Consider the following 72,089-nt stretch of genomic DNA (forward strand, 5'->3'; position numbering starts at 1 on the left):
AAGACTGATATTCATTTAATCAAATTTTCATTATACTATCGAGGGTGTCTTCATCAATCTAAGAGGAATGAGCTAAAGTGGTGAAGGATTGGATGTGAAAAAGGGTCAGAATAGTCCCACTTCTTAAGGAAGAAGCTAAAATAAGAGAGAGAAATGAAGTGGAGGAAAAGAGGAATAACTTGGAACAAATGGCATCTCAAACAGGGGATTTTATCTCCTAATATCTATACTATAAGGTTGGTTTAGAAACTAGTTTTATCCATGTTTAGATAAATCCTCCAAAATTACAAGTCAAAATTATGCCTTTTCTCTTTGGTGAATTATTTTTTCCATGGATAAAGAGGTATTTTATGACCTTATATCCTAGGGTCATATGTATATTCTTATCTTATCAATATTTTTAATGTTTAATGCCCTATTTTTTGTGATTTTCAATGGTCATTTAAAACAATTTGGAGCCTAGTTGATTTGTAGAACAAGAGTACTTAATGAAATCCTTGGTGTAAAAGTGACATCCATTAGATCTTAGGTGCATAGAGGGATAGTTCCTTCCTTGAATTTTTTTTTTTAATTGTTGACCATCTATGTGTTAGCAATTGAATAACAAAGGAATGGAATAAAATATTGTGGAAATGTAGAAAAGAAAAAAAATAGAAACACAAATATGTGGTTCACCTAATATGGGCTACATCCATGGAGAAAAAGCTAGTCCTTCATTTTATGTTATCCAACAAAGTAAAGGGATACAACCTACAATACATCCATTGTAACTTCCTCTTCCTCCTCCTCCTCCTCCTCCTCTTTCTCTCTCTTAGAATAATACCTAGTCCCAATATAATTCCCTCATATAAATCAAGGGTTTCCTTCTTGGGAAAATCACCCTATATTAACATAACTTCTACCATAAGATATTTTATCTAATCAATGGTCCGTATTGAATACAAAATTACAATATTTTACAAGGAACTTTTCTCAAAAAATTATTTTCGAGGGCAGCACCCCCTTGGACCCCCCTACAATAGTAGTGGGGATGAATTCCAACACCTTCCTCCCCATGAGGGACTAGGATCTAAACACAATTAAAACAAGAGCTTTGAAACAGTAAGATAATCAGGCTCCATAGCCAACACTATGCCATCCTCATTTCACCTTATTTCTAATCCCATCAAGTTTCAACATTCATCTCTCCTTATTTTTTTCAGAAGTTGAGTGATAGAGCCTACCTCTTCATGAATGTACTAGAATAACACTTGTTATTTTGGTGTCCATGTTGCACCTTTTTGTAGGCCTATAATTATTCCTATAGTCCTATTGTGAAATGAATTGAGTTTCATCAATCTCTCTTCCTTTAAATTCTAGTCATATCATGTGGAGGATCCTATGAATCCTTTTGTTAATTACTAAATCATCGATGATCACTATTTCTAATGTCTTGTGCATACCATTATGTTGTTGTTTTCCCTTTCGTCACTTATCCCATTTATAGCCATGTTTGACATCTTTCCATTTCCATCATCATTTTATTTTTATTGGTTACTATACCTTTCTTAGAAACATTTCTACAATGAGAGGATTTACCTTGCTAGAGTATGTGCTTCATCGTACTTAGGTTTGTTCCTCCAACTTAGAACTAGATTCTATCCATTTATACCACTTATTTTTCTAGGATGAGTTTCCTTTATGTTAGTCTCATACTCATTAAAAAATGAAAGTTTTTGAGATAACTCTTCATTTCTCATGCTCATTAAACAATATGAGAGGGATATTAAGCATACTACTACCTCTTCTTCAAACTTGTTAGACCATGAAGAAGATGTTATATCAAGTAGTTTTTTACCTCTTTATTGGGGTCATTAAAATTGGACAAAAAATGCACTACCAAGCTTATTTTTCTTTTCATTTGTGCTCACTGAACTATGAAGGAGATAGCAAAAAAAAAGACAGGGGGGGTGGGGGAGGAACTATTGGAGCCCATATGAAGATGTGACGGTGTTCGTTATGTCATCCTTGAACATGGCACTTATTTCAATCATTTTCATACAATTGGGTTATAAATTTTCTAGGATCTATACCATGTGTATGAGTCAAAAATGCCTTTGGTTGGTTACTTTTCTAGTCACTATGTAGCATGCTTGAATTCCTTTTGCATTTTATCATGATGTTACATGGTGCTCATCAACCAATGTTTCCAGGTCATTCTCAGTGTTATTCCAAATAGGTTTAAGGGAAATCTAAATCTCAGTTGTCTATTTACAATCTTGTTGACCTTTCCATCCCTATGTCTATTATACATGTTGACTTCATCTATTCACATTGTCTCTCATTCTATTTAGTGTCTATTTATGGAGGATACTTCAAGGCTAGCATTTTATAGGTCTCCTTCTATTGATGTCAACTCACTATCTAATAGCATAATTTATAAAGCATTAGTAGCTTAGAGGATGCATTCCTCAGTGGCATGTGTCCTCATGATGTTTTTTTCTCATTGATTCATAATTCATTGACTCCATGAGTATTTGAAATAAAATTATCTATTCACACTTGTTGGATTGTGTTAGGTAGCATGGGGTCCATTTTGACCATTGTTGGGTACCATCATGTTATTAAGACTATACATCAATGACCAATAATTAGATGGTTTCTACCATGCTCAACATCAACTCATCTATTCACATGATGTAGAATTGTAACATTTGGGTTGGGACAAATACCAAGGGAATGGTGGAATATAACTTATATATATACCACTTCTGAAGATGTGATGGACTATTGTACCATATTATGTACTTTTAGGACCACTTATGGGCATTATTATTTTGTCCAATGTCTTAATCATGTATACTATGATGTAGATCCATAATATACTTTTTGGCAGTTATGATCTCTTTCTTCATTTGATGGATCCATAATGTGTTCCTTTGTGGATATGCACTAACATTTGATTTCATGGATCTGCAATGTATACTATTGGTTGCAACATTCAATTATATTCTCTACTAAGCTTGGGTATGTCTGGCTTCAGGATGTTCTATATGATTAAGTACTTAGATGAATTACAAGTCCTAAATTGTTCCTTTTATTGCAACCCCTTCCTTGTGCCACTTCCCAAGACTCACTATATTGTAATGTGTTTTAGCCATTCATTTCTCTTTTGACCTCACACATTAGGGGGCATCTGTTATCAACCTATTTACCACCCTTGAAATGGAGGATAAACCCTAGTTAAACTTAAATAAGTTTCATAGTTTAAGTGCACTTATCATATCCCCCAAAAAACATAATTTAGTTCTCTGTAACTCCAGAAATATTGTAGATTGATACAATGTTATGATATAGTACACAAGGAGTGATGAGGTTGTCGTCATTTCCTTTTGACCTTAGAAAGGAAGTGATGAAGATTTAAACCCTTATAAAATAGGTTTCTAAGATGATCATTTTGAATGAGGCTGGAGTGACTTAGAAAATTCCTAATAATTGGACCCTTAGACCAATTATCTTGTATAAGGAAGACTATTTTATGTGATAGGAGGAGATATAGAGACATTTTGTGGGTAAATGTTGATAGAATTATTAGGAATAGCCTCTTTTCATGTTCAATTTTGACTTTGTAATATCAAACAAGGAGCAGTCAAGATCAAGAAGTCAATAGGGTATGTTTGCATCCAAGGTATAACACTATAATAATTCCATATTCATTAATGTGAATTTCAATACTCTTCCCCAAAGTTTTATGCGCATTTGGTTTCATTTTATTGGCTTTGGATTCACTTGGAAAATCTAACATTAGATCTAGAATATATTCTATATTTGGTAGGAGATCTAGTTTCTTTATCTGTGATGTATGTAGGATGCCAGAGTAAGAAACTAGAATAAGTTATATAGGAGTTTGAGTGAGGTTCCATGCAATTGCATTAGCGAGTATGTATATAAACCTTCAAGGGTAAAGGCTATGCAAACCTCTTTCCCTACCTCTTTATCTATTGACATATGAGTGAATCTTGATCATTCACCCATTATTTGTAAATATTCAAGGAAAATTTATAGAGGAATAAGACCTTATCCAAATTGAAATTTATAGAGGAATAAGACCTTATCCAAATTGTGGAAATATGATTGATATGATTATAGTTTTTATTTTCCTAAAATAATTAAAAAACCATTAATCTAGAAATTGAAAGTTAGCAAAATCCCTAATTAAAAAATATCAACGAAATCCTACTATCTAGAATAAATCTTATTTACTTTTTTCTATAATCTTTAACTTGAAAACTTAATCCAAATACTTTAGAAGATATGAAATTACTAAAAAGAAATAAAAATCAATTAATAATAAATTCAATTAATTAAAAATTTCAAACATCAAATTATTTTGTAAATAAAATCATAAAATATAAATTTAAGTATTCAATATGAGCTATTAAGTTTTAACCATTCCCCCTTTCCCTTTTTAAGTCTCGTGACCTTTTTTATTTCTTAAGAATTTTGTGGGTCCTTATTTAACCAATTTATTTTGAAAATTTTCTATTAATTTGGAAAAAATAATTTTCTAAAACTGTTCCTTACATTCCAAACTTTTTAACCAGCCATTTCTCACTTAATTTGACATTTTAAAACTTATGGTACGACTACTAAAAGTTACCAGTCAACATCTATTGATTTTAGCTTTGAATGAATATTGACCATTAATACACAATCCTAATGTTTAATCCCACATGCAGTATCTAAAAGCAATATAAAAGGTTTATATGGTTTTGACTTCTTCATATTTTTTGTGAAGTTGAGGAAGCTATGGAATGTTGAATAACCTTTCTATATAGTATATCATTTTAACCCCAAGTCTCCATTTCAATATATATCAATTGGATATAGTGATACCTTGTTAGTTTAGTTATCTTAATAGTAATATGCCACATTTCTTTCTTAGTTTAGTTATCTTAATATGCCACATTTCTTACATCTCAATGGTTTAATAAAACATCTAGATATTTGAAAAAATAGGGATATAAATTCCATTGAAAATAAAATCCAATATCTAGGCATCCAGTAAGTTTGAATCATGTTACATTTATTTTATTCTAAATCCATATATATGGTGTTAAAACATGATATCTAGATGTTCGCTGATATTAATATGTTTGAATATCCAAAACATCTCAAAATATCACACAATTTTTTTTATTAGATCTGAAATAACATGTAGGATACTCTAGGCATATAAAAAAGAGAGAGTTGTAATCTAAAGTTGAGGTAATAAATAGTTAGTAGCTAATATGCAGGTATTTAGATGCATTACCCGGCTTGGATATCCAAATACAAATTAATTATGAAAGCAGGTATTTAGATGCATTACCAGACTTGGATATCCAAATACAAATTAATTATGAAGAAAACATCCTAAATCCTGAACATCTAGGTATAACATTAGTATACATATGTAATCCTTTTAGATATGGATATACTATATGATGAGTAAATATATGTGGTATTAGAGAATCGAGAAGCTTGCATAGAATGCCTTTAAGGAAATGTTCCATATGAAGATATGTTGTGTGGATATGAATAAATAACCAATAAAAATATAACATCTAAGTAGTAAAAAAAATAGGTAGAAGGTTCAAATTAAGTGTGGATTAAGCAATAAAGTTAGAAATCTTTGTAGGGGTGACTTTTTGTTTAGTTTGACCAATTGAAATAAAATGGGTTGTTTTTGTGGTATCAACAATTGATGATATATTAGAAGAACTAATTATCTTTGTTAATAAAATTAGCATCTCCACTAAAAATATGAAATTATATGAAGGAAACTTCTATTATGTGTACCAGGATGATGTCAAATTTTGTGAAAGAAAAGAATCCAATTTTCAAGTACTTATAATCTAACGTACCATTTTCAAAGTGCTAATTAGAAAGATAATTTTATTTAATTGGCCATAAACTTATTAGATTTTGTTATAACGTGAGAGTTCCACTTTTTATAACAAGAAGAAAAACAAAAATGTGTTCCTCATCTCACTTTACCCATCATTACTTCGATGTTAGTGAATGACCATAGCCCCAGTGAAGTTGTCTTGATACCATACAATGATATGCCCATTACAAGTGATCATCCATAGCCCCAATAAGTTGTATTTTACATAATTTTATAGTTCTTTCAACTTCCTTTATGTTCTCATTATAGTCACGATTTTTAGGATTTATGTATATATAATATATGTAATTGGGTGTATAGGAAATGGGATGATGTGGAAGTTGCTTTGATCTACTAAGATGATGTCATGAATTTATGTTTAATTCAAATGTATCATCAAGCCAACTTATTAATGTGAGATGAATGGTGCCGAGTGAAAATAAAAAATGTACACTTTCCTTTACTCTTGGATTACAATTGCATTTCTTAGTAGGTACATGTTTTCCACAACAACTATTAGTTAATGTTTAGTTGCCTAAAACTTATGATGTTTTTTCAGGATAGAGAAACCCATACTTTTTATGGCTTGTAATGGTTTTAATGTGTGGAAATAGTTAGGCCAAATATTGGTACTCAATAGGCACAAGATAAATATCATCCCAAAAATTTGTACTAAATCAGCCAAGGAAAACTATCAATCAATGTAAGAAATGGAGATAATATCTACAAGAGGAGGTAGGTAAATGCAGAGGTAGGTGAATGCTGAAGTGAAAAATGAAAACTAAACCCAAATCAAGAAAAAGATAATAACATAAACATAAACTAAATAAATCACTAAAGCACAAATTTCTTTCATTCAAGTCCAAGTTGAAATAAAATTAGACTAAAATCAAAATAGGAATCCAAAGAATCATAAAAAGCATCGAAGTATCAATGATATATTCACTAGTATTTGTAATAAAACTATGGGAATTAAACCTAATAAAACTATGGGAATTAAACCAAGGGAAAGAGCTCTACAATATAAGTTACTAATAAACTAAATCCGTAAAATGAAGAATCCTTCGATAAAGTACATATTTAGTTAAACATACAACCCTCGCTAATGTCTTGGTAAAATAAGTTTTTTAAAGTTCAATACCTTCAATCTTGGAAATTAATATGGTTATTTATCACCAAAGTATCTATGGTCTCTTGTCATGTTTTTTTTTTTTTAATAATTTATTATTATTCTATATTATGAGACAAGAAAATAATAGTATCACAATGAAGATAATTAGATTAAGCATGATAGAATAAAAGTAACTCCAAATAACAATTTTTTTTGAAAGATATTTATCTTAAACCTATGTTAAGTGTTGTTATATATGAATGAGGTTGAAATAAAAATAATTTTTTGAGTTGGTGAATATAATGTTTGATTAATTTTTAAATATAGATAATTTTTAAAACTAAGCAATACTTCTCTGAGTTCAAATTATCAAATTTTTTTAACATAAGCATTGATACCAAGAAAAATGATAGTTGATTTAAAAAAACCCTTTCTTATATCACTGCCTTATTGAAAAATAAAATAGTATAAAAGTATAAATTAAAACTAAGAAGAAAAATCAAATTAAATAAAACGAATGAAAACTGAGTTAATCTAATCCAACCTATCCTACTCCTATATTACACTAGTTGAAAATGAACTAAGTAAAATCAAAATGCCAATGCAACCATTCATGCAACTCCAAACCTATAATCACATGTACATTGAAATTTAATATTATAAATTGGAGTAATGTAACATAAGGAAATAAAATAATCACATTACATAGTATTTTATCTATCATGAGAAATATAACAAAATTGTTTTTTACAAGAAATTTTGCTTGAAAATATTGCTCCAACCATTTTTCTATTCAATCTTGAAACTTATTATGGTAAACATGAAAGTATTGAAGGAAAACTATAGATGGATAGGATATCTATTGATAGTCATTTGAAGAAATTCCAAGCACTATATTCTGTAGAAGAATGTTAGTATTGGTGCTATTTTTTTATTTTATTTATATCAAACAAAATATTATAATTACTATACAATAATAAATTCTTCAAGAATGATCTTCCAACCATATTTAAATTGGTTCATTAAAGTTAATTTGAAAATATCTTAATGATTTTTAAGAGTTTACAGGTGAATAAAATAGTCAGGGATAGTTATCTGGAACAATTTCAAGTTCTAGACTTTGTGGAAGGGTATTATAATTGATAATTTTATTAATCTTAGAAGACAAAGAAAGATTACGAGGCATAATATTTGGTTCAAATTGCAAAATTTCATTCTCTTGATAGATCATTTGGTGCCCATATATATTTTTTTAAGGTAAAATATATTAACCAAAAGTCAAAATATTACATCAACAACCTTAAGAGTCTTTTTAGTCTCTTACATGGGATCCCAGACCATCAATAAAAATAAACCCTTCGAAGCGAACAAATACACACCCAAAAGTTAAAAGTGGGAGAATATTGGGTTGTGTTATATTCTTTCCACGACTAGCCCACCTAGATAACCGGGGGATTAGAGGGGGGGTGGAGCTCCTCCTTCGTTGCACCGATTGCACACTGAGGGGGCCACAGGGGGTTTGAGGGGGGCGGGTAGCCCACCTCTACGAGTCCGGGGCAGTGCCCCTGGGAAATTTTTTTGGGAGCTTATATTAGGTGGGACGAACCTACCTATGGTTTTGTGCATGGTTTTGGCACATGGTTTTGGGCATGATGGTTTTTCGGTCCATGGTATTGGATGCTTCGGAATGCAGTAAACATGACTATGATAAAATCTTGGCTTAAACGACCATAAACATAAACTACTACCAAAATAAAATGAATAGTCAGTTTCATGTCGCAATCAAGGAAGTGGTTTAGAGTCCAAAACCACTACAAAAATAAGGTCTCCTATTTTAGCTGACTTAATAACCCCTAGATGGATTCCAAGCTATTTCTCAATACTTTTCAATCATTGGTCTATATGATCTAGTCTGCAGTGATAATGTTTCATATGGTCATGCATATGATCCAAAGTTTGCATTAGATATTTTATGGAGTATTGATTATCCATTAATGTGCATCCTAGAAGGAATTTCACCTGTACTTGAAAATATTGATTATCTCAACCATGTGTGTTTCATGTATCTGAGACTCACTCTAATCATTTTTCCACCACGTGTGAGTCAATCAGTGAGGTTCTTCATGATGAATCTTCCCCTTCAGATTTAGACAATTGTTCTTGCACCTGCATAGGGGTCTGTTCTCTCAACTTAGTTGCAAAACTATCCATGCTTTCCTATAGCCTTGAAATACATTATTTTTATTTTTTTTCGTGGTATGTAGAGCCTCTCCTTTCCCGACCTCTCTCTAGTGGCATGATTCAAACAACCACAATAGTCTAAAATGAATGATGAAATCAACACTTTCTCTCCTCACTTTCCTTCACAACTCCTTATCCCACAAATAACTCATCAACCTAGACCAGTTGCGAGTTGCCAATTTTGTCTATCACCCAATCCTAATTACCTCTAGTTGTATTCATCTCTATGGAACACCCAACTGCCCCTAAGCATATGAATAGAGTAGAGGACATATAACACCATTGGTTCCCCTCCATTACTAGTTAACATATCTAGATGCACACCACCCAACCCACTTTGCCATATACAAACAATTATTTTGGTCGTAGTTGGTAATTGACCACCATAGTATAGCACCACTTTCTCTGGCCCTCTCCCAAACCAATCATTGTTCTTCTGATGATTAAAGTATATAAAAACAAAAGGAACTGCCCCTTTTAACCACTACATTTGAAATATAATATACAATAATACAAGTATAATAGGTTGTGCCTTACCATGTACACTCCATTCATTTAGTTATGGGCTAGGGCCTTGTTGAGTAACACCCTCTACTTTATTTTTGACTCGATATGAAAGAAACAACAAAATTATAAAAGCTTACCTTCTCCACAAATTTTTCCAAGGCATAGGGCATTCCCCATCATAAATGGGTATAGCACAAACAACAAGAAAACCAAACCAAAATGTTCCAAAAATATAAATGAAAATTACATGGGATGGTGGAACGGTGTCTCAGTTTCCACTGCCACCCAACTTTTCTCTCTACATACACTTGCTCTTCTTGTTACAGCTAATTACAAAAGCAATCTCTTGTTATCATAATGTACATGTGAGATTGAATTCCCAAAATACCCTCCTTCCATTGGAAGCATATTTCCTTTCACTTCCACAAAGAGTTTGTAGTTGAGGGGAGCCATAACTCTTTATTGAGCTTCTCATCCTCTTCAAATATTTTCTCTAGAACAACTTATTCTCTTGTATATTCATTTCCCAACATTTATAGTCCTTGGTGTAACTCAAGTTCCACCCTTCACATGATCAAAACCATAAACCACAATGAGCCAATGCTCCTTCTACATTTATGAAATGTTAAGCTCAAGGTGCACTCCATGTTATGACCCTTGTAGAGGTGTGTTTCCATGTCCCCTGGCCTATTGGTCAAGTGGGGTGGTGACATCCTGCCCCCCTCCTCTCTCCATTGGTGACTTAGATTCAAGGAAAGGCCATCTTACGAGATTATTTTCTAGTAGGATTTTTTAATAGGGATAACTAGACCACCATTCTAGATCTTTACCAAAGGTGTAGACTCCTCAAAAAACCCATAGTTTATAGTAAATATTCAACCTTATATCTTGTTCTTATTATATGTTCCAGAATAAGAGATGGTATATTGGTAACTATTTTTTTGATTTGTTTTATCGCTTATTCCAATCTCCATCTTCTCGAAAACTTATGAATGTGGGATCCTACTTGTATTATATAGATCATATTTCTGATGATATGAGAGTCCCTTTCCACATAAATACTTTAGTATCCTTGAGCTTGGGAATATTCCAATGCCATTTTAAATCTTTCCATATCAACTACATTTTTTGTATTAATTCCAATATTTCTTGAAAATATGAACAAGGGCCTAGCTATGTGATCTCTAATAATACCACCATACCTTGTAGGGGTTGGATTTCCTTTGGTTTCTCCATCAAAATTAATCTTCAAAAAAGGGAATGGAGGAGGGCTCCAAATACTCAGGCTTCAAGCTACTATTTTCATTAGAGTTTTATTTGGATTCCCCTAAAAAATAAAAGGAAACCATTCTTGCAAAAGACTAGATTCACCACATGATTCCTACCAATATTGGGTTGACCATTTTAGTGAAGGAATAATTTCATTGAAATTCTTAAACAAGGCCTTCCATAGAGATTACATTGATGAAGCACCCTCTTTAAATATTCTCCTATTATGTTCCTTTCAAATGCCCCAATGGGGAAATAATCTAGATACAATTGATAGTGGGGTTATCAAAGGCTTGCAATAACTAGTTTTTTATTGTGTCTTGAGGACTCTTAGAGACCCAATTTGATTTGGAAAGGAATTACCCCAATGTCTTCCAGACCTGTAGAGAAAGTACATTAGTTGAAAAAATGTTTCAAAGTTTCTCTATTTAGTAAGCAAAGCAGGAAACAAGACAAACCCTGTAAATTCCACTTCTGAATATCTTCCCATGAGAGGCTTATTTTCTATTAAGAGACATATAAATTTCAAAACTTTGGGCCATATATACTATTTCCAAGATTTTATCCATACTTCCTCTACCTGTTGATCTTGATGTCCTGCCTCTAAGTGGTAGGATTCTTTGACTTAAATGGTGCCCTTGGAGCCATATCCCCATCTGAGCTTGTCATCTTTGGGTTATATAGGAACCCATCAATGTTGTAGATCGTTCCAAAATTTTAACTAGTTTTCATATGATGGTTTGGGATTCCGTTTCTCTAGAGGTAACCATTTGTGTCATAGTTTATCTTGCATGCCATCCTCTCAATAACCGTCTATTTTTACTTTTCCCTAGGAAACCATTTGAAGTTTCGTTTGTTCCAACTCTACTTGATTTCTTGTCTTGGATTCTTTTTTTCCATGATTCATCCTAAAATATTACTTACCTCCCATTCCTAACATGCCAAAAGAAATGTTTTTGGATTAATCCCATTCCCCTCTTTGGAAGGGTCCAAATAAATAATCTCAAAGAAAAATTACTCATCCTAATCAATTGTTGTGGGGATATTGTTGAGGCATACTTGCATGTCCATATATTCTTCCAAAGACCCATCCCTCCCTAGATCCATCTCCACCAAATCTTAGTGCCCAGAATAATTTCCATTTTTTCAGGTCTCACAATCCTAATCCTCCCTTCCGTTTCAGTCGACACATTTTTTCCCATCCCACTAAGGGCCATTTGTTATCCATTATTGTTGATCCCAATACGAAAACTCAATAAGCTATCCATAGTTCCTAAACAAAGGATGTAGGAGCCATAAATGTCGAGCACAAATAAATGGGTAGGTCCTACAACATTTCTTTGAGTAGTACTAAAATACTTTCCATATTTGAAGATCTAAAGGTCTAACTTGTTGGTCTCTTCAGAGTTTTTATTATCATATCTTCCCATACACTCTTGTAGAGAGAGATATCCCCTAGAGGGGAACCAAGGTATTTTTGAGGGACTTTACTAACATGGATTCCCAATATCTTGGAAACATATCTCTACACATTCATAGGAGTGTTAAAGAAGAAAACTTTGGATTTGGATCTGTTTATTTCCATACGTAACGACTATGCAAAATAATCAAGGATATTATTGAAATATCTCTCTTGATGCACCGTTGGAGCTCCTAGGCCAATTATGTCATCAAAAACTTACTAATGGTCAATGGGAATATCTTCTCCAAAATTCCTAAGGCATTTCAACTTGCTCTCAGTTGTTGTTTTCTTGAAAATATGGCGTAGTCGTTCGATTGCAATGATAAATGGAAAGCAAGATAAAGGACCCCCCTCCCAAATCCTCTTGGAGGATTGGAAGCGTGTGGATGGTGACTTATTGATAAATATTGAAAAGATGCCGAGGAAATCAAATTTTCCACCCATTAAATGTAGTCTTGTGTGAAACCAAAGGCCCTCAATGTTTTGAACAAGAAATTCCAATTTAATTTGTCATACACCTTATAAAAGTCTAGCTTAACCATAATTCCTATTTTTTTACTCACTTTCACTAAATGGATAGCTTACTATGCCACCATGATTCCATCAAAAAATTGTGTACCTTCCACAAACCCTAATTTCTTAGGAGATATAAGCTTAGGGATGATATATTTAAGCATATTGGCGTTAATCTTGGTAATTATCTCGTAGATTAAATTATACAATTCTATCAACTAATATTCAAGAGAAACCTCCTCCTTTTCTTTATTTTGGATCAACAATAAGAAGCTACCATCTAAAGATTTTAAAATGGTTTTTTCTTTCTAGGACTCTTCAATGGCCCTCTAGACCTCCTCTATAATTATTCACTAGTAGGATTGGAAGAATTCACTGGTGAACCTATTCAAATGAGGAGTCTCATTGAGGGGAATCACTTTAATGGTTGTTTTGACGTCTTTATAAATTTTCCACATGAGAGCCAGATTTTTTTCAACTATAATTATTGAGGGAATATGCATGGTAACCTGCCTTATTGTTTCATATCAGTCCACTAAAGTTATGATAGAATGTGTTGATATTATTAAATTAATGCCTAAGATAATTCCTAGTGCGTTGCTAGTTGATGACCATCAAATCATTTTAGCAAAGAGATTTGGTTGTAGTGCATGTGTTGTAACATAGATTTATGGAAGAAGAACATGTTCCTTTTCCCTTCATTTAACCATTGAATTTGAGATTTATACTTCCACAAGATTTCTTCTTGCTTCTCGCGGTCCTCTAGATTGTGAAGTGTTTCTTCCTCTTTCTCAATGAAATATTGGAGTGAAAAATTCTTATAGCCTCCTATTGTATTATTTACATTTTGATTTCTCCCTTATTTTTCTCCTCCATAATATCTCCATACGATTGTTTATTCCACCTGTTTAATTCCCATTTGATGTATTTTAGTTTTTTTTGTATAGAACAAACATTGTTGAGCCTCTTATACTACTTGTTTCTCCCCACCATTTCTCAATATTTTTAAGAAACTTCAGATTTCTGAGCTAGAACGTTTCAAACCTAAACACTCATTTGCAAGGGCAGTGTTTCATGTCCAAATTTAGAGTAATGGCCTATTTATTTGAGCGATGGATTGGGAGTATAAAGGCTTCTATAAATTTATTCTATCCCAAAATTATTTCTGTAGTAAAATAATGGTGTAGATTTGAGGCAATTTGATGTTAGTAGCCTCTTCTAAAATTCTAGGTATACACCCCATTAACTATATCCATTTCAATGAGCCCTAGGTATTTCATTGTTTCCTAGAAAGAGAATTCTTCCAATTCCAATTAGTTGATGTCCCATTTATTTTCACCTGATGATTTAATTAAATTAAAATATCCCTAATTATCCATGGATTTTGGGAGATTAGTGCCCATATTTGTGAAATTGATCAAAGAAACAAGGTCTTGTCTGGTGGCATACAATTCGGTCCATACAAATTTGAGATATAACATCTGTAACGTGAATCTAAAAATTATATATGAATTGATAGGAATTGAAATGTAGAAAACATATTTAGTATTCTCACTTCTTGTTTGTTCCAAATGATTATTATTCCTCCTAAACACCCTTGGGCTTCTAATGCTATTGACTGACATCACCTTCTCTAGGTGTTTGTTATGATAGTTAGGGTTTCCCTTGTGACTTTGGTTTCCTGAATCATCAATATGGTAGTTTTTTTCCTGAACCCATTTTTCCTTCAAAAGTTTTTTTCCTTGGCTATAAAGCCCCGTCATATTCCAAGAGACACTCTTCATGTATTAGACTCATTGGAGCCATTGAAAACCTCTACAATGACCCTAAATCACCCATTATTTATGACATTGTCTCCTATCTCATCCAACATTTGTAATTTGTTCTTACGACCTCACTTTTTCATATATTTATGTGCTTTCCTTGATTCCTTTAGTTTATGAATGGAACCCTAGTGTCCCAGAGACTAAGCCTCGTTTGGATTCTAAATTTTTCATATTTAAGATAGGCTCTGCCTATCATGGATACTTATTGATCAGGAAGGGTGAACAAGTACTTACCTTTCTAGGCTTCTACCATCTCTAGTAGGTTCAATGCATCCATTTCCATATCCATCTCCTTGAATTATTTTAGGTTCACTTTTGCATCTTCTGAATTTACATGTAATTCAATTAGCTAGTACAATAGTGGGTCTAAAGAATAATTAGTAGGTGGGAGATCAAATGGCCTTGAGTCTACCAAATAAAGTGAGGGTGGGGATGAACCTTTCTTTGGTGTGTCTAGAGCTTATACATGGCTTACACCAACATATTTTCTGGAGGATTAACTATGTCACACATTTCCATTTCTTCTGATTGGCAAATGGTATGGTTTTTAGTGTTATTCAATGTCACAAATGGACCAAATATATTTCCAAAACTATCATTCATTTCCGCGACACTTTGATGTTGGGGTGTCCTCTTTGTATTTATTCATCCCTAGACCACCACCATAATCTTTTATTTGTCCTTAACCGACACCTTTCTGAGGTTATAAACTACTTGACCATTAGATAGCCTAATATAAATGGCCATTCTCATGATACCTTCTATAACTAAAATGAATGTGATCATAATGAATTTTTTTGTTCCAGAGCTCACCCTCAAAATAGATGTCAATAGATTCTAGGAGGGGCTCTAATATGTTTATATACATGCATATATGAGCATATGAGGTGTACCAACCTTGCTTCATAGCCTTAGGCACTTTGACATACTATCAAAGCGAATTTCCAATACCCATCAATATTTCTTCCTCCCAAACTTCTATTGGGAATTAGTACATGCATATCCATATCGGTGATGTATAAAAATTCCTTTTGCTAGGATTAATTCTTTTTGTCCACCAAGGAAAGTACATGCCAATAGAGTTGAAGAAATAAGTTTCATTTTTGCATACTTTATCTCAATATTTGATAGTTGCAAATATGATAGTAAAAAAGGTTCTTGCACCAAGCTGTAGATTATTCTGATCTTTTGGCTTCTATTTAATATGGATCCATTTGGATAGGGCTTTCTTTGCATGCCATATCCATAATAAATTTCCTATTGGAACATAGTTATGCATATATTGTATAAAATCACGAGCCTTATTAGATCAGATTTCGTACTTGGGATCTACAATTTCTTTTGGTAGGCAACTTGACATATTTAACATTAATTTTCTTGTTTCTTTCGATTTCGATGATTAAGGGTCAAAATTTCATTGGAGGGACTCATATTTGAGGCCTTTTGCATGTAGCTGAAATTCCATTTGCTATGATTTGTAGGAGGGAATGCCACTCCCTCTAGTGGATTTTACCATAGGAAGTTTGGTTGAGGGTAGATATCTACTGTAACACTAGGGTTTGACAAAACTTTCCTTAGAAGTTCGCAGAAAAACAAATTGGATTAGATAATGTATAATATTCCACTAATTTATAAGGTATACTATTAATATTAAAAGTATTAACATAAAATCATATCGTATTAATCACTTGGAATTGTACAATCATATACATATATGAAATGATTATTAAAACATAAAGGAAATATAAACTAAAAATGTAAAAACATAATTTTATTTTTCTTATTTGCAAAAAATACATCACTATGGAATTTTTATGTCAAAATTAGGTCTCAAAATAAAATAAAAAATTAGTGACAAATTCAAATTTAAAAGAACCAATAAGATTCAAGATGATGATGTCTTGGTGTAAATGTTTTTTGAGAAAAAAGAAGAAAACTATTTTTTTAATTGTATTTTTGGCTTATATTCTTATAATTTTACTCAAATGTCAATGTCAATTGTAGGCACACATTGGATGCATAATTTATTTTGCATCCTATGAATACCCACTCTTCATACTTTTGAGTAGACTCACATCCAAAAAACTGAAAATATATGAGGAAAATGGTTTTGAGTATACCCACATTGAAAATAATTGAAAATATGTGAAAATTTGTGTTTTACACATATTTTTCATATATTTTCAAGTTTTTTATGTGGGTCTACTCAAAATTATGTAGAGTGGGTACTTAATAAATGTTAAATTTGAATTTAGTTCCACATGAAATGGGCTTTTGCACATGATATATGAATAAACCTATAAGGAGATACGTTGAAAATATAATTTCATATACATATATATATTCTTTTCCTTAAAAAAATTGTAACTCTTATTTTTTCATTCTAACTATTATTTTATTATTTTAGGAAGGATTTTTATTTTATACCTCAAAAGGTTCCTTAATAATTTATTAGAAACCAATGAAAAGTTGTTCATGGAAAATTCTTTCTAATAAGTATCAATTGAGGTAGTGAAATCTAACTAAGCATTATTAAATAGTTGTGAAGAATTCTCATGAATAGAACATACCTCATTGGTATTTTGCACTAGTAAATCAAAATTACCATGAAATGAAGGTCTTTCATGTAGAGGGAACTAATCATCTAAAAATGTAGGAGTCATAAAATGAAAATCACTAGAAATAATGTTTTCACTATAAAGTGTCTCATTTTGTTTTTTAGATTCTTCAATGGAATTTATCACATTAGAATATAAAATCCATAACCAGAGGGAATAATGTCTCAATATTATAAATTCTCAATTATAAGTTTTATTTTCTTCTTCTTTTTTTTTTTTTATATATATATCTCTTAGGTTTCTGCAATCTTCATAGTTGTGTAAATCATCTTCCGGATTCATTGCATTAGGTTACTTGTTGATCGACGTTTCGAACCATCAATGGTGGTTCATCTTCAGGATGTGAAAGAATTAGTGGAAAACTGATCTTATTACAACTTCTTTTTCTTACATGATATAAAACAAATTAGGTTAATCAATATCAAATATCAAATGGTATACTAAAAGAAAACAATTGCTCGAGATCATTAAATTGATTCTTATATATCCTAGTATCTTGAGTTGAATCATTTATCATTTCATAACTACTTTGTTTCATAAATTTTACCTTATCTTATAACTATGAATTAAAATATGGATGAGTTTAGGAGATAGAGTCACCATTATTTAACGTACAATTTGCAAATAGATTTATATACAATGATAAATAGCTTTCCGAATATTTAGTTCAAATGATTCTCTACAATTTAACTAATACAATTTTTTTCACATCTAGATCATCATTTTTTTCACATCTAGATCATCATCATAAATTAGTGAAATTGAATTATCTTCCAATGATATTTCTTAAGGAGAAAATGAATAATTAGATGTTTCAACGTCATCGATAAAAGATCATAACTATTATCAACATCGATTGATAGGATAATAACTTATGTTTAAATAAGATGATCATTACATATATTATTAGAATCTTATTTTGTATGCAATGAAGAGAAAAGAATGAATAAATGCGTCCATTAAATCTTATGTATATAGATTTTTCCTAAAGAATAAATATAAAACAAATCATTGTAAAGCTAGAAAGAAAATATTTAAATGATTCAGCTTCAAACCTGTGAAGTCTTTTTAATTCAACACATAGTCCATTATATCTATATCCATATGTGAAGCAAGGAACAATTTTATGAAGTGCCTCCATGAATGAATGATCTGAATAGTAACACTTGAAATGAAATTCTAATTCTACCTCTCATGTTTAAGATCGAAAATTCTACGGATCTCACTTTCATCACATATATCGAGGAAAATGAAAAACAGATTGAATTGTGAAATTAAAGCTCAATTTAAGTAAGAAATTCATTGTCTCTCTATAAACACTCTTACTTGGCCTAGAAAAAATAGAAGCATTTGCTAATATAGAAATAGGAGCCGATTCAAGATGAATAAATTTGAAGAAAAGATCTAAAGGGTTTTATTTCTTATCCTCATTTTTTAATAGAAAGCCAACAACAAGGGAGAATTACTCATTGACAACCCCAATTAAGTCTACTTTCATTTTCTATGGTAATATCCACTAGTATTTGAGTCCATTTTCTACTAAAAGGGATTGGAATCAACTAAAAGTTGACCGTAATAACATCACCTTCAGAAGGCATGTTTATAAACTAATGATGTTTATGTTTATAAAGTATAAAGTTTGTCGTGAAATATAAACTACAAAAGTGACTCCTAGAAAGTTTAGTGCATGATGAAATAGTATTATAGGATGTTCAGGCTTGCTATTTTCAAGGCCTTTTCTCTGTACATGTTCTGTTTTAGGATTCATCCCTTTCTCCCAGGTTCAACCTAAAACTAATGATTATTATGGATATCTTATAATCATAATCAAATCTATGGTTTTAAGGAGAATAAAGTAGTTCAAAGCTTGTGCAAGGTTTCCTTTTCTAATTTTTTAAAAAATGTATTTTTTAGGTTGATCACCTAGATAATGAATCAATCTAAAGGATTTTGATAAAAAAATGGGAAGAATTTCCATTTTCATATCTCCTAAGGTTTTATGTACTTGTATTTCACACCACATCATCACTTCCCATTTAATCTCCACATTTATCGGAAATCCACATATTTGATTTCAAGTGTGGGGAAGGAGCTACAAGGATGTGTTCTCTATTTGCAGGCATGCACGTGTCAACCCTCACTATTTGCTTCCATCCTAATGGATTTCAATTGATGAGGTGGGTTAATGGTGGGAGCCATGTACAGATATGGTGGTAACTTTCGTAGCCTATTTTTAAAGAATATGGTATAAGAGCTTCACCATTTATTTGACTATTGTTTCAAATTTTGGGTTTCTAGGTTGTATTTTTTTTATTCTTCTCATCTTTAAATTTTCGTTTATGATTTTGGAATCATTTTGTGCTCTGAGAGTTAGTCTCTGGTTCTAGGTATTTAGTTTGGGGCTACGTATTTCCGTATTACATTCATTAGAGTAATGGTATTATGATTTTTCTCTTCTTTAAATTTTGGTTTCCGGTTGTGGGATTTTTTTTTTCCATTGAGAGTTAGTTTCTAGTTCTGTATATTTATTTTGGGGTTATATATTTCCATATTCTTTTCATTAAAGTAAAATTTGGGTTTAAAATTGGTTTCATAAGCCAAATTACTATGGGTAAGTTGGAAAATAAAAAATTGATAGAATTTTCAAGAAATCAGACCAAAGATAATCATTGAATTTAATTTATACATTAATTTGGTGCCTACCTTGGCAATGACCATAAAATAGGATTATTATTAGTAGGTATATCTTTAGTGGGCCTAATGGTGAAAATCATGTCTTTTCTCTGAAGAAGCCATGAGTTTGAAATGAGAATGGGGTACAATATGTACAACTCTATAGGCATTGGTAGTCAAATTGTTACATAAAAGTGGGTGCCTTGTCCCACAAAAAGAGGGACCTGATACACCATTTATTGTGTAGGTTGGCCATAAACTATTATTATTATTATGGTAAAAAATGTCTCAAAATATAATAAACATCTTTAAAATATGAAATATAAATTGTTTTAAATTGCCACTCCTTCCCACTTATAATTATGAAAAACAAAATCAAAATCAAATTTACATTAATTATATTGAGGTAACCTCAAAATATTATAAATATTTGATATCATTAAATTAAACTATAAAATATTTTATAAAATAAAAATTGAAATTAAAAACAATAAAGATTTAAAATTAAATTTAAAATAAATTTTCATTAAAATAATAATAATTAAAAAAGAACATACAACAAACTTAATATCATATAATACACAAAAGGAAATAACGTAATTATTATTATTATTATAATAAATGATACATATAGCGGATTTATATTAACAAATATGAGTTATGGGTCAAAATTGTTACATGACCTTTCTACTTTCAAACAATGAACGTATTCACTAGGCTATACAAAATATATGCAAGCTCAAAGGCTGCATTTCTTCCTTGTGCTAAAAATATATCTTCTTATAACTCTACAAAAAACCACTAAAACAAAGATGTATTTACATTGCAACATATAACGACAGGATGACTCAAGCAAAAACTACCTAAACCAACTACATAAGCTCCATCAACAGTGACCATTTCCATGGTTTTCATTCCTTCATAGGAAATAAGTCTTCTTTCTGTAGGGAGCGACACTAGACGTGGCACTACCATAATCAACCTGAGTAGTGCCAACCATAGAATTATGAAGAGCAGTAACCAATGCACTAAGAGCTATGACTTATTCACACAATCCATTCACAAATATTTACAAGCTACTTAGGAGCTGAAGGAATTTGGCCTACATTAGAAGCTGGGAATATTGATGTTGTCTCTCGGCCATATCATCTTGTTGTTTCCTAGCCACCCTTAATGCCTCCGTTGGATCTAAAAATTTATCGAACAATTGACCTGTTTTTGTCACTGTTAGAGCTCTAAGGAAATCTCCTAGGTTGTAGCTCGGAGATGCCTGGTAACATATAAATTAAACTATTTATGCAAAAGTTTATTGGAAGGGATGATGGTTTGGTTCAAGCCAGATAACCACTTCGACTCTGTTTTCACTCCAAACATGCATGAACACCCTCAGCTACAAGGCTTTAGACCACCAATGCTCGACAGTTTGGGAATTAGGTGAATATGGAGAATATTGACCACACTAGCAGATACACACAACCATGTGATGGCCGGCTGCAACCAGTAAAGAAACCTGTAGATTTAATCTATCAATGCAAAGACAAGATGGCAGTTGTTTTGAATTAGACACGGAAGAAACCTGAGTGGCCTACTCATTGATACATTCAATATTTCAATACAGAGATAAAATGATATTAATCTAGTATTAAACATGGAAGCAATCATGAATATAGCGCCACAGGCACTAGCTTAGAACAGAGAAGAAATGGACAGTGAGCATGTAACAACAAAAGAAGCTTGCATTGCTCAAAATGAAGATGAGACCTGCAAGTTACAAAGTGTTTATAATATCCAGAAGTTGGACCTTACATCAAATTCCAGCCTTGATTACATCTTTCTTCTGGCTATTTATAATCTATCATTGTAATGGCTCTTAGTCGTTTAGGGATGGAGGGGTCTTAATTGGCCACCAACTACCATTAACTGTCTCATAGCGTCTTTGAACGTAGTTTCTTTCTCCACTAAGAAAACCTGATCGGTTCTAGTATTGTGCTATCCTTCAGGTGGTTAGACTGATCATGGCAGAGGAGTGCCATAACTATTTAATTCGGTTGCTGAGTCGTGTCGTGTTCTTTTCTCCATTTGGCCATGCTCTCTATTTAATTCGTTTGTTGGGGTCAGACTGGTCGTGGGGATGGAGTGCATGGGTAGATGAACGGCGAGGGTGGTCGTGGCTGGTGGCCATTGGATGAAGGAGATGTGTGGCGGAGATCAATTTATAGAAGCTATCAGTCATGGTGAGAGCGGGACCTATCCGGGCTGTTGGATCTTCAATGGGTAAATCAGACGGTTATTGGGCGGCGGAGATGCACAGGTGATAACAGGTGGGGTGGTAATGGTTTTCATCGTGCGGACATTGGGTGGTAAATGGTAAGTGTTAGAAGTCGCGCGATTCCATTTAGTGGCTGACACGTAGTGGCGGATGAGAGAGAAAAAATTGCCCATATCACACAGGTATTGTTCGTGCTAGCTGTCCATGCGAGGACCGTCAGATCTGGCGAAGGTGATCTGACGGTGGAGGTTGATCAGGCAGGTTGCCTTTATCGGGTGTAATATGGGCCCTTGGATTGGCGGGAGGAGATCAACGGCGTGAATGCAGTGAGGTGTTTTTACACGTGCAAGGGCATATGGTCAGGTTTTATGGGTACTTTGGCTTTGCGCTTGGGGCTAAGGCCAAAAGGGAGTATTTTGTCAGGGTTAGAGGGTGAACGAAGGAAATGGGAAGGCTAGCAATTGAGCGGGTAAGAGGAGAAAAGGGAAAAATGACCCAGGTGGGGCCCCTTTGAGAACAACAGACCAGACCGAGCCCCTCTTTGTCCTTCCAAAAGTTAGCACTGCATCTCAGGGCTAACACTGGCTCCTTCTGGGGATGAAATCCTCCTTATGAGGTTTCAAGAACCATAGACCATTGCCCTTTTTCATAAAAACAAGATCAACAATATTGTCTAGTATTCCATTGGGCATGGAGTCTATATAAGCCTACACTAAACTTTGAAAAATAACATATTTACAATATTGAGGCTTGAAAACCTTAAACAAAATAAACTTTCAAAAACTGCCCATTGATTGGGCCATCAAAAACTACTTCTCCTTCCAAACTCTGCAGCACGAAAGTGTTGTTCCCTTGGACCCGAGAGATGATAAAAGGTCCTATCCATAGAGCATCCCATTTGAGAACCCAGTCCCCAACTTGAAAATTGTCCATCTTTGCCTTTCTGTCAAAAGCTTCCTTGATTTTCCTTTGATGTCATTTTCCTCATTCTGCTCTTCTTGCAAGAACTTGGCCATAGGGAGGGTCAATTGGATTGGGAATACAGCCTCAGTGCCATATACCAACTTGAATGGAGAATTCCCTGTGGACTTCTTGGTGGTAACCCTGTCAGTCCATAACGCAAACTTTAGTTTGGAATCCCAGCTCCTTTTATTGTCTTCCAATAGCTTTTTGATTATCCTTACCAAGCTCTTATTGGATGATTTCGCTAGGCCATTATCCTGAGGATATTATGAGGTGGCATGAACTAATTTAATGCCCATTGAGTCACACATGTCCACCAATTATTTCACCCTGAAAGCTGCTACATTGTCTATAACCAATTTGTTTGGTCAGCCAAACCTGGTGAAAATGCTTTCTATCAAGAATTTCATGACAACCTGGTGCTAAGATTTCTTAGTGGGGATGGCCTCAATCCATTTGGTAAAATAACTAGTGGCTACTAAAATCCATCTATGCTGGCCACTGGAATGTGGATTAATGTCCCCTTTGAAATCCAAACCCAATTGCTGGAAAGGGCCACTGGCATGTATTGGCTTCAGAGGAAACGATTTCAGCTACTGTCTTCCTGCAAACCTCTGGCACTCATCACAAGATCTCACAAATGAAAACACATCAGAGAATAGGGTGGGCCAATAATACCCAGCTCTCAGAATCTTGTGGGCTGTGGTTTTCCAATAATGATGTCCTCCACAGATGCTAGAATGGAACTGATGTGTGACTTCCACAGATTGCTCTTTGTCTAAACACCTTAAGAGGATTCCAGCTGGATCTCTCCAATAAAGTAGGTTCTCATTGATGCAAAACTTAGCTGCTTTGAGCTTAATGGTCCTGGCTTGGCTTGAACTAAGGCCTGGAGGAACTTCTAGCTTCAACAGGAAGTGAGCTATACTGGAATACCAATCACAAGAAGCCAAATTCTCAGCTAAAGATTGGTTCTGCCCTCGTTCCACTGTTGCCTCCTCTGCTTGTTCAACCTCTGAATCTGCACCTATGCAATTTATGCCCAGCAAACTGCAATTTTCCTCAGCCATCAGCTGAGCAAGGCCCTGGCCTTTGACAAGCTTGGTGGGCTTCAATTCTATGTTGAACTCAATGAACTTTGCAATCCATTTAGCCCTTCTTCCATCAACATTTGGCTATGTTAGGACATCCTTTATTGAGGTAGAGGGTACATAGGCAATCACCTTGGAGTGCAAAATGTAAATTCGGAATGCCTTCAAAGACTTAATAAGAGCATAAGCCTGTTTCTCAATAATGTCATACCTTAATTCAACATCCCTTAGCGTTTTGCTGAAAAAGGCCACTGGGTGCTCTGTACCTTCATCATCTTTCTGCAACAAGACTGCTACAAGGGTGTCACAGGAAGCAAAGGAGAAGATATGGAACTCCTTGTTATAGTCTAGGCTGATCAGAGTGGGAGCTTCCATAATAGCTCTTTTGATGTCTTCAAAGGATTTTCTTGCTGCATCGGTCCATTTAATCTCTGATCCCCTTTTCAGCATGGAGGTGATATGTTTCACTAGTTTTGCAAAATTGGGAATAAACCTCCTCACAAAGTTTATCTTACCCAAAAAGGATTGAATGTCCTTCTTTGACCTTGGAACAGACAATGTCTGTATTGCTTTAACTCTTTCTGGGTCAATCTTGACACCTGTAGCAGAAACAATGTGTCCTAAAAGTTTGCCTTCTTCTAAAGCAAACTATGACTTCTTAGGATTTACCGAAATCCCAAACCTTCTGCACTTCAGAAACACTTTCTTCAGATGCTGCAAATGAACCTGATGACTACTGGAGTAAACTGTTATATCATCCAGGTAAACTAGGACAAACTTGTCCTTCTCACCTACAAAAGCTATATCCATGGCCCTTTGAAAGGTGGCCCCAGCATTCATCAGTCCAAAGGGCATCTTGGAGTACATAAAAGTGCCCCAAGGAGTGGTGAAAGCAGTCTTTTCTTGGTCCTCCGGATGTACAGCCACTTGATTATACCCTGAAAATCCATCCAGGAAAGACATAACTTTAGCCCCTGAAACCTTCTGCAGCAGATGTTCCATTTTGGGCAGGGGATAGTTATCTTTCTTAGAGCATTTGTTCAGGTTTCTGAAGTCAACACACAGCCTGATTTCCCCACTCTTCTTCCTTACAACTACCAGGTTGGCTACCCACTTTGAATACCTCAGGGGAACTATGATTTTGGCAGCCAACAATTTCTTAATTTCCTTTTCAATCAAAGGGAGAAGCAGAGGGCTTATGGGTCTCAGTTTCTGTTTGAAAGGAATGGTGTCTTTCTCCAGTGGGATCTTATGCTGAATGATGCTTTTTTCATAAGTCTTGAGGTCACTGTACTCCCAGGTGAAGACATCAGCAAATTGCTTCATTAAGGTGCAGTATTCAGAACTTTGGGCAGCAGACAAATGGGTGGACAGGTTTACAAACTTTGGATGATCTAGGCTCCCTATGTTATGTCTATGGACTGCAGACTCATTTTCTTTTTGGGCAGTCTGGTAAGGCACATCATTATGGTCAAACAGCTTCTCTAAAGGCACCAACCCTTTAGGTATATAGTTACTGGGTAATTGCACAATGTTGTCCTGACCAATTTTGTTTCTCAGCTGGGACTGAGGACATTCCTCCATGGCTTCGTTCTCTTGATCAATTTGCATTTCAGAGAATTCATCAATGACTTGCAGAAACCTATTGACTTCATCATCATCCTCAAAAACTTTCCAGTATTTGACATTATCAGGCAGAGATGGTCTATATTTTACCTGAACCTCATAAGCCAATCTAGGGGGCATGGGAGGGATGAACATGCTAGCAGACACAACAAGTGAATCGGCAAGCTGATTTTTTACTCTAGGAATATATGAGATACAAAAGCTATTGAAAGAATCTTTGAGCCTCCATACCTCGTCTCTGTACGCTTTCAGCCTTGGGTGTTTTGCTTGAAACGTTTTGTTCACTTGTTGAATGATGAGATCAGCATCTCCAAACACCTTTATGTCTCTGATTCCCATTTCTTTAGCAGCATTTAAGCCCAATATCAAAGCCTCATACTCTGTTATATTGTTGGTGACCTGAAAAGTTAGCTTGAAAGACAGATGTATGCATTCCTGTGTTGGAGATATTAGCACTACACTGGCTCTTGTAGCTTCCCTAGAGCAAGCTCCATCAAAAAACATGTCCCAAATCTGTGGCCCTTCTTCCTCCATGATCTTGCATACTAGTTTCTTGAGCTGCACTGAGGCCAACTGGGATTCTTCAATTTGGAGAATACATGCTCCAAAATCAGTGTCCACAGCATAGATGGGATGATTAGTGGGATGCTTCTCATCACTAATGATATAGGCCAACTGAGCTTCTCTGTATAATCTCCTTCTTTCTCCTCCAAAAACCGGGACAGTGGCATAAGACAAATCATTCTGTAATGTCCCACCTAATCTCTTAATCCATCCTCTAGAAAGTAACATGGCAAACTTAGGAGGGACATCTGCTACCACAATATCCATCATCATGCTCTTCATGGGCAGCTGGGATAAGGTGATGGCTAGATCTTTGATTAACCCCAAACATTTCACCTTTCTTGAGTCAAAAGAGAACAAGTCATGATAGGGTCTAGTGATGTCAAGGCCTAACTCATCCATGACAGCCTTTGGCATTAGATTATGGCTGGCACCTGTGTCCAGCAGACAGTTGTGAAGGGTTTTGTCATGAATAGTCAAGGAGACATAAAATGATGGGGGATTGTCATCAATAGGTTCAGTCATCGGGCTAAGCACAACTGCAAGTTTGTCATCTTTTAAATTGACACGGTCATTTGATGCTTATGTGGCTTTAAGCTCAAGGGCTTCAAGGATGGGTCTCTTAAATTCTTTACTAGTTCCATAAGAGGTATAGATATTTTGAGCTTCTAGATTTCTAATTCAAAGCTGAAGGGAGAAGGGGACTTGTCAGGACCTCTTACCTCTTCAGCTGGTGCTTTGAGGATAATGGGATCAGCTGCTGGTCATTTTTTCTTGTTAGCTTGTTGTTCTACAGGGACAACAGCTCTTTGGACAGGGTTTTCTTTGACATTACTCATCCTTGACCTCAGGTTATATCTCTGTTGATCTTTAGTCTGTAGAACAGCTTCTCTATCCCACTCTTGGTTGGTATGGTCCTTGAGTAACCTTTGTCTTCCATGCAGTGGATCTCATCCTCTTCATCAAACTACTCCTCCTCCATGACTACGTTCTGGAAAGGAGTCTTCACCTTCTGTTCTTAACTGGCCTCTTTTCCTCTTTGCATGATCTGCAATTGTTCATTTTCTCTCCTATATGGATTTGGATTTCTAGGAGCAAATGTGTTAGGGACCCTTCCTTTCCCTAGATACCGCTCAACCTTCAGCTTGGAGATTTCAGAGGCCAATGACTCTATCATCTTGGTTATTTTGTCTATCTTGGGGTCTGAGGATGAAGAAGATTCACTGTCTCCTTCAGTGAATATGCCCCTTGAGTTTCTCTGCAGCCATGATGTTAGACTCTACCTCCAAAGCTGCATCCTACATTTCAGCTAGAGAAACGCATCTTCTTTCTCTCAATAATAGGCAGAAGTCAGAATCAAAGGCATTGGCATAAGTGAGCTTGGCAGAGGTGGGGGTAGGTTTCACTTCAGCTGGTATCTTGCTGTACATGCACTTAAACCTTTTATTCAAATTAGACAATGACTCCCCATTTTCCCTCTTTAGGTTGCCAAACTCAGTGTGATAATAAAACACATATTTCTTATCCCCCTAATGCTTTAGGAACACATCGTCTAAGGCCTCAATGTTTGTTATATACCTAGGGGTCAATTCTCTGAACCATTTTCTAGCCTCTCCATCTAAGCTTTGGACAAATACTCTCACCCACACATCATCTTCACTAATATCTAAATTATCAGCATAGCTATAGAATGCATCAAGATGTTCTTCTGCAGTTACTCCCTCTGTCCCAGTGAACTTAGGCATGTATTTATGATATTCTCCTATAAGAATGGCATTCAAAGGGGTAGGCAATACCAAGGGCCCATACCTAGCGGCTATGATTCTTTCCATTTTGGTGGGTGCTTGTGGGCCTGCCATGACTGGGGTAGATGAAAGAATGTTGCAGTTTGGAAGATAGGGAGTTGAGAAATGACTGGCAGGGTTATAGGAATATGATGGATAGGAGGGGAGGTTTCCTTTGGGCTGAGATCCAAAGGAGGATCTAAAGAATAGGGAGCTTTATGAATCTCTGCAAATTTCTCCTCACTGCTAGTACTAGAGACTATATTATCAGCATGTATGTATTTTGTTACAAGCCTTTCTTGTAGAGATGCATAAGATTGTTTAGGTTTACCTGATCCTGATGCTCCCCTTTGTGATGTCTTTCTTTGCTTGATAACCTTCTCAGGGTTAGGTACTGGGTCAGCTGGTGATTTATGAGGATTTCTCCGAGTATGCCTCACAAACTGAGCTAGAACTATGGTGTGGAGTCACCAAGAGGTTCGGCCTCCAGTAGAGTCGCCAGATAGATGATTACAACCAAAAATGTGTCCAGACTTTGTCTATCATCAAAGCTGGATTTGTGTCATCTCCTAGGGAAGCTAAGCTTCAATCTCCTCTCCCCGGCAATGGCGCCAATTATGTTAGAGCTCCAAGAAACTCTCCTAGGTTGTAGCTCGGAGATGCCTGGTAACATATAAATTAAACTATTTTTGTAGAAGTTTATTGGAAGGGATGATGGTTTGGTTCAAGCCAAATAACCACTTCGACTCTGTTTTCGCTCCAGACATGCATGAACACCCTCAGCTACAAGGCTTTAGACCACCAATGCTTGACAGTTTGGGAATCAGGTGAATATGGAGAATACTGACCACACCAGCAGATACACACAACCATGTGATGGCCGGCTGCAACCAGTAAAGAAACTTGTAGATTTAATCTATCAATGCAAAGACAAGATGACAGTTGTTTTGCATTAGACACAGAAGAAACCTGAGTGGCCTACTCACTGATACATTCAATATTTCAATACAGAGATAAAATGATAGTAATCTAGTATTAAACATGGAAGTAATCATCAATACAGCGCCACAGGCACCAGCTTAGAACAAAGAATAAATGGATAGTGAGCATGTAACAACAAAAGAAGCTTGCATTGTTGAAAATGAAGATCAGACGCTGCAAGTTACAAAGTGTCTATAATCTCCAGAAGTTGAACCTGACATCAAATGCCAACCTTGATTACATCTTTCTTCTAGCTATTTATAATCTATCATTACAATGGCTCTTAGCTATTTAGGGATGGAGGGGTCTTAATTGGCCACCAACTACCATTAACTGTCTAATAGCGTCTTTGAACGTAGTTGCTTTCTCCACTTCAAAAACCTGATCGGTTCTGGTACTTTTTTGTCCTTCAGGCAGTTAGAATGATCATGGCAGAGGAGTGCCATAACTATTTAATTCGGTTGCTGAGTCGTGCCATGTTATTTTCTCCATTTGCCATGCTCTCTGTTTAATTCGGTTGTTGGGGTCAGATTGGTCGTGGGGATGGAGTGCATGGGTAGATGAAAAGCGAGGGTGGTCATGGCTAGTGGTTTTCGGATCGAGGAGATGTGTGGTGGAGATCAATTTACAGAAGCTATTGGTCATGGTGAGAGCAGGATCTATCGAGGCCATTGGATCTTCAATGGGTAAATCATACGGTTATCAGGCGACAGAGATGTGCAGGCGATAACGGGCGGGGTGGTTTAGCTTGGTTGGTAATGGTTTTCATCGCATGGACATCAGGAGGTAAATGGTAAGTGTTCGAAGTCGCGTGATTCCATTCAGCAGCTGACACATAGTGGTGGATGAGAGAGAAAAAACCACCCATATAGCATGGGTATTATCCGTGCTAGCTGTCCGTGGGATATGGGCGAGGACCGTTAGATCTGGCGAAGGTGATCTGATGGTGGAGGCCATTCAGGCAGGTTGCCTTTATCGGGTGCAATATGGGCCATTGGATTGGTGGGAGAAGATCAATGGTGTGAATGCGGTGAGGTGTTTTTTATGCGCGCAAGGGCATATGGTCGGGTTTTATGGGTACTTTGGCTTTGCGCTTGGGGCTAAGGCCAAAAGGGAGTATTTTGTCAGGGTTAGAAGGTGAACGAAGGAAACGGGAAGGCTAGAAATTGAGCGGGTAAGAGGAGAAAAGGGAAAAATGACCTAGGTGGGGCCCCTTTGAGAACAGTAGACCAGACCGAGCCCCTCTTTGTCCTTCCAAAAGTCAGCACTGCATCTCAGGGCTAACAATCACTACTAAAAACGACCTCTAAATTTTGGCCTATATTCAAACATTGGAGGCTCTCCTTAACCATGTGAGTTGTTGCCTCTAGTAATAAAAGACATTCCATGATTTTTTCCCAAGTTCCTAGGTCCCTTTGTGAAGAAATTCCAACTTTTGTATTTTAGTAAGGGAAGTGTTACACTTTGTGAAAGGGAGTTATGACACATCTTTAAGAGGAAAATTGGGTGTTGTCTATTGTACCAATGGGTCCTATCTATCATAGAGATATGCATTAGACTCATTCTTAAATTAATGTGCACTTTCTTGTTTCAATCGTCACTAGTGTCACAAAGTGTATCCTAAGTGTTTCATTTTGAGGTAAGTGTCATTTTGATGTCGTTTCAATGGATACATGTTGATTTTGGGTGTTAAGTGTTTCATTGTTGTGTGGTTGATTTCTTATTAGTGTGTGATTGTGTTCAAGTCATGTTATAGTTTCATCTTTCTCTCCATTGATCCCACACTTAGTCAATTTATGAAGTGTTCCTCTCTTTGCAACTTTCCCAACCAACCACTCTTCAAAATGCCCCCTTGAATTATGCATTGCTCAGTCTCTGGCCCTAGTTAGCCACCCTTTCTTCCTAGAACTACGCATTGTACAATCATTGCCTCCAAGGACTAAGCATCATGAAATCATAGTGCTTAGTCTCTGCCTCTTTCCCTTGAAAACTATGTAATCTCTCTCCTAGTCAGCGTTCCACTACACACTGTGCAGTTATAGACAACAGTCAGGTCCCTCTCAATCCTTGTCCTACACAACTGTGAAATTACTTAGCTCAGTATCTCTATAACTACGAATTACGCAATCACAGTGAGCAAGTCTACCTCACTACATCACAGACTTCCTCAACTACACAATCTTGTCTTCTAGCCCCTTAGCCATTGTGCATTATGCAGTCATAGTGACTAGACCCTCAGTAGTGCACAAACCCTGAGCCTCCTTCTCAATCCTACACTCTTTCCCAATCTAGTTAGTATGTGGATTGACGAACAAGATAAACTAGGAGATTTATGGATTGATGTCATCTTGTCATGAGTGAATTCTATTTGTAGGTGTTGTATCTTAACATTAAAGGATTATGCTCAGGGAGGATTGTTATCACCAAAAAATTGATCATCTAGCCTAATTTACTAGATGGATCGAAGTACACCATGTAAAGCCAATTTTATCATACTAAATTGCTTTCACTGTGTGAAATTACTTAATAAACCACCTTTGTTAAGTAATTTATAGTCAAATCCATGAAGAATAATTAAATAAATCACTATTTAATTGATTTTCTTCTAGGAATAATTAATTAAACCATTGTTCAGTTATTATTCCTTGTCATATTTGACCCAATCATGAAAAATAAACAGATAAATCATTAATTATCTTATTTTTTTATAAGAATAATTAATTAATCACTAATTAATTATTATTCTTTGTCAAATTTGACTAAATCCCTTAGGAATAATTAAGTAAATCATTATTTGTTTATTATTCCCTAACTAATTTCTTGAGATGATAAATAAATCATTTATTTATGTATTAATTCTAATAAAAGTTTAAATACTTTTTCCCTCCTAAACAAATATAATAAAATATTCCAAGTGGCTATTCCAAGAATGGGGTTAATAATATTTTATTATTGCTCATTATTCGAGGATAACTCGATATTTTATTATGAATAGAAGGGTTTTCTATTCATTATTCACTTTTGATTGTTTTCATTGTTGCACTCACTATTGTAACTCTGATTATTTTCATTCTCGCACACCATATTTTTGTTGGGTTTACACATTATAGAGGAGAGAGACTCTACACAAGCTGAAGACGTTTGAGGATAGCCAAGAACCCATCACATAGAGGGGGACTAGTAACATCTATTTATTCCCTTCACAGGTGTTATAATAAAACTATTCTTTGAATATCTATTTTCCATTGGATGATTGGAGTTATTACTGTTTCTTTTTGTTGTTTAACTATGATTGTGGAATAGATCAGGACTTTGGCAAGTTTTGTTTTTATCAGTTGTTGCAGATCTACAATGTTTAACAACCATTTATATTGTTGAGATTGTTTGTCATCCACAATATTAAGTGGGTTCTTTTCATACATATTTGAGAAGAAAACACTACAACAAAATTGGCAACTCCACTCGGTTTATACTTCAAATCTAGAAACTTGAATGACCTTCAGTTTTCATCTTAGGGTTTCTCATTTTTTCAAGTCTCTTAATGTTTCTTAGCTTTTTAACCCTAGATCTGTTAAATTTCTGACTTTCTTAAGCTTTCTAGTCTTTTCCATAGGTCACAGGAATCAACCGCAACAAAGATGACAATTTTTTCCGAGATTTGCTGATTGAGATCCACGGAGCAGAAATCACACTTTTTATCCCAAAAAGTGCGATCTGGAGGCTAGAGTGTACTTATCAGCCCAAAAAGTGTGATGCCACTTGAAAAACAGGTCAGTACCTACGATTTTTAGGTTTTTAGGTTTTTCTCAGATCCGTTTTTGGGTTTTGCAGAGAGTTTTATGTTGGGTTGTCTGACCTCTGTCTCATCCTACTTAGGCCTTGATCTACTATGTTTTACTCGTCAAAGTGGAATTTAGCCCCCTTAGGGCTTCTAGCACGCTTCCATCTTTATAGGAGGAGTTTAGCTAAGTGAGTAGTCTGAGTTTATGCAGCAATTTTCGAAATATTTTCCAGATCTGTACCCTTATGTTTCAGATCTATAAAGATAGGTTGTCACTATCCATAGTTTCATATTACAAATTGTTTGTTCATTGGCCTTACGGTCCCATTGGTTGCCCTAGGTGTTTCACCCATCTCCCTATCCTTTTGCAACGATCTTCCTCTATGGTTTTTTGTTGTTTCTGCACCACTTTCCAACAACTTAGTGTCACTTGATTGCAGTCACATCGACATTTAGATCTCTTGACCTTTTTAGTGTATTTTCCATTGATTTAGCCACCAACCAACACAGTGTTTGCAAACTCAGTTTGAGTAGGGTTTAGTTAATTATTTTGCTGTTCATTTTCTATTGTTAATTTCAGTTTATTTTCAGTAAGTTTTTTTCTTTTTTACAAACATGATCTGGGCTTAATCAATAAATACACTCGCACACACAAGAACACCTTAAGTGAAGGGCACTTGGTTTACACCACCAAGCCAAGACTATCTCCCCTTAAGAATACAAAGGCATATTGTTGATCTCCCTTCACCATTTCTGTGTCACGTGTGTCTAATCACTATTGTGCCCCCAAATCATTTGTCACGGAGACTATTAGGCCTTCACCCCTAGTTTCTGCTTGGGCATATTACCCCTCCCTGTCGGGTTCGATTTCATAGCCCTCTGAGTCCCCATATCGACTCTTCTCCTGGTTCATCTGATTTCGATCCTCCTTCACCGCATATTGTCACCATGTTTGGACCCATAGCTGGTGCAGGAACCCAACCTCGTGTTGGCTCCAGTTCTATTTCAATGGTCATATCAAGAGGAACACTCTCAAGAACCGTTCCAGTAGCCCCCATGCACCCCTTTATGGCTAGGTTAAGTCTACCAGATTTTAGCCAGTTGATAAACGACCCCATACACCATGATGTTGGTTAGCCTTATATGCCAGCTAAGCTTCCCTTAGACATCCCAAAGTTTGAGGGTAGTGGTGAAGATGATCCTACCAACCATGTTTGATCCTTCCACATGTGGTGTTCGCCAACTCCATTACTAATGAGTCCATTTGTCTTCGACTATTCCAATGCATGCTCACTAGAGACGATGTAAAATGGTATGTAGACCAGCCCGCCACATCTCATTCCATTTTCGCAATGCTTGCTAAAGCGTTCCTCATATTTCCAATTACCTCTCTGGTACGACATTGGTACAAAGCTATTGACCTCATTTCATCAGTCCTCTACCACTCACCTTTCCGACCATGTGTAAGAGTCACGTCGAAGGAGGAGCACATTTCGTTCCCTACCCTTCGAAGACCGTGTCTATCTAGATTGGTTTCTTAGGAGCCTTTTATCTCCCATTGGAAAATACGTCACGTCCCATTTTCTCGAGACCGAGGAAGAAGCTCTCCAAACCACTCTAAGATATGACCTGATTTATGCACAATCTAGTTATGTCTATACCATTATTCCAAACCTCCCTTGCCCTGGAAGTGCCAACGTATTGGGGGAATCTCACATCACCAACAGTATCATTGGAACCCTTTCACATCCTTCGCCATATACTTATCAAAGTTATGGCTATCTACAGGGGGTACCAGTTCCTATAAAAATCATGCCCCTCCTCCTAGGAATGTGTTTTTAGGACCCTAACCTATCTACCAAAACATTTCTCTTCCTTATGCACAGTTGAGTGCTCTAGCCCCTCAAGAATTAGTGCCGCAGCCTCCCATGCATCCTTAGTCCCAAGAGCCACCGACCTCTCAGGGTCAAGTGTTTGCATAGCAAAGCGTGACCAATCCCCAAAATTCGAAGAAAAATAATAAGGGGAATGGTAACAAGGGTAACTAGGGTAATCAAGGTGTTGGGCACGGGATCCCCCAAGGGAAGTTTTGGTGCTAAGAGCCCAGATTTTGGTCAAAAGATGTAAATTCGATGTAAAGACTCAACATTTTGTGGGCGCGGAGCACGAAGTTGTAAATGAGTCATAGGGTTGTCTGCCCTTAATTTTGTAATGTAATGTCAGCTTTAGATATCTACCCATGGTCCACAGACCATGGGATTATATAAATAGAGTGAGGCTCTAAGTTGTAAATAAGTTAAAAAGGGAGGAATGATGAAGAATTGAGTCTTGTTTGAAGTGTAGAGTCGAGTCATTGGGTCGTACAGTAGGAGAAGGCTCTACAGCTGAGTGCACAGAGGCCTAGTAGTCCGCAGCTAAGTGCGTGGGCCCCTGCAGCTGAGTGTACAGGGTAGGTTGAGTCTGTAACTGATTCAAGCATTAATAAAGAGAAGTTTTATACCATTCTTGTGTATTTATTTACTGTTTTCAGCATTGAATGTATTGGGTATAAATTAAATTTCGGTTGTTTATATGATGCGTGAACATATATGATTATGTTGATTAAGTGAATATAAGATAAAGTATCTATTTACGTGAAGTTAACTAATAGTTATACGAAGATAAGTAAGATCTATGTTGTAACATGGGGAAATAGCGCAGATCACTGGCTTAGCAGCACGAAAGAACCTCAGCCCCTGGTTAGGGCTGTGTGAAGGTGATTATAATAGATCGCGAGGGTATCACAGGTCAGGATAGTGCGCAAAGTGACCTCCGCGAAGGTATTCACAGTTGCACTAAATCGACCCCTTAGACATCTTGAGGGTGCGGAAACTTGGTTCCAGCATCCCCCCATACTGCTTCGCGTGAGACTTCAGTCAACGCACTATGGGTTGATGCCGAAAGGGCCAGTAGTGTAGGGATTTGTTTGGCTAATTATCTCCGAACATGGGTCAGGCCCCCTCAAGCCAACAAATGGTTACGTTGTCGGGACCGAAATCTTCATAGAGATTTCTAATGTCATATCATTGGAATCCAACTAAGAAGGAAAATGAAAGTTGTTTGGACAGGAGAATTCACGAGTTTGCGGCACAAGAGAACAGGAATCCACGACTAACAAAAGAAGAGTGGTTAGACTGCTACCTGTACACAGAAGTCCATGAGATATTTTTCACATCTTTCACTATTGAGCTGTACGAGTGGATTGCGAAGCTAGCAGATAGCCAAGGAAGGTGGAAGCTCGATGGTCCTATTGTGTGGACCCCAGAGTTGGTGCGCATATTGGAAGCACCAAAGGATCAGATCATGCACGTTGTTGATCACTAGCTTGATTGGATTATAGGAGGATTCATTACTGATTTCACGGTAGACACTTCAATCAGCCATAGTGAGGCAGAGCGATGCTTTCTCAAAGGACCGTGAGGTAAGTACATAAAGTATCTGAATACTTGGATTAAAATGATATTGTGTGAAAATAGGGTTATGCAATTACCTTGATGTTCGGAGCTACGTGAAGCGGAAAAACCTACAGAAATGAAGGAAGTAAAGGACTAGAGAATAACCCTTTGATTTCATCTCCGCGAGGGGACGAGGAAGAGCTCGTGAAGGTCTCTTCGCGAAGTGCAATCAATTTGATAAGGCAGAGGATTCCACGCATACTGCCCCCACGCACACTGCCACCAGCTTCACCACCATCACCTCCATCTTCACTCGTACCACCTCCACCACCAGCGTGAGTCAATATGGCAAGCATGATAAAGTTTCCTGTGTTCAAGAGAGCGGGAAATGAGGATCCGGACCAATTTTGGTTCGTGATAAGAGCCGTATGGGAAGCGTAGGGAGTTACAGAAGATAATATAAAGAAAGTGACACTAGTTAGCATCCTACAGGACCACGCGCTGACCTGGTATATTAAGCACTCCAATGATAATCCGAATGCGGGGATCACGGATATCCAAGCAGAGCTAAACAAAGAATTTATCAAGCCGAAGTCAGAGGCATAGTCGATCATTGGGTTCAAAGAAATGAAGATGCTACTAGGTGAAACTCCTTGGGAGTTGGATCAGAGGTTAAATTGTATGATTCACGAAGCTAATATGAATATGACGGATGGACAACATCGCGAATGGTTTGTAGCATCGCTAATGCCACATTTAAGAAGCATGTTATCACAACAAAAGTTAATGACTCAGGCAGAGGCCTTAGAGATTGCGATGAGACTACATGAGACCCTGATGCAAGATCCTAACTTGGGAGTTCAACAGATCCATGCGTAGTTGAAAAACTTATGCCTTGAGATGCAGAGTCTAAAATAGGGCAGGACATCTTAACTAGAAGTGCGCGAGAGGTGTGGTGCGTAAATGCAAGGGTCAGGGTCATTATAAGGACCACTGCCCAGTGCCTCGCATGAGGAGGATCGATGTTGTTAAGGCCAGAAGCATAAACAGGACCTAGCACGATGCTTGCTTTGTGGTGCGCAATTTGTCAAATAGTAGGGAAACATGCTGCAGACAACTGCCATTTGTTGTAGAAGTATACAAAAAATCCGCAAAAATTGTTCTGTAACTTTTGTAGGTCAGTAGGACACGATGAGCGCACTTGTAGAAGTTATGAATTAATTATGGATGGAACTCCCACCTACAGAGTTTAGACTGAAACACAACCCCTAGACCAGAATGTAGGAGTGGCACAAATAGGATTTCAGGGACGTGGACGAGGCCGAGGTGGAGGAGGACCTGGAAGAGGTTGTGGACAGCTGATATGCTACAATTGCGGAGGGCCAAGACATTATGCCTGCAATTGTATGAACCAAACGCATCCATCATGTCTGTATTGTACCTTTCTTGATCATGAGATGGAAGATTGTCCTACATTGATAAAGGAGTGCTACCGCCTCCCCCGACTCAGAACTTGCAGATGATGAGGTCTGAGCCACGCGAGGAAGATCCAAATGTGAACATTGTGCTCCGAAGTGGAATCGTGATGGGAGATGACAAAGGCAAACAACCTGAAAATAGTACTTGGTTTCACAAAGCTCTGGCGAAAGAAGCGGAGTTTGATTTGGAGTGTGCTAAGGAAACCTTCATGGAAGCTAAGAAGAGCTTCATTGATGCCTCCACTTCAAGAAGAAAAGGTAGACCAGAGCCGGAGTAGATGGACCCATCTATGCTTACGACATTCTTGGAAATGTGCATGAAGTCACTGCGCAATAGTAAGGCTATAAAAGGATTACAGGAACTCATAGATGCGCGGGGACCACGCCAAGAGAACCGCATGTAGTCCAGAATATTGGAAAGCATAAGACAAGGACAGGAAGACAAATGAGGTTAACCACACAGATTGGAGAATATGAGATGGACCAAGCAATTTTGGATTTACGATCGGATGTGGATGTTCTGCTGAAGCAGAAATGGGAGCGCATGGGGAGGCCTACACTTCAATGGTCCCCTATTCAGCTGCGAATGACGAACCAACAAGAAATAATACCCATGGGGTGATTGTAGGGAATCACTGTGGATATTGAGGGAGCGAGCACGCTAGTAGACTTTGAAGTAATAAAAATTGTTGATGACAACAATCCCTACCCCACACTCTTAGGAATTGATTGGGCCACTAACATGAACAGGGTGATAAACCTGAAAGCACAAGATGATATTTGAAAAGAAGTCACTACGCGTAGTTATACCTTTGGACCCTATTGAAGGATCGTGCTATACAGAGCCAATGCGCAACTATGAAAGTGACGATGATTTGGACTGCATCTACAAAATAACCACACGAGAGCAAGATTGGGTAAATCCCACCGCAGATGGACGGATCTCATGGGAGCACGAAAGCTCCTATATGTCGGATTCTAATGAGGATATAGAGCGATGGTAGAACTGGTTACATGAGGTAACCAAGCTGAACTGTAATATGATGACAAGATCGCTACACTGCTATCGAAGAATGTGAGGGATCTGCCTACTTATGATGGGTTAAGTGAGGTAGATACTTTCCGAGATAAGTTTGAAAGGGAGGTGCCGGAAAACCAACGTTTCCAAGCCTTGAATTGGGTACTACACGGTACAATCGCGAGGTGGTGGGGTACGCACAAAGGGAGTTTTAAGGACTGGTGTGAATGCAGGAGAATGATGTGCACATGGTTTTGGAATCCTAGAGCGTGATTGGCAGATAAATATGATGGACGGGATGATCCACGTGCACACCTGGCTAGGTGGACGAAGGTCTATGGAGAAAAGCTACAACCTGAGTGGGTGCACCTGTTCTGTCATACCATAGATGTTATACCCATGAATTGGTATATAGAGACATAGCTCTGCCATGGGACAGGTGAATGGAATATCTTGCATGAAGGGTTCATGATGACTTTCAATTTTGATTGATAGATGGTGGGACAACATTGATGAAGTGCTACAAGAGGTAAAAGTAGCTATCTTTAGGATACCACAGGAGTTGGTAGAATCGATTCAGCCTAAATGGGCTACTCAGCTGAGCTACACGCTGGAATGTTATAATGTAATTGTTGAAGAAGAAGATGAAGATCTGTGGAAAATTAACATTTCGGAAACAAAAGGCCGTCATTAGGTTCAAGGACCACAGATTGAGAACCCTGACATAATCGCGCTAGTAAAATCGAAGTAGGTAAACATTTTGGTGACTACTGGGATGATGCGACGATGGATAAGGTTGCTGAGTTACTCCACGAGTACCAGGACTTATTCCTAACCAAGTTTACGGATTTAAAGGGAATCATTGGAGATTTAGGAATGATGAGGATCATTTTAAAACCCGATGCAAAGCCAGTTAAGCAACTTCCTTACCACTTAAATCTAAAATACAAGGAGAAGGTCCGTGTAGAACTAGAAAAAATGCTCACAACAAGAATCATTGAGACGGTGGAAGAATTTGATTGGGTAAGTCCAATGGTGGTGCAGGAAAAGAAGTAGAAGGACGAGATAAGAATATGCATGGATCTCAGAAAATTGAATGACGCTTGTGTACATGATCCATTCCCAACTCTGTTCATAGATGAGGTGTTGGACAATGTCGGTGGGCAGGAAGCATATTCTTTCACTGATGGATTCTCAGGGTACCACCAGATCAAAGTCGCATCGGAGGATAGGAGCAAGACAACCTTCACGTCTGAGTGGGGTTTCTTTCAATACACTGTCATGCCGTTTGGCTTGAAGAACGCATCGGCCATCTCTTCGCGTGTGGTTGTTGCAACATTCAAGAAATATATTCACAAGTTCTTGAGGTTTATTTTGATGATTGAACTGTATTTGAGTTGATAAAGTACCATGTAGCAAGCTTACGCTTGATGCTGGATACCTGCCGAAGATACCAAATCGTGCTTAACCTCAACAAGTGTACGTTCCTCATTCCTTTTGGGAACCTGTTGGGACATGTGATTTGCAGACAAGGACTGATGGTAGATCCAGTGAAGATTGTGGTGATTCTGAATTTGGAAGCGTCATGAAGTGTGAAACAATTGCGCGCTACTCTGGGACATACAGGGTACTATAGGAAGTTCATCAAAAGCTATGCCCAGATCACCACGCCGATGGAAAAGCTATTGAAAAGAGATGTCACATTCTATTGGAACGATGACTATAAGAAAAGCATTGATGTATTGAAAGAAAAGATGGTCATTGCGTTGATTCTAGTCTTCCCGAACTGGGAGGAAGAGTTTCATGTCCATGTTGACACGTTGAGCATAGCACTGGGGGCAGTATTAACACAGGAGGGTGGAGAAGGCTTGGATCACCCTATAGCATTCGCAAGTCGCATATTATCTAAAGAAGAAAATAATTATTCCACCACTGAATGCGAGGGACTAGCTATGGTGTATGTGCTCCAGAAATATCAGCACTACTTGCTAGGGGGACACTTCAAAATGTATACAGATCATTTCGCGCTGAAATACTTGGTCAATAAGCTTGTGTTGGGGGGGTGCATATGCAGATGCCTTTTATTGTTCCAAGAATATGATTTTGAAGTTGTTGTGAAACCTGGACAGTTAAATGCAAGACCAGATCACTTGTCGTGCATTGAGACAAGAGAGGAACCTACTAGTCTGGAGGAAGGATTACTTGATGCACATCTCTTTGCTATGTGCATAGTGGATGGACATTTTAAAGATATAATCCACTTTATCATGACTAGAACTGCGCCGAAAGAATACTCTGTCCAGCAGAAGAAGGAACTAGTGGTGTGCGCGGTAGATTCCTATGTCATTGCGGGGCACCTATATAAGATGGGGAATGATGAGATATTGTGAAGGTATGTACCTAAATTTGAACGAAGGAATATCCTCGTGGACACTCATGGGGGTGCTGTGGGAGGACATTATGCAGGGAGAGCAACCACGCAGAAGATCCTCCGCACAGGGTTGTCGTGGCCGACCCTCCATCAGCATTCAAAAGCACATTTCAATGCCTATGATGTATGTCAAAGAATAGGTTAACCATCATGGAGGGAAGAGATGCCTTTGAATCCACAAATGACACTGCAGCCCTTTGAAAAGTGGGCGATCGACTTCATAGGACTTATCAAACCCCAAGGAAAATGAGTGCATGATATATTATCACTGTGACAGAGTACCTGACTCGTTGGGAAAAAGTACAGTTGGTAGAAGATTGCACAGCCGTGACAACTGCGAAGTTTTTGTTTGAACACGTATTGACATGATTTGGATATCTGAAGGTCTTGATGAGAGACCATGGTACACATTTCCTCAACGAGATGATTAGTGTGATGACAGAAGAGTTTCAGGTGTATCATCAGAAAAGCACACCATATCACTCGCAAGATAACGGGACAGTAGAAGTATTTAACAAAATAATGGAGATTGCGCTATCCAAGGTATGCAATGCACAATGAAGTGATTGGGACCTATGCGTACCTGCAGTATTATGGGCTTATAGCACAACATGCAAGAAACTGATGGGACATGCACCTTTCCGGCTAGTCTATGGAGTGGAAGTCGTAATTTCGATGGAATACATCATGCCTAGTCTGTCCATAGCAGTGCTCACAGGTATGACAGACCACGGAGCCCTGGAGGAGAGGCTCGGGTAGTTGGAGGAACTTGAGGAAGAATGATTTTTGGCTGGCTTTCATCAATAGGTACAAAAGCAGCGTGAAAAAGCCTGGCATGATCGAGATATTAAGTTGCGCATCTTCAAGGTGAATGATTTGGTGTTACTGTATGATAGTAAGTTTGATAAATTCTCGAGAAAATTTAGAATGCATTGGTTGGGACCATATGTTATTAAGGAGGTCACAGACGGAGGCACAGTGTAGTTGGTAAAGTTAAATGAAGAACCTTTCATAGGAAAAGTGAATGGCAGTCGGTTGAAGCCATACATGGGTGGCCTGACTATCTGACTAACCGACATAAGCATAGTCTTAGTGCTCCAGGAAGCTAAAAGGAGGCACGGGACTATAAACAGGTGCAGGACAGCAGTTCAGTTATAGCAGTCTCTGAATAGTGCGTCTAGGAGGTACAATAGGCAGTTGCTCAGTGCGTTGTTGATCTTGCAGTAGTCCAGGCAGAATTGGGAGGTCTCCACGCGAAGATCTCCGCATTGACAGAGTGACTCGAGGGTGACTCAAAATGTTTGTGTTGGGGGTCTGTTGGGCACATAATCCTCCAAGGGAAGTTTTGGGGCTAAGAGCCCAGATTTTGGTCAAAAGATGTAAATCCGACGTAAAGACTCTGCATTTTGTGGGCGCGGAGCGCAAAGTTGTAAATGAGTCATAGGGTTGTCCGCCCTTAATTTTGTAATGTAATGTTAGCTTTGGAGATCTACCCATGGTCCGTGGACCATGGGATTGTATAAATAGAGCAGGGCTCTAAGTTGTAAATAAGTTAAAAAGGGAGGAATGATGAAGAATTGAATCTTGTCTGAAGTGTAGAGTCAAGTCGTTGGGTCGTAGAGTAGGAGAAGGCTCCACAGCTGAGTGTGCAGAGGCCTAGTAGTTTGCAGCTAAGTGCATGGACCCCTGCAGCTGAGTGCACAAGGCAAGTTGAGTCTATAACCGATTGAAGCATTAATAAAGAGAACTTTTATACCATTCCTGTGTATTTATTTATTGTTTTCTGCATTGAATGTATTGGGTATAAATTACATTTTTTTTGTTTATATGATGTGCAAACATATATGATTGTGTTTATTAAGTGAATATAAGATAAAGTATCTATTTACGTGAAGTTAACTAACAGTTATAAGAAGATAATTAAGATCCGTGGTGTAACTTGAGGAAATAACGCAGATCGCTGCCTTAGCAGCGTGAAAGCACCTTAGCCCCTGGTTAGGGCTGCACGAAGGCGATTATAATAGATCACGAGGGTATCGCAGGTTAGAATTATGCGTGAAGTGACCTGTGCAAAGGTATTCACATTTGGACTAAATCGACCCCTTAGACATCTTGAGGGTGCAGAAACTTGGTTCGAGCATCCCCCCATACTGCTTTGGGTGAGACTTTAGTGCGCGCACCATGGGCTAATGTTGAAAGGACCCGTAGTGTAGGGATTTGTTTGGCTAATTAACTCTAAACCTGGGTCAGGCCCCCTCAAGCCAAAACAAGGTAATCAACCTAGTGAACCCCTGGGGAACCAGCCTAACACCAACAACTAGCAACAAGGCAGCCAACCCAAGTAAAACAAGGTTATTCGTACGAACAAGCCTTGTGCATGTTGTGGTGTACATGGCCATTATTCACATGAGTGTCCTCTCTTACCCCAGATGCACCAAATGTGGGAAGCTCAAACAACTTCTCGAGGTCAACAGTTGCCTCAGAATCCTGCACCATCTCAACCGATAGTGCTTACAAATCCTTTCCCTCAGTAAGGATTTGTTGTTGCTCAACCTCATCCAAGTCCAACAGCCCATCCCCCCCAAACTTCTGGTCTTGTTGACTACCAGATCCTTATGATGAATTCTAATGAGGTTAACCCCTCCTATATCAACCTGTAAACTCGGTCGCGTCAATATGCCAAGCCATCAACTTCTTCTGCCACTGAGTCCAAAACCAAAGCATCTGCTGAGCCTCATATGCCACCAAATGGTTCATTACAAATCCCTCAACCTTAAGTTGAGGAAATTCTTAAGATCCCTAAGGGACCATTATGTCGTAATGCAGCTTCTAACCGAGCTTCCCATACATACAATATAGTAGACGACTAGGCAAAATCATCTGCTGCCATGTTGACACTGGAATTCCTCTAGTCATGCCCATCTCAAAAGAAAGATCTAATAACTGCCTTGGATGAGTAGATCCTTCTGATGATCATCTGATTTTCTTCCCTGTTGATAAATCAGAACATCCCCCATTACCTTCATCTGTTTCTTTCGAAATACTAGTATGAGTCTGTAATGCCATCATCTCCCTATGCATTATTGATGAAGGTGCATCCACCTGTGTGATTTCCGCTGCCGTTTGTAAAAAACTTAAGTCACCTGAGTTGTCCCCCTCCATCACTTTGTGTGCTTGGGATGGGCACTCGTCCAACTTCTTGGCATGTACCAATTGTCCAGTGACCCTTGCGGGAAAGACTGTCCATGTCGAAATTTAATTTATTGATGCCCCTTTGGATTACAACATTCTCTTAGGTCGTAGTTACACATATGCCATGTCATCCGTCGTGTCTTCGGTGTTCCACAAGATGTGATTCCCCCTAAAGGGAAGATCATTAAGATCAATTAGTTGACATACTATGGGTCGGCATCTGTGATCTCCCCCAATTCCATTATATCGTCAATGTCAGATAAGAAGTCTTCACCTCCCCTCACAGTTGTTTCACTCGGAGTCTATAAAGATTCCTCATTATTTGGTGCTTTCCCTGGACCTCCCCCTCCCATCTCAGAGCCTAACTCTATGAGTGTTTGCATGTTAAAAGTATCACAGGCTACCCTTAAGCAGTCTGGTACATCTGATCAATAGCCAGATCCTCAACACCCTATTGTTAACATCTCAGCCGAGCCCTCTAGATAACCCCCCCCCGACCTCCTCCGTTTGTGGGTGCCTCTCCTATGTTTCCACCAGAAACTGTTCCTCCAGGTCTCAACCATCCAGGAGTTATTCTGTCGGAGCATTACCTTAATGCAGGCTAGATACCTTTCTTATTCCCCCTTTCGATAGTATTTTCTTTCCCTGTCATGGCTTTGCTGGTCCTTCCTAACATGACTCTGGGGATCCTAGTATGGTACATAGATCCCCTCGTAAGCATTATGCCTGGTCAGCTAATACCTTATCATGCTTTGACCCCGGTTCAACTGGTCCCTACACCCCATGCCACTGCTTTATTTCCATCACAACCTCAACAGGAACCCACTCCTATTGCGAAAGCATTCAGGGAGGGGGGAAAAGCTAAGAGGAAAGAATTGAAAGACAAGGCTCCCCAAGCTACTCCAACTCCTAAGGCCCCAAAGCCATCACCTCTGTGTGCTTTGTGTAAAGTTGTTGGGAACACCACCAATAATTGTCCTGAGATTGCTCATATCAAACCTTTGGTTCATGAAACGTTCCCTGAGTCAAACATCCCTTAAGTCCATGTTAACTTACCGGGTCCACCCATGAAACTCAAAACGTTTTGCACAAACCAGTCTTGTGCCCTGTGGGGATCATCATGGTCACTATTCCCCTTGTTTCCCTCGTCTCGATGAATTTCATGATTGCCTTGAAGTGCTTTGTGAATACGAGGCCACTTGTAGTGGAACCCCTACTCCTCTACCCATGGATTCTAGTACCCCTAGTCAACCAGAACATGGGGACTCTGGTCCCACCATCGTGATCCCTCCCCTCAATGTCGAGATGATGGACACCACAAGCCATATCCTTTACCTGTCGTCATCCTCGATTTCCTTGTAGGCAAACCTTTATGAGGTTTTTCACACATTTATATCAAACATCTTTTGATAGAATCCAAGGTCTCAACATCTATAGATCCTCCATCTACCAGCTCATCATCTACCATTCAATATGATGTGTATGTGAACCTTATTTCTTAGGTTGATGCACTAGGTAACATCGCCACATCATGTAGTCAGTCTTCCTCCCGTCCACCCATCTTCCAGTTTGATGAGGACATCATGGAAGATATGTATACCCCTGATTACCTCTGCAATTAAGCAAGGGGGCATATCTTTGGAAGATTCTGAAGGCCATTTCCTTCCTAGTTCTCCTAGTTCACTCTACCTCAATGAATGTTTCTCATAGCATATCCCTTTGATTTGAGTGTGTTTATTTCTATAATGAACTTAGGTAGGTTTCATCATCTCATCCATTACCTTTTGCACCTTTCATATGGATCCATCATCCACGCCATATATCGGTCATGCCGATGGTGCAAGTCGCTTCTCCCAGAATCTAGTCTTGATAGCCTGGGCAATTTTTACCCCCTTGCATACGTTATTCCTTTCAAACAGCATGTGCATTGGATCTACCACCAATAATCAGGCCAAATATGATGTAGTGATAGGTTTGTTAGTCGATGCCCTTGCTCATTGCATCCTTCATCTTCATGTGTTAGAAAATTATATATTACGGAGCAATGGAACACATAAAATATTGCAGAAATATAAACAAGAGAGACACAGATATACATGGTTCACCTAGTTTGGGCTACATCCACGAAGAAACAACCAGTCCTTCTTTTATTATATTATCCAACAAACTGAAGAGATACAACCTACAACAGGTCTGCTGTAACTCCCTCTTGGCTCTCAATCTCCTCTCTCTTCCTCACTCAGAATACAGATATTCAGATATACATAGACGCAATACAATTTCCTCATATATAACAAAGGGGTTGCCTTCTAGGGCAAAAATCCCTAAATTAAACATAACTTCTACCGTCATATTATCCGCATAATGAACGACCCAGATTGACTAGAAATTACTATACTTTTACAAGGCAATTTTACATCTGTTTTTAGCTTCGGGGGCGCTGCCCCTGAACCCCCACCGGGGGACCGCTAGCCCCCGGACCCCCCAGCCAGGGAGGATTAGCCCCCCCGGACCCTAGTGGGGGGGACAAGTCCCCCCCACACCCCCCCGCGTGGAGGGGTGTACAGTCTTCTTGGGGTATACATCTAGCTGAAACCTTTATACAAAAGATAATCAGGCTCCACACCCAACAATATCCCACTTGGAAACTGATTATAACAACTCCATCGCTGCTTCATTTGCTAGACAATGACTCCACTTTGGACCTGGTTGTTTCTCATCTTCTTCATCATACTTGAAGACCAATTGAAACTATGCAGATTCTTAGTTTCTTCCTGGTTACAACTTTTGTTAACATATCTATAGTATTTTGGCTAGTCTGTAGCTTTTCCAGCTTCAACTGTCCATATTCCAATGCTGACCGTATCAAATGGTACTTGAGTTGTATATGCTTAGTCTTGGAATGAAATGCAGAGTTCTTTGCAAGATGTATGGCACTCTGGCTGTAACTGGTTAACTTGCCCAACTCCTATTTCTTACCCAATTCATCCAGAAACCTTTGTAACCAAATCATTTCTTTACTAGCCTCTGTAGCAGCAACATACTCTGTTTCTGTTGTTGAAAGTGCAACAACACTTTGGATTTTTGAAACCCAACTTACAGTTGTTCCACCTACAGTAAATACATATCCTGTAGTGCTCCTCCTGTTATCTCTATCACTTGCCATATCTGCATCAACATATCCCTGTAGAGCAATTTTTGAACCACCAAAGCATAATTCTTGATTTGTGGTACCTCTCAAATACCTGAGAATACACTTCACCACCATCCAATGTTCTTTTCCTGGATTGTTCATGTACTTGCTTACAACTCCCACTGCATGTGCAATATCAGGCCTTGTGCAGACCATTGCATACATTAAGCTTCCAATTGTTGATGCATATGGAACTTTAGACATATGAGCCATTTCTTCTTGAGTCTTGGGACATGCCTCCTTAATTAATTTGAAATGGATAGCCAAAGGTATACTAACTGGTTTTGCATTTTCCATATTAAACCTTTTCAACACCTTTTCTATGTACTCACTTTGAGACAATGTTAATTTGCGATTCTTCCTGTCTCTAGTTATTCTCATACCAAGGATTTGTTTTGCAGCACCCAAATCCTTCATTGCAAATGAGTTTTCCAATTTCCTTTTGAGCACATTTATTTCCTGCATGTTAGAACCTCCAATAAGCATGTCATCTACATACAATAACAATATAATATAGCTACCATCGTTTTTCCTTTTGATATAAACACAATGGTCAGAGTGACATCTAGTATAACCTTGTTCAGACATAAACCCGTAAAATTTTAGATACCACTGCCTTGGAGCCTGTTTTAAGCCATACAAGCTCTTCTTGAACCTGCATAATAGTTTCTCCTTCCCTTTTACCTTATATCCTTGTGGCTGCTGCATATATATCTCTTCCTCCAAATCCCCACAGAGAAAGGTTGTCTTTACATCTAACTGCTCAAGATGCAATTCTTCAGCTGCTACTAGACTTAAAATAGTTCTGATTGAAGTCATTTTAACAATAAGAGAAAATATTTCATCAAAATCAATACCTTTCTTCCGTGCAAACCCCTTCACCACAAGTCTAGCTTTGTACCTCTATTTTCCTTCATCTTCTTCCTTCAACTTGTAAACCCATTTATTTTGCAATGATGTTTTACCTGCATGCAAACTGACTAAATCCCAAGTCTAGTTATGTGCTAAGGAGTCCATCTCTTCTTTCATGGCTTGCTCCCACTTCTTCCTGGTTTCTACCTGCACTGCTTCTTCATAACATTTTGGTTCACCAGAATCAGTCAACAATACATAATATAATGAAGGAGAGTATCATTCAGGGGGTCTACTTATCCTGGTAGATCTTCTAACACCACTTTCAGGTGTTTGAGGTGCTTGTTGCTGTTGTCGTTGTTGTTCTAGCTGTTGATCATTATGATTTTCACGCACCATCACTTTTCCTGTGATATCGTCAAGCACTGTGTATTCTTTGTTTTCTTTTTCCTGTTTCTTTTCCTGCAACTGATTCTTGTGCAAGACCTTTTCATTCAATATTACATCTCTGCTCCTAATGATTTTGTGATTTTCATAATCATATAAGCGATAAGAAAAATCATTAACACCATATCCAATAAAGGTACATATCTTTAATTTTGCCTCAAGCTTTGTTCTATTTTCTTTGTTAATGTGGACAAAGGCTTCACAACCAAAAGTCTTTAAAAAAGAGTAGTTTACCTTTTTACCTGTCCATGCCTCCTCTGGAATACCACCATCCAAGGAACTTGAAGGGCCTCTGTTTATTAGATAAACAATAATATCTACAGCATCTGCCCAAAATTGTAAAGGCAATCCTGCATGCAATCTCATGCACCTTGCACGCTCCATGATTGTCCTGTTCATCCTTTCTGACACACCATTTTCTTGTGGTGTTCCTGGAACTGCCTTCTCTCTACAAATTCCATTCTCTGAACAGTACCTATCAAACTCTTTGCTACAATATTCACCTCCATTATCTAATCTGAGACACTTCAATCTTTTTCCTGTCTCATTTTCAACCAAAGCTTTCCATTTCTTGAAAGTATCAAATACATTAGATTTATTTCGAATACAATAAATATAGGTTTTTCTGGTTGCATCATCAATAAATGCAACATAAATAACGAGAGCCACCAAGAGATGATACCTGAGCAGGTCCCCATACATCTGTATGCACAAGCTCTAATTTTTTGATTTTCTTTTCTTTCCCAACTCTAAGGAATCTGACTCTCCTCTTTTTTCCATAAACACAATTCTCACAAAATTTTAAATCAACATGCTCCAAACCCGGCAAAAAATTTCTTGAGTGAAGAATTTGCATCCCCTTCTCACTCATGTGCCCGAGTCTATGATGCCACAATGTCGTATCTTCTCCTGTAGAGGTTAAAGCATTAACAAAATTAGAAATACCATTGCATAAATACAATGTGCCAACCTTTCCTCCTTTCGCTATTACTAGGGATCCTTTAGTGACCTTTGAGGTTTTATCTGTGAAAGTAGTTAAGCAACCTTTACCTCCCAACTGCCCTATTGAAATCAAATTTTTCTTCAGATCTAGAACATGCCTTACCTCCTTCAATAGCCATTGATTTCCATTCAATTGTTTTATGAAAACTGTACCCATTCCAATGATTTTATAGGGTTTATCATCACCCAATCGAACCTGTCCAAAATATCCTTGAACATAGTCATGAAAATGTTTCTTATCAGGTGTGGCATGGAATGAGGCCCCTGAATCTTCCACCTAGGCATCAACAATATTTTCTTATGAAAGAATCAAATTATCTTGCAACACATCACCTGTTACATTCGCTTCATGATTAGTTTCTTTCTTGGCGTCTTTTTCTTTTCCCTTCCGAGACTTGCAATATTTCTTTAGGTGTCCTTTCTTCCTGCATTTCTAGCACACTATCCCCGATCTGGACTTGGATCTGCCTTTTCTTAACTTACTGCAATATCCTAGGCTCTTTCCTCTTTCCATTTTTATTCCCCTAGTCTCTGTAGTCAAAGCATTTCCTGATGTCTCACCAAATATTTTCCGTCACATTTCCTCACTAAGGATTGCACCGACAACATCATCAAGCTTTAAAGTACTAGATCCAGAGACAGAGTTACTAATGGCCATAACTAAACCATTCCAACTTTCTAGCAATGAGCATAGAAATAACAAAGCCCTAACTTCATCATCAAAATTTACCCCTACAAAACTTAACTCACTTGTAACTGTATTAAAATCATTTAAATGATCTGCAACAGATCCACCTTCTGACATCTTCATATTAAATAAACACTTCATAAGAAATACCTTATTTTAGGGAGAGGGTTTTTCATATAGTTTGGCCAATGCCAACATTAAACCGTCTGTTGTCATTTCCTTTGAAATATTAAATGCTATCGATGCCGCTAAGCACAGCCGTATTGTTCCAAGTGCCTTTCTATTGAGAATATCCCATTCTGTGTCTGTCATACTTGTTGGCTTCTTTGTCTTTCCACTCAATGGTAGGTACAGATCTCTCTGATACAGATAATCTTCCATCTGCATCTTCCACAGTTGTTAGTTTTGGCTATTGAATTTTTCGACCCTAAGCCTACCATCTTCTGCCATTGCTCCCACTCGAACCAGGAACCCTTCTCTCCTATGAGTTTATCAGCCAAATAGACCTTCGGCTATGATCCCAGTTGTTAGAAAATTGTATATTACGGAGCAATGGAACACATAAAATATTACAAAAATATAAACATAGAAAACACATAAAACAAGAGACACAGATATACGTGGTTCACCCAGTTTGGGCTACATCCACAGAGAAACACCCAGTCCTTGTTTATTATATTATCCAACAAACCGAAGAGATACAACCTACAATAGATCCGTTGTAACTCCCTCTTGGCTCTCAATCTCCTCTCTCTTCCTCACTCAGAATACAGATCCTCAGATATACATAGACATAATACAATTCCCTCATATATAACAGAGGGGTTTCCTTCTAGGGCAAAAAACCCTAAATTAAACATAACTTCTATTGTTAGATCATCCGCCTAATGAACGGCCCAGATTGACTAGGAATTACTATACTTTTACAAGGCAATTTTACATCTATTTTTAGCTTTGGGGGCGCTACCCCCAAACCCCTGCCAGGGGACTGCTGGCCCTCGGACCCACTAGCTGGGGGGGATTAGCCCCCCCTGCACCCTCCCTCGTGGAGGGGTGTACAATCTTCTTGGGGTATACATCCAGCTAAAACCTTTGAATACAGAAGATAATCAAGCTCCACACCCAACATCATGTTCGTTTATATTCCTTGCTACTTGTCATGAAATTGAATGGTGTGTATCATGTGCATAACCAAGTCCTATTTAGAAAATATCTATGAGTTAAGATGTTGTTAGGTGAATTCGAAACCACCACTTTGAGTCATGTTCCTAGAGCCCAAAATAACTATGTACATATCAATGAAAATAATATTCTTATTGGAATTTATCACATGTATACCATAGAAGACAACCATAAACATAACACATGGTGAACCATCATTGTCATATAAAATTCATAATCATATTATGTATCACATAAAACATATAAGTATTTGGAGTACACCACTCTAAATAAATCTAGTATGCCCATAACATATTGGGGGCACATAGACCCCTACATCTCATTATCATCCTTTGGAGGATCTCGTGCCAAGTTGGTTCAGGATGCTTAAATCCCTTTTTCAAGCACTAGAAACATAATGGCGCTCCACAAACTCCTCCTGCTAGGGGGCATCATTCCCACCTTTGCATACTAGATCAGTCCCCTCCATCACATATTCTTGCGGGAAGTATCCCATGCTTGGGAGCATGATGGGTTTTTCCTTGCCATATCCCCAATTAAGTCTCATCCTAGATCCCACCGAATCTAGGTATGGTCGATTATCCTCCCATTCCTTGGATAGTTTGTCCTACTGTCCTCTCCGGCGAGCCATATTCACATCGCATATCGTAGACGTTTGATACCATATCTTCAAATATTCTAATCTATGTCCACATAGTCCCCATGTTTGACTTAGTGGGTGAGGATGATTCTAGACATCCTCTAGTAGTTCATTCTCTTTTTCCTCTTCCCTTAATTGTTCCCAAGGAACCATCGTTCCAAGAAGCATTAAGGCCATATTTAGACAAGTAAAGCCACCTACCTGAAAGTCACAGATCCTAATTCCGATGGCCAGCTACTCCACTATGATCTCCACAATATTTAGGGCCTTTTCCTCCTCTCCAAATTCACCACAGCTCACTTAGCAAATAAATCCAAATTAGAGGGAAAATGTCATTTCATAGAAAAATCCACAATTTCTCTGTCACCCATTGTGACCAAACTGTAGCTTAGTTTAACGAACCGTCAGCACCTGTGAAAATATCTCATCGATATCTATAATGGGTCTTCCTTAGCTTTTGATCATTTGATGCTTCACCAGGAAGTCATTTTTCCAAGAAGGGTCACCTTGTCGCGCCTGAAAATTGAGTTTCATCATAAAGCGACACTTGTACTTTGAGGTCCTCCTCTTATGAATACTTTTCATACCATGTGTCAATTTTCTTCATGAGAAACCATCATTTACTCACGTTTTGATGGTCCTCAACGGGCCTAGTCTGTGTGGTAGCGTCATCAAGTCACCCTTGTTCAGAGCATCCATGATGAGTCATCCTTGCATTCACTGAGTCTGTTTCACGTCCCATTATATCATGTCACATCATTCCATCCATAGTTGCATACCGTTCATCCCGTGTTGCTTATTTTGGCCTCTAGTCATATTGTACCCATCCCCTTCGAAGTTGAGTGAGTCGCTACCAGGTCAACCATGCACTTTACGCTCTGACAAGCAAAGTCCTCTGTTTGTCCCCTAGTCCCACTTTTTCCCATTATCCCTGGTGTCATTCCATCAGTCACATTACTATTTTCCCTCGTGCTTTAGTTGAGGATCCTCATTGACTCATCTATCGTGGGCCCTATTCTATCGACATCAACTCATTTATTCCAGAAGAATGGCCTAGAGGGCGGTGTATTCTTGGAATATGTGTCTTTTTCTTTCATGAATGTTTTTTTCTTTGTGAACTATTTCACGAGATTACTAATGATTCTTTTAGATGTATGTGTGCGTCTTTATTAACATAGTATTATTACTCTTCTCTTAAAGAATCATTTCCTTTTCCATTTCGTGAAAGAACCATTATACACTTTTCAATTGAATACATGAAGAGGCTAACTTGCTTATCTTGAAAGCACATGCATTTCTCTTGTGTTGTTTACTACAACCAAGGAAAATATTTAATATAATGGAAATTGGCTATACTTTCTAGTTGGGTCTCTTACTCCAAATGGTGCGAGGTCTAATTGGGACTTCATATCAGGGATACCCCCTTACTATTGGCAGCTTCTAGCGCCATCAAAAATATTGCATTACAAGGAGGGAAGCCATTTTATGGCTAACAATTCACCACATTCTCATAAAGAACATTCCATGAAAAAAATTAATTGTCTGATCTTGACACCAAATCATATTTCTAAGAAAATAGAGTCCCCTCACCAAGGTATGTGGCATTCATACGACATTACTTATGATTAGCTCAGGACCCTTTAGCCTATTACTCATTAATTTGCTAGAGCTCTTGGATTTATTCATGTCGCTTACGTTCTTCTCCATAGGGAGTCAAGGAAAGAGACCACTCATCGTGGTGTTTTAGTCTCTTCGGTGGAGGAATTGGTCAATGCTACTGTTGAAAATTTAATTGTTTCACTTGAAGATTCCAATGAACAAGGAGACCTCCTACCACTTATTGGGGAAAATTTGAACGAAGACAGGGAGGATTTTCATTTTTTTGATGAAGAATAACCTAGGGAAAATAACATCCAAATAATAATGAAGATTTGAATGGTGAACGAGAAGTATATTCATAATTAGAGAGTGAGGAGGAGGAGGAATAAGAAGACTGCATGGACAATGATCAGCTGGATTGGATGGACCAAGGGCCTCTTTCTCTTCGGGGTAATCTTCATCGCTTAATAAAACACTGGGAAAACCTGCTTACAAAGCACGATCTCGATAAGAAAGTGAAATTCAAATATCATATTGATGACTTGTAATTGCATATACAAGTGTTAAAGGTATGTGTTGATGATGTTTCTTGTATATTATTTACATACACTATAGAAGGTAGAGCATCTGTGTGGTACCATAGCCTGCCACCAAATTTAATCCATCATTGGAGGGAGTTTAAGTAGTCATTCACTGAAATGTTTTTTGACGATAACACTCTATCCATGTTATCGAAAGAGCTCGTAAACATCTCGATGGGGGATAAAGAAAAGGTAAAGGATTTAAATCAAATTTTAACACTTATTCTAAATAAATTCCCCATTGATATTGTACAACCACACAATTCTATTACTAAATATTATTATACAGATGCCTTGCCTACTAACATTTCTGTTTTGTCCAACATACTACAAAAGATACTCTAGCTCTTAACTTTGTAGAAGAAATGACTGTTGAGAAAGAATTAAGGTCTATTGGGGTCATTTCTGATCTAAAATATTTAAAAGACTCCAAAGATACAAGTAAAAAGTCCCAAGCCTCTTCCGCCAGAGCTAAAGAGAAAGATCCTCTTGAGATAGACAACTTGACTAAATATTTGAATTTGTTAACCAACGAAGTATCATAACTCAAGAGGAAGTCAAGTGAGGATTCTATCAATGACATTTCTTTTAATATATTTCTTAAGCATAATTTAAATCAAATGACTAAGTCCACGAAGAGCTGAAATTTTGTGTTCAACATAGAGAAATTGGGCATGGACAACTACTATATTTTTCACCAAGAAGCACATTTAGAAAAGACATGCCCTCAATGGAAGAAAAATATTATCAGTAGAAGAGCATTCAGAGTTGACACAAGAGACTAATGAGCTTGCCTTGACAGAGAAAAAATCAAATGTGGGTGATTTGATATTCACATTTGATCTTATATTCAACATTGATCAATAAGATGGTGGTGAGACTCTAGTGGGTAATTCACCTTCTCAACACCCTACTAAGAAATATAATCTGAGGAGCAAAGGACCAACTCTTGAGAAAGATGTGAGAAATAAACTATTAAGAAAGGTCTTACCTCCTTATAATCCTACTTAGGGAACTCAAAACAAATCCAAGAATATGCAATCTCATAAGAATGCTTCTAAGAATAAAAAATAAGTCACCCTTGAGGCATTAAACAAGGTCACACCACCCACCAAATCATCACACCATGCCCAAGATGAAGATATTTATTACAATATAATTGAGTATAGGAATAAGGGTCATGTAAATATTTACATATATGAACTAACTAAGATAATAGGGAAACATGAATTGATCATCCAAGTGTTTGCATCTCAACCTTCATAAGGTATAACAATTTCCACTTTTGAAGCCTCATCTGGTAAGCCTCCTACCATCCTCAAGTCAATTGTAAATGAAACTAACATAAATAATAGGTCTACTTGCCCCCATTTTCTTTTAACCTTTGAGTTTTTTTAACTATAATGTCCATAATTGCCTAATTAGTTTTGGTGCATCTACAAATGTCATGCCTCTATTTGTCGCAAAAAAAATCATTGCTAAATGGGAAAATGGCAATGCTAGAATTATCTAGTTAGATAGATATTTAGTGTACGTAGTTGGTGAGATTAATAATGTTATAATATATTTATCATCAGATCACAGAGTTCACCAATGTATTGATATTGTCATTGTTGACATTCTGGAAGCTTATGGCTTACTGTTGAGCGGAGATTAGTCTAGCAAGTTGTAGGGATACTTCGCTTTATATTGGTCACATTTATGGCTTTTGTAAAAGGGTAAGAACAACCAAATCTAAGTAGAGATTGAAATTTTCATGAAACATGCCGCCATGGAACTTGAAGCTCCTAATGAGCCTATTAGTTATGCGCAATTGATTTTTGGGAATTGTTTTCTAGAGGTTAATCACATACGTTATCTTGCACAACCTTCCCCTGTACCACAGGATACATAGTTGGAACTCCTTTCTTGCAATCCAAATACTTCTTATTATTTTTATAACATAGATGTAAATAGTACTAGTGTAGGAACTAACCCTGTTATTGCTAACATTTGGACTATGTATTCTAATGGTTTGAAAACACAAGAGGGTTTTGGACCCAGTTTTATTTTAATAGACTCATGAAAGAACAAACATATGATCTCATGTTGCTTGGAATTTGAGTGCACAACAATGTTATTGATTATGAAGAACTCATCCTAGTATTAAAGAAGGCCATAGACCTCAAGGGGGAAGCACCAAATTTAATTGATGACTCATAAATTTGTACACAATAGGTATGAAATACCATTCATTGTGTATCACCTATCTTAGAAACTAAACGCAAGAGGTATGACATCTCGTTTCATATTTCCAATATTTTAATATTAATTATGTTCCTAGAATTCATAATTTTTTCACTCGTACATTACCTAATAGTGTTGCTTGGTTATCACCATTGGGAGATGGCTTTTCAGTTGTGATTATTTATAAGTCATTCATTCCTGATAACGTTACTAATTTTCATGTTTTCAATGATGAATAAAAGATACTAGATTTCATGGAAAACACTTATGTGTTTGATGATGTGTCAATTAATGAAGAAAAGCATGAGAAACCCTTACAAGGATCAAATCAAGTAAAGAAAGGAAACCCCATGCCCAAGGGTGTGGTATCTTTAGAGAAGTTGTCTAACATGAAAAACCATTTTATGGGAGAAAATAATGTAAAGATTCATAGTTCCACACTTTTACACGAACAAGTAAATTTGGGTACCAAAGAAGGTACGAAACATGTGAATCTCAGTACATGTTGTACACCTCAAGAGCGATGTAAGAACCTCAGGTTAAATTTCCATGTAAATAAATAATGTATGGAAATTATAAAAGAAAGAATCAAACCAAGGTCTTGGGACACATATTCCAAGAAGAATGGGGGGAAAACATTACATTGGGATGCGCTTGTGGCTAATTATTTATTGGCTATGGAAATTGGAATTGGTAAGAGGTAAAATGCAATAAATGGAAAATTATTTATTATAGGCCAACAAGGACATGAGGTAAAAAATGCAGAAGGAATAATGGAAAAGGAGAGAAATTCCACTCCAGAAAGTGGGGAATATGAATAGACAAGAAAAATGATAAAAATAGAAAGAGAATATGCATGCAAAGGAAAATAAAGAAAAAAGGAAAAAAGAAAAAAAATGGGAGAGAGAACCTTATAGCAATCCCTTTTGGGAAAAAGGCAAGGAAGACAAGAAAAACACAAGAAAGGGACAGGCAAGGAAGACAATAAAAACACAAGAAAGAGATAAGAAAGGAGCGTAAGAGGAATTTGAGCGGAATACAAGAAGAAGATTGAACAATAATAATCAAGGGCAGAAAATATCAGAGAAAAGAGCAGCCAACAAGAGGATTTGTATATGTAAAAACATGCATTTTTGATTTATCTTGTTGGGATTTGAATGTGTGGTTCATGCATTGGTTTGCTGGTCATTTTCTTTTTTATTGGCATTGGATTTTCCTTGATTGAAAGTCATATAAAACCTTGCATTATGCTATTTCCTAGATAGACATGATGTAATGGGTTCCCTGTTTTGGTTGAGCTTTGGATGCCAATAGATTTTGGATCCTGGTTGAGGTGGTCTCAGGAAAATTCCCAAGGATTGAGGGTGGAGATGGTTTTCTCTTGGAACTCTCGCTAGGAGGGCAGAGACAGGAAAATTCCTCTGGGTATGCTGAAGAAATTATGAGGCATCCTAGCTTGTATTTATTTTTGTGATTCTATACTTGCTATTAGGTGAAATCACTTTCACTTGAGGGTGGAGGTTGTTTCCTATGGATTCCTTGTTTTTCCGTTTTTTAGTTTATCTCATGTAATCCTAAATTCAAGCTTGGAATACGGCATAGGGCTGACTGGTCTAGAAGAAAGATTTGGTTCAACCCAATTTATGGTCGTGTGGTACATGGAAGTCTCTACCTTGGTTATTATGTGTTATTCTTTAATGATACCAATGCACATAATCTTTGGTTTAATGTGTGGATTATGTGAATAGTTTTTCATGGTTTCATTATTGTTTAAGTGCATGTTACATGAAGTGCTCTTGTTATTGATATTGTTCATGGTTTTGACAGGTTCATGTATATTTTATATGGATGTATGAGCTAATTTGTGTTTTATTGCAGCTAGTATTAGAGAGAAGCAAGATTTCTTGATGAATTTATGATAAAACTAATGAAAATAGTGAAAAAAATATGCATCAATGACTTATAGTTACCATGTTGACAATATTGTTTCACAATGTATTAGGAATTATGATTTAAGGAAGATGACCTTCCTGGAATGCATCTTTAAACAATTCATGTTGGAATTTGTACCATAACTTATTTTTTGTGAGGTTACAAAATTTTAGAAATTGTCCACATTGAGGGGAAATCACAGTGATAATGTGGTAATTTTTTTAGATATCTGGTCGCAATATTTTAGGAGATATGAGTAAAGGAAGTCGACCCTTTTGAATGCTCCTAAAATCAAGCCTCAAACAAGTCATGTTGGAGGTTATGTTATAAAATTTCTTCTAGGAGGTCTCGGGAGTTGAAAATTTGTCCATAATGTTAGAAACTCCCACTGGTATTTTGGTAAAAAATTCAAATGTTGGGTCATTATATTTTTGGATATATGACTAGTGGACATTGAGCTTACTGAATGCTCCTAGAATTATGCACCAAATAGGATTGTGTCCATATTTTTGTTACAAATTTTCATATATGAGGTTTGATAATTTGAAACTTGAAACATAGTGAGGGAAACTCCCGCTGATCATATTGTTTATTTCCCATAACTTGTACTACTAAAATTTAGGATATAGATACTAAATCATTTTCTATATTAGTTTTCATGCAAAGTCTTTGATGAAATGTTTGAATTGTTCAGATTCATTACATACAAATTGTTTGATAAAATGGCCCAATGAGTATGTTGTTTTGTGGATGGATGGTATTGCTAATATTGTTGTAGTTTATCTATACATATTTGCATGCAAGGAATTTGAAAAGCTGCATGCAAGGAAATGGAAAAGTGGCATGTTTTCAGTTAGTACATTACAAGTAGAATAAGTGCAATGTTTTTTATTTAATCTCATAAAAATGTTTGATAAAAGGTATACCAGAGAAATTATACTCAAGTATTTGAATACAAAAATATTTGAAGAAAGGTGTACTTGCAAAGTGCTTTACAAAATGTATGAGAAATGAAAATCACATTTTGGCAAGTTAGATTCCATTTCTATAACTACATCTTGGAATTTGGGTCATGCATAGTAACTCTTAGCTCATATTAACCCTAGTAAGTATGTTAAAATGGGTAAATTTGGGGTGTGATGTTATAGAGTGGTATCAGAGCTAGTTCACAACACTGGATCTCGAGGTAAAAGAATATTGTTATGCATATAGATATGCACATTTCTATGTGTTTATCACGCATGCATGTCAGTTATTTTATTTTTTAGTTCTCATTATGCTATTATAGTGATTCGTGTATGAAATGATACACTCTTGATATTGTTATGTATCATGATAATCTGGATTGACCTGTGCATATGCAATAGGCTCACCAGAAGTAAATTGAGGTAATACTTTTGATTATGCCTTTTAATTGGTTTATCTAATAGTGGTATGTTGTAGGAAAATAGAAGGCTAAGAGATGAAGAGCAGGGTGGTTGAGTGCAATTCATATGGCTCCTCGCACAAGCTAGAGGAGAAATTAGTTGAGTAACAAGGAGAGTGATACTCTCATGATCTGGAAGATACATTTATAAGTTTGAGGGTAGAGATTAGAAGTTGTAAAGTTGATAATGAGTAATTGATTGAAGCCTAGGAAAGACTTGCAAAAGCTCAGCAAAAGCAAGTTGAGGTTAATGTGGTCATTCTTCAAATCCTTTCAAGTTTACAAAAACATGGATAGCTCGTGACCAATCATGGAGACAAACAAGAAGAAAAGACTAACAGAGAAGATGGAGGTAGGTCTTAGGAAAGGTATAGGATGGACCATGATGATACAATAAAGAGTGGTAGGTCCCTAAGGACACGTGAGCATAGGGCTAGTACACACGGATTTTATTTTATCTCTAATTCTAGTATACATCATCATAATTTACGCCAACAGTATCATAGGAGGAGTGGGAAGGAGTATTTTATAGAGGAATTCAAGAAATCGAAGCCTCCTACTTTTGATGGTGAGATGACCAAATTAGAAGATATAAAAGCATGGCTACTTGGAATGGGAAAATTTTTGACTTCAATATTACTCAAGGAATATGAAGGCCTTGATAACTACTTTGAGACTCAAATGAAAATCATATATATAGTGGGAATATGTCATGTTAGGGGCATCAAGGAAGAAAATATGACTTGGAATGAATTTGAAAGAATCTTTAGAAAGAAGGACCTATCTAAGAGGTATTATGGTGGAAAGGCCAAATAATTCTATGAGCTTAGGATGGGTTCTGTGATAGATGAAGAATATACAACCATATTTCTATAGCTATTGAGATATGTGCCATATATCAAGGATGAGAAAGAAAAGATTGAAAAGTTTAGCAGTGGATTGTCATTATCATTCAAAGGCTGGATTGAGTTTGTCGAGCCTTAGTCATTAAAGGAGGCCATCAGAAATTTGAAGCATTTATATGAGAATTCAAAGTGTAAGCTTGAGTTCAAGTGTGACTAGAAGGGTAGCAAGAACACTAAAGAAAAATTTCCCAATAAGTAAAGAAGTTCTCTGAATGCAGGTGAGAAGGAAAATGTGGCCTGTCATAATAAGTCCAATACAATTGATAAAGGATGTGGGAATTAGGTAGGGGAGTAACATGATAAAGGTAGTGGCAAAGAACCATTGAGGTGTTGGACTTGTGGTGGAGATCAGTGCAGGAGATATTTTTCATCGTATCAGGGTGTTAGACCTCATATTTACACTGCTTAGGAGTCAAAGACAGTTGAGGATGTGGCATAGAGAATTCTTAGGATGGATGCAGTATGAATACCATGAAAATTGTTGATTAGATTCCCTAGTGAAACCCAATAGGGATTGAAAAATTTCATGACAAAATGATGCAGTAGAAATTATAAGGGGGAATTTCTCAAGTTGGATCCTTCCAGTTTTTAATTTTATTTGATGTTTTTAGAAGTTTTCCTGATCTGATGAATAGAAAAGTATGCATGATTAAATGGCATATATGAATTAGTTTAGAGATGCATATCCAAGAAATAGATATTAAATAATGATATTCTAGATGCATGAAGGTATGCTAGGTGCATACAGTAATAGATATACATGCATAAAGACCCTCTTTCTATTGTCATTATATGATTCAGATAGCTAAGAGTGGTTAATGATTGTTAGGATGGGGTCCCCGGGGTCAATTTTGTAATAATTTTTTTGTAGAAAAGTTAAAATCTCCATGAAATGTCGAAAGCGGAGCATGAAGCTAAGTAGAGTCAAAGAGCCTTTAGCCCCTTAGGTGGGTAGGTGATAGAGATGTTTTGAGACCCACCCATGGTTCGCGAACCATGGTATTATAAAGCAAATGTTATAACTAGTTGAATCATAGCAAGTCTTAGAGGATAACTTTAAGTGAAAAATGATTGTAAGGGCAAGGTGCTAAGGCAAGAAAGGTTTGTTTCCTGTGCTTAGGTGAGAGGGGAAGGCTCCTGCAGTTGAGTGCGTGGAGACCTTGGTAACTTCACAACTAAGTGCACAGGCCCCTACAGATGAGTGCACAGGGATAACAAGTATGTATCTGAATGTTTACATCTAATCAAGACTGTTTTGGGCTGAAATTGATGCATATGTTTTCTTTCATTTACTTATGCAAAGTTTATTTATCTTCACTTTGTAATCTGTTTAATGTGAATTAATTCTTATTTATTGCATGAAACTAGTAGATCTGTAATCTTTATTCATGATAAGTATAATTAACCACCTTCCCGAAGATCTAAAATTCAATTAGATAGATTTATAGTAGTTGTTTGTTCGGAAGGAATAAGGTTGTGCGAAGATAGATCTAAGTGATAATAACCTTAGGAGACCATCACACAGGGCTCTGGATGCAGAAATCTGGTTCTAGAATCCCCCAATAATTCTTTGGGTGAGACTATAGCCTACACTACACAGGTTGTTACCAAAAGGGCCAATAGTTAGGGTTTTATTGGTTGGTGCAATTAAAGCTAAATCTCGGTCAAGTCCCATCAAGCTAACAAAATGGTTTTGTTGTCGGGACCGAGATCTATCTGAGGAATGCATGATGTCGAATAAGTGGTTCCCTTCTAAGAAGGAAATTGAGAAGTGGCTTGACCGAAAGGAACACACGTTTGCAGCTCAGGAGAACAGAAACCTGTGTTATCCAAGGAATAGCGGTTAAATAGATACCTATACTCAGACGAGATTGAAAACTTTTTCTATTTCTTCCTTTGCAAATTGCAAGAGTGGCTGTCTATATTAGCAGACAGTCAGGGTAGGTGGAGACTTGATGGCCCCATTATGTGGACTCTAGAGTTGGTGAGGTACTTGGAAGCTTCAGAAAATAACATTGTGCTAACTGTTGATCACTAAATTGATCATATCATAGGAGGATTCGCCACTTAGCTCGCGATTGATGCATCCATCAGCTATAGTGAAGCAGACTGTAGGCTCTTCAAGGGACTACGAGGTAAGTATTTAAAATCTCTGAAAACTTGGATTAAGATGTTGTTGTGTGAAAAACGGGTTATGCCATTACCTTGATGTTTGGTACTACGCGAAGTGGAAAACCCTTAAGAAGGAATGGAGAATTAGGCTTTGAATATAGCCTGCTATTGTGATCCTTTTCAAGTGACGATGAAGGAACTATTCTGAATACACCATGAAGTGTGTTGAAGTTGGTAAGTTAGGGTATCCTGCAGATACCTCATCCATCCACTCCACCTCCACCTCCACCATTCAACATGGCAAACGAAATGAAGATGCTGATCTTCAAAGGGTTAGGGAGCAAAGATGCCAAACAATTCTGGTTCGTTGCAAATGCTATGTGGAGAGCGCAACATATCACTGATGATAATATAAAGAAAGCACAGCTGGTCACAGTGCTGCAGGATAGGGAACCTACTTGGTATATCAAGTACTATCGAGACAAACGTGGTGCGTCGTTGGCAGAGACTCAACAAGCGTTGAACAATGAGTTTAAGAAGCCTAAGTCTAAGGCACATTCTGTCATAGAGTTTAAGGAGATACATCAAAGGGTAAATTAATCCTCATGGAATTTCAATTAGAGGCTAAAATAACTGATCCAGTAGGCTAATATGAACATCATAGATGAACAACACAAATATTGGTACATTGCTTCGTTGTTACCTCACCTAAGATTATCATTATCACAACAGAAGTTAGCAACACAAGTAGAAGTTGTGGATATCGTGATGAGATTAGAAGCCTCACCAGTACAAGATACGAACATTGGAGTACAACATATTCACTTTTGGCTTGCAAGTCTACACCTGGAGTTGGGGAGCCTGAAGAAGGAAATGGAAGCCTAGCCCGAAGTTCTCATAGAAGTTTGGTGCTTGAAATGCAAGGGCCACAACCACGATAAGGACCATTGTCTGCTTTATTAGAATTATCTTATTGGAGGGGGGTATGTCCCCCTAAAGCAATAAAATACCATTGGGCCGAGTACAAGAGCATGACCATGGTGCGCTGTTTGTCGGGTTATAGGACAACATGCGACAGACAATTTTCATCTACTACAAAATTTTGTATAGACCCCTCAATAGTTGTTTTTCAATTTCTTCAAGTCTATAGGTCACGATGAGTGCCATTGTCGAAGTTATGAATTAATGAGAGATAGAACTCATACATATTTGTTGGCTGGATAAATTGATCTTGTGGACAAGGCCGATCTCCCTAGTATCAGAAGATAGTCTAGCAACAAGTAGACAAACAAATCTATCTTTCTCTAAACATATATGATTCAAAAATAAAAACTATAGAGGTGTTTATACCCTACCTTAAGTCCAATGCTAGTTTGTAGCAGCCATCCTTCAACAATCCAAAAGAGTTTCCTTTTGAGAACCTGCAATCACAAACAAGCAAACATCAAATAGCACTTGCATAGCTAATATCATAAATCATGTCCATTATGGTGATCAAGGAATCCATAAAGTAAACCATAAAACAATAGTTTGTTGAGAAAAACAAACTTATTTATACTAACTTTGAAGTAGAAGAACCTTACAACCTTTTTAGCCTTGATGTTTAACAAGCTCTTCCTGGGGTCTGAAATAGGAATTTCCTTTACTTTGAAAAGCCTTGCACTCCTCCAAATGAGATCTTAGAGGTATGTAATCTATCCTCATAAAAGCTCAACTAAGAAGACTAAGTTCCAGCAGCATTTCACCTCAAAAATATTCAACTTTCAACGTCCCAAGAAACCAGCCCAATGGTTCATTTTATAGTGCAGAGGAGGAGGTTACAGGTCCACCTATGAAGGGATAGAGTCCTCCTTTGTTAGAAAATTATATATTACGGAGCAATGGAACACATAAAATATTGCAGAAATATAAACATAGAGAATGCATAAAACAAGAGAGACACAGATATACGTGGTTCACCCAGTTTGGGCTACGTCCACCCCGAACAGCCAGTCCTTCCTTTCTATTATCAACAAAATGAAGAGACACAACCTACAACAAATCCGTTGTAATATCCTATGTTTTCTCTCACAGTCTCACCTCTCAGTTTCTCGCTCACAGAATACACATCTATATCTCAGCCTCCAATACAATGCCCTCATACAAAGAGAGGGGTTGCCTTCTAGGGCAAAAAACCCTAAACTAAATATAATTTCTACCGTCAGATCATCTGCCTAATGAACAACCCATATTGACTAGAAATTATTAACCTTTTACAAGGCAATTTTACATTTGTTTTTAGCTTCGGGGACAATGCCCTCGAGCACCCGCCGGGGGACCGCTGGCCCCTGGACCCCCCAGCTGGGGGGGATCAGCCGCCTCGGACCCCCGCGGGGGGGACAAGTCCCCCCCCCCCCCCCGCACCCCCCCGCATGGAGGGTTGTACAAAATTCCTGGGGTATACATCCGGCTGAAACAAAGACCTCTGAACAATCATGCTCCACACACAACAATCTCCCACTTGGAGAATGATTGTACAAACTCCACCGCTACTTCATTTGCTGGACAATGGCTCCTCTTTGGACCTGGCTGTTTCTCATCTTCATCGTCATCCTTGAAGACCAATTGAAACTGAGCATATTCTCAGTTTCTCCCTGGTTACAACTTTTGTTAGCATATCTGCACGATTCTGGCTAGTGTGTATCTTTTCCAGCTTCAACTCTCCATCTTCCAACACTGATCGTATGAAATGGTACTTGAGCTGTATGTGTTTAGTCCTAGAATGAAATGTTGAGTTCTTTGTAAGATGAATGGCACTTTGGCTATCACTGTATAACGTGCGCATATCATGCTCCTTACCCAATTAACCCATAAACCTTTGTAACCAAATCATTTCTTTACTAGCCTCTGTAGCAACAACATACTCTGCTTCTGTTGTTGAAAGTGCAACAACATTTTGGATACTTGAAATCCAACTGACAGCTGTTCCACCAACAGTAAATACATATCCTGTAGTGCTCCTCCTGTTATCCCTGTCACCTGCCATATCTGCATCAACATATCCCTGTAGAGAAATGTTTGCACCACCAAAGCATAATGCTTGATTTGTGGTACCTTTCAAATATCTGAGAATCCATTTCACTGCCATCCAATGTTCCTTTCCTGGATTGTTCATGTACCTGCTTACAACTCCCACTACATGTGCAATATCAGGCCTTGTGCAGACCATTGCATACATTAAGCTTCCAACTGCTGATGCATATGGAACTTTAGACATATAATCCATGTCTTCTTGGGTCTTTGGGCACATTTCCTTACTAAGTTTGAAATGGCTAGCAAAAGGTGTACTAACTGGTTTTGCATTGTGCATATTAAATCTTTTCAACACCTTTTGTATGTACTCATTCTGAGACAATGTTAATTTGCGATTTTTCCTGTCTCTAGTGATTCTCATACCAAGGATTTGTTTTGCAGCTCCCAAATCCTTCATTGCAAATGAATTTGCCAATTTTCTTTTGAGTACATTTATTTCTTGCATGTTAGATCCTGCAACAAGCATGTCATCCACATACAATAACAATATAATATAGCTACCATCATTTTGCTTTTTCAGATAAACACAATGATCAGAGTGACATCTAGTATAAACTTGTTCAGACATAAACTTGTCAAATTTTAGATACCATTGCCTTGGAGCCTGTTTTAAGCCATACAAGCTCTTCTTCAACCTGCACACTAGTTTCTCCTTCCCTTTCACCTCATATCCTTGTGGCTGTTGCATATATATATCTTCCACCAAATCCCCATGGAGAAAGGTTGTCTTTACATCTAACTGCTCAAGATGCAAATCTTCAGCTACTACAAGACTTAAAATAGTTCTGATTGAAGTCATTTTAACAACAAGAGAAAATATTTCATCAAAATCAATACCTTTCTTTTGTGCAAACCCCTTCACCACAAGTCTAGCTTTGTACCTTTGTTTTCCTCCATCTTCTTCCTTCAGCCTGTAAACCCATTTATTCTTCAATGTAGTTTTTCCTGTAGGCAACCTAACTAAATCCCAAGTCTGGTTATGCATTAAGGAGTCCATCTCTTCTTCCATGGCTACCTCCCACTTCTTCCTACTTTCAACTTGCATTGCTTCTTCATAACATTCGTGTTCACCAGAATCAGTCAACAATAAATAATATAATGAAGGAGAGTATCGTTCAGGGGGTCTACTTATCCTGGTAGATCTTCTAACACCACTTTCAGGTGTTTGGGGTGCCTGTTGCTGTTGTGGTGGTTGTTGTTGTTGATTATTATTATTTTCAGGCACCTTTACCTTTTCAGTGATTTCATCAAGAACTGTGTATTCCTTGTTTTCTTTTTCTGTTTCTTTTCCTGCAACTGATTCTTATACAAGACCTTTTCATTGAATATTACATCTCTGCTCCTAATGATTTTGTGATTTTCGTAATCATATAAGCGATAATCAAAATCATTAACACCATATCCAATAAAGGTACATTTCTTTGACTTTGCCTCAAGCTTTGTTCTATTTTCTTTATCAATATGGACAAAGGCCTCACAACCAAAAGGCTTTAAAAAGGAGTAGTTTACCTTTTTCCCTGTCCATGCTTCCTCCGGAACACCACCATCCAAGGAACTTGAAGGCCCTCTGTTTTTTAGATAAACAGCAATATCTACAACATCTGCCCAAAACTGTAAAGGAAATCCCGCATGCAATCTCATGCACCTTTCCCGCTCCATGATTGTTCTGTTCATCCTTTCTGATACACCATTTTCTTGTGGTGTTCTTGGAACTGTCTTCTCTCTGCGAATTCCATGTTCTGAACAATACCTATCAAACTCTTTGCTGCAATATTCACCTCCATTGTCTAATCTAAGACACTTCAATTTATTTCCTGTCTCAATCTCAACCAAAGCTTTCCATTTCTTGAAAGTATCAAATACATCAGATTTATTCTTAATACAATAAATCCAAGTTTTTCTAGTTGCATCATCAATAAAAGTAACATAATAACGAGAGCCATCGAGAGATGATACCTGAGCAGGTCCCCATACATCTGTATGCACAAGCTCTAATTTTTCGCTCTTCTTTTCTTTCCCAACTCTGAGAAATCTGACTCTCTTCTGTTTTCCATAAATGCAATTCTCACAGAAATCCAAATCAACATTCTTCAAACCCAACAACAAATTCATTGAGTGAGGAATCTTCATCCCATTTTCACTCATGTGTCCGAGCCTATGATGCCATAATGCTACGTCTGTTCCTTTGGAAGTTAAAGCATTAACAGAGTTAGAAATACCATTGCATAAATACAATGTACCAACCTTTTCGCCTTTTGCTATTACCAGGGCTCCTTTGGTGACCTTCCAAGCTTTATCTGTGAAAGTTGTCACACAACCTTCACCGCCTAGCTGCCCTGTTGAAATCAGATTTTTCTTTAGATCTGGAACATGCCTTACCTACTTTAGTAGCCATTGGTTTCCATTCTGTTGTCTTACAAGAACCTTACCCATTCCAATAATTTTACAGGGTTTATCATCACCCAAACGAACTTGTCCAAAATCTCCTTGAACATAGTCATGAAAGTATTGCTTATCAGGTGTGGCATGGAATGAGGGCCCTGAATCTACCACCCACGAATCAGTAATATTTTCGAAAGAAAGAATCAAAGCATCTTGTAACGCCTCACCTGTCACATTTGCTTCATGATTGTTTTCTTGCTGTGCATCTCCTTCTTTTCCATTCCGAGATCTACAGTCTTTCTTTCCACATTTCCAGCACACTATCCCCGATCTGGACTTGGATCTGCCTTTCCTTGATTTACTGTGATATCCTGAGCTCTTTCCTCTTTCCATTTTTCTTCCCCTAGACTTTGCACTCAAAGCATTACCCGATGTCTCACCGGAGCTTTTCCATCGCATTTCCTCGCTAAGGATAGCACCGACAACATCATCAAACTTTAAAGTACTAGATCCAGACACAGAGTTACTAATGGCCATTACTAAACCATTCCAACTTTCTGGTAATGAGCACAAGAATAACAGAGCTCTAACTTCATCATCAAAGTTTACCCCTACAGAACATAACTGACTTGTAATAGTATTAAAATCATTTAAATGGTCTGCAACAGATCCACCTTCCGAAATCTTCATATTAAATAACCGTTTCATGAGAAATACCTTGTTTGAGGCCGAGGGTTTTTCATATAGTTTCGACAACGCCTCAATCAAACCCTCTGTCATTGTTTCCTTCGAAATGCTGAAGGCGACTGATGCAGCGAGGCACAACCGTATTGTTCCGAGTGCCTTTCTATCGAGAAGGTTCCATTCTTCATTTGTCATACCCGTCGGCATCTTTGTTTCTCCGCCCAATGGTAGGTACAGATCTTTCTGATACAGATAATCTTCCATCTGCATCTTCCACAGTGAGAAGTTTTGGCCGTTAAATTTCTTGACCCTAAACTTACTATCTTCCGCTATTGCTCCCACTCGAACTAGGAACCCTTCTTTCCTGCGAGTTTATCAGCCAAATAGACCTTCGGCTCTGATACCAGTTGTTAAGAAATTTACTAGATAACATAAATAATTACTGAGAGGAATAAATATAAAAATAGCCAGCAACAACCATAAACACATAAACACAAATGTTTATCCGGGAAAACCCCAAATCTGGGGAAAAACCCAACATAATTAGATCTTAGTAGCATTGGCCAAAACCCTGGCCAATCACACCAAGTGAGCCTTCACCCCTCACCTCCAGGTCTTGCATTACAATGAAGTCCTTCCAGCCTCTATAAGCTCCATTACATATAATACCACGGGCAAAATACTATGGGTGCACAATACCATGTGCCCCAAAACCATCACTGTTTAACCTAGTCAACTTTGACTCTATCATGAGTCAAGTTTACCTAACAATTCCCCCCTTAAACTTGACTTGGGTTCCTTGACTAACTCCAGACAAACCTACTAAGTGAGACAATCCCGCTCACTCTAGCTCTTACCCCAATTAGAAGTTTTACCCAGGGTATTGTTAATCTAGCATCCCCCCTATCACCTAGGTCTAACCCAAACTTTACCGGTGATCATCGAGGGGTACACATGCCTTACCAGTTCTTACAGTAGTATGCCCATTTACATGCAATAATTTTGACTTCATTAACTTTTTTTTTGTTTATTGCTGCTGCGATTTTGATCCATCCTCTCTCAATTTGATGTGCTCAAAAACTTCTATCAAACCGCTCCAACTGCGAGCCCTTGTAGATTCCAGCACCGGTAAATATCACAAATTCACTGCGATCCCTGGCTGGCGCTATCTTCCGCACATTCTCCTTGAGGTTCTTTTGTGTAAGATTGTTCAACATTATTTTCAGACCCAGATCTATAAAGGAAAGGCTGCATTGATCTCATTAGGCACTATAAATCCCTGGCATCAAAGAATCCCTTTGAAGCCAATATCTGGCTCTGATACCAGTTGTTAGAAAATTATATATTATGGAGAAATGGAACACATAGAATATTGCAGAAATATAAACACAGAGAACGCATAAAACAAGAGAGACACAGATATACGTGGTTCACCCAGTTTGGGCTACATCCACCCCGAACAGCCAGTCCTTCCTTTCTATTATCCAACAAAATGAAGAGACACAACCTACAACAAATCCGCTGTAATATCCTCTGTTTTCTCTCACAGTCTCACCTCTCAGCTTCTCGCTCACAGAATACACATCTATATCTCAGCCTCCAATACAATGCCCTCATACAAAGAGAGGGGTTGCCTTCTAGGGCAAAAAACCCTAAACTAAACATAAGTTCTACCGTCAGATCATCTGCCTAATGAACGGCCCAGATTGACTAGAAATTTATACACTTTTACAAGGCAATTTTACATTTGTTTTTAGCTTCGTGGGTGTTGCCCCCGAGCCCCCGTCTGGGGACCGCTGGCCCCCAGACCCCCCAGCCAGGGGGATCGGCCACCCCAGACCCCCGCGGGGGGGCCAAGTACGCCCCCACGTGGAGGGGTGTACAAACTTCCTGGGGTATACATCCGGCTGAAACAAAGACCTTTGAACAATCATGCTCCACACACAACAATCTCCCACTTGGAGAATGATTGTAGAAACTCCACCGCTGCTTCAATTGCTGGACAATGACTCCTCTTTGGACCTGGCTGTTTCTCATCTTCATCGTCATCCTTGAAGACCAATTGAAACTGAGCATATCCTCAGTTTCTCCCTGGTTACAACTTTTGTTAGCTTATCTGCAGGATTCTAGCTGGTGTGTATCTTTTCCAGCTTCAACTCTCCATCTTCCAACACTGATCATATGAAATGGTACTTGAGCTATATGTGTTTAGTCCTAGAATGAAATGCTGAGTTCTTTGCAAGATGAATGGCAGTTTGGCTATCATTGTATAATGTTCCCATATCATGCTCCTTACCCAATTCACCCATAAACCTTTGTAAACAAATCATCTCTTTACTAGCCTTTGTAGCAGCAACATACTCTGCTTCTATTGTTGAAAGTGCAACAACATTTTGGATTTTTGAAATCCAACTAACAACTGTTCC

The sequence above is a fragment of the Pinus tabuliformis genome, chromosome 4_1 (genome assembly GCF_031772625.1).
Source record: "Pinus tabuliformis cultivar Carrire ecotype Pingquan chromosome 4_1, CPIR1, whole genome shotgun sequence".
NCBI lineage: Eukaryota > Viridiplantae > Streptophyta > Pinopsida > Pinales > Pinaceae > Pinus > Pinus tabuliformis.